We start from the raw sequence: 72,089 nt of genomic DNA on the forward strand, positions 1-72,089 counted from the left end.
GTGGAGGAAAGGATATCAGGAGAGGAAGTAGCCGGGAATCAGGGAAGAAGTTAGGAGAGTGGAGGCCCATGCTGAAAACATTAACAAAGGCAGGGAGCCCATGAGAGAGATGTAGAACTCCGGCATCTAGTGACAGCCAAGGCAAAACCTTGAGCCATGGGGAGTGAGTCAGGCCAGACCACAGTGGGTAAATGGGAAGAGATGGAGATGGGAGAGGAATAGAAGCCATCTGGGAAGCTGATACCCACACACCAGCGCTAACCCGTAGTGTGAAGAAAGTAGTGGTTAACAAGAAAATCCACATTGCACAATTTCTATGCATTTAGCAGTGCATATGCACAGCTAATTAAATCCATATGCAATCTGTCCAGATCCAACTATTTCCTTTGTTTCTAAAGTTCTGGGAAAGCACATCTTTCACGTACGGTGGACTGATAAGTACCTAAAACTGTAACTATTTCAACTTCAGTTATCAGGACATTACAGCAGTGTGATTAAGAGCATGGTCTCTGGCACCAGAATGCCTGGGTTGGGACCCTTCCTTTGACCCTTTCCAGCTCTGTAACCTTAGCAAGTTCCTCTATCTCTATATCTCATTTTTCATAACTTCAAAGCAAAAAGAGCAAAAATAAAACTCTACCTTCATAGAGTTTTATAAATATTTATAGGTCACTTTGATCAGGATCTGGTTATATGAACACTGTATAAAATACTTGTTTGCAAAATAAAATTCTCTTTTGGTCAGTAATAATGCTAACCATTGGACATGAATTAGCCTAATCCTCATTTAAAACCTATAAGATAAGGTTTAATTGTTCCCATTTCACAAATGAAATAGACTCAGGGGGGCTCAATGAATTTTCCAAGGTCAATCAGCAAGGCAGAATAAGAGCCAGGATGTTTATCTGCTCCCAAAGCAGTGCTCTTTTCACTAAATTACACTACACCATGAAGGTTTTCACTTGCAAAGGCTACATCTCTGTAATTTCCAAGTACAGAAGACCATGTATGTACTTGATGCGATTCCCTTTTGAGTGGCTGATGTGGTCTGTTTTCATATGTATCTCAGCTCTGGAATCCAAATCATATCACACACACACACACACACACACACACACACACACTGGAATCCAAATCATATCACACACACACACACACACACACACACCTATGCCAGGCCCAGCACTGAATCACAGCCCAGATTCTGAGGTTAAATTAAAGAACGTTAGTTTGGGTTTGGTTGTTTTAAACCTTTAATAACATTTGATACATTAACTTTCTGTCACCCTGAAGTATTTTCAAAATGTCAGCTGAAATGATTGATTTGTCCTCACTTTGCTATGGTTGCTCAAGCTCTACTACACAACGTAGAAGACTGATTAAAGAAAAATGAGCCATTTCCCCTGTCTACCTTAGGAATTCCCTCTCCAAACTGCACAAGCCATTCGTATTCTGGTCCCTGGCTGGCACAGAGACTTCGGCTGTAGTGGGGCTTCTCAAATGCCAGTCCAGACACATTGTGATGATGTTATCACAGGTCTGCAGCAACATGGAAAAAACTGAATAAAAACACCCACACACACTCAGTTTGCTGAGGTTTCTTTTTTGGAAAGGACCATCTTGTTAGAGAGGAAGGATCATGGGATGTTCAAGATCACAACATCACACACTCCAGAGCCAGACTTGCAAATCCAAATCCCAGCCTTAGGTACTTGCCTGGTACCTCAGTTTCCCCTCTTAGAGAATCTTATGTTTTTTTTTTTTTTTTTTATGAGGGTTGATTAAGTTCATGCATATAAAACACTTAAGAATATGCCTGGCACATAGCACTTGAAACAACCCACTGGTATAATCATGACCTCTTTCTATCTTTAGGAAATAGTCTCCTCTTTTGTAAACAGTATCACTAGTACATGGCTGTTATAGATGCTATTTTGGGGTGTTTCTTTGGTATATTTAGTTGGCTGTTGTTTTAATAATCTTATTTGACAAAATAAAAAGTGTAAATGATGTCATTAGCACATGGTGGTTATTGATGTTCATTTTGTCACTTGTTGTTTTAATATCCCTGGTAGACAAATGAAAAAGTTTACAAACCTATGTCAGTCTCCAAATGAATTTCTAAAATGTGCTTATCCATGAGGCCCCCCAGTTTGGGTACCGCTGTTCAACCTTAGGAATTCTCTCAAATAGCTGCACCACTCGCTCGCGTGCAGCTGCAGATTGTAGCACATTCCATTTTAATTCAAGTCAGTGGGATAAAGGAATACAATAAAGACAGCTAGTGTAACTCCTGGGACACTTTTGCCAACCCATCTAATTAAAGACTGTGGCGGTTACTCAGGCAAAGCAGAAAGATTGCCATCGGCTTAAGTAATGAAACTAGTTTTCTAATTTGAGCATTTGAGGATGGATGGAAGAGGGCAGTGTGTCCATTTGTTTAACAAAAAGATCTCATATGGTTGACCCAAGACTTGTCTTTTAAATGTGAAATAACATCGATTGAATCAGAATTAACTCTTCCCACAAATATATAAAAAATCTTAGATGGAGCCTTAAACTTCTTAAAATCTCTAATTTCTGCAAATATCGTCACAGGCTGCTATAATTGCTATTTGGGAAGCCCATTAAGCAGCATTTCTCAAAATAAGTTCTTCAAAACAGTATTGCCCTGAATAGTGTATTCACTTCCCAGGGCTGCCATAACAGACTGCCACAAACCGAGTGGCTTAAACAACTGTTATTTGTCCTCTCACAGTTCTGGAGTCTGGAAGTCTGAGATCAAGGCATCCTCAGAGCCACCTTCCTTCTCTAGTCACCAGGGCAAGCTAGGTCCCAGGCCTCTGTCCTAGCTTCCGGTGTTCCTTGGCTTGGGGCAACATAACTCCAATCGTCACATGGAGTTTTTCTCCCTGTGTGTGTGTCTGTCTCCATGTCCAAATCTGCCCCTTTTATAGGAGACCAGTCATACTGGATTAAGGGCCCAGTCTACTCCAGTATGACTTTGTCCTAAACTAATTGCATCTGTAATTATTTGGAATTATTTGGAAATAAGGTCTTATTCTGAGCTACTGAGAATCAGGGCTTGCCAGGACTGAATGCTTCTATCCTCCCAACATCATAGGTTGAAATCTCATCTCCAAGGTGATGGTATTTGGAGGCAGGGTATTTGAGAGGTGGTTGGATCACAAGGGCAGAATCTTTATGAATGAAGTTAATGCCCTTATAAAAGAGACTCTGGGGGTCTCCTTGCCCCTAGGACTAGAGGACACAGAGAGAAGATGGCCCTCTCTGCACCAGGAAGTGGACTCACACCAACACTGAATCTGCCAGTGCCTTGATCTTGGATTCCCAGCCTCCAGACCATGAGAAATAAATCTTGTTTAATACAACCAGTTGATGGTAGTTTTGTTACAACCCTGACAAGACAGGGTTTCAATGTGTGAATTTGAGTAGGGGGTGGGGGAATTCAACCCATAACAAATACTCCTCCAAAAGAGAGTCCTAAGGCCAAAGATATTGGGAAATGTCGTCAACTCCACATTATTCACATCCATAAGGCACATCATATCTTAAAAATATTAAGGCTCTCTAAAATAGACAATTTTGGAGCACCTCAGTGGCTCAGTCAGTTAAGCATCTGACTTCAGCTCAGGTCACAATCTCATGATTCATGGGTTTGAGTCCCACATCGGACTCTGTGCTGACAGCTCAGAGCCTGGAGCCTGCTTCAGATTTTGTGTTTCCCTCTCTCTCTTTCTGCTCCTCCCCAACTCAAGCTGTCTCTCTCTCTCTGTCTCTCTCTCTGTCTCTCTCTCTCTCTCTGTCTCTCAAAAATAAATGAACATTAAAAAATGTTTTTTTTAATAAAATAAAGAAAATTTGTACATAAGAAAACTTTATAAAACCCAGTGTTTCTCAAAATTAGGTGACTTGGAAAGCTATTTTCTTAAGTGACACTTAATTTACATCCTACCCCAATATTCCATAAAATACTCCTCAGAAAACGTAATCAAATTTCAAGCAGGAGAGCCGAAACCATGGTCATTGGCTACAATAACTGAGAAAACAAATTCTAGGCATGCCAGCAAGCCTATGACAGTCTGTAACCCCCTGGCCCCTTCTTGTCTCTTTGGGAGGAGAGTAGGAGGGCTACAAATCCTGGACATAGAGACTCTTTGTGACAATTATGACAGACTCAGAATCAAGTGGCCAAAAGGGACGCCATCATTAAAGGCAGAGGGAAAAACATGACGCTGACATTCTGCCAAAGCTCTTTAAATGAGGTCATGCACTTGAGTGCACAGACTATTGCTGATAACCGGCAGTGCCGGCAGAATTGGTGGGAAACAATAGAGCATGGGGGTGGCTGTTTTACGAGTGGGAAGGAAAGGGGGGCAGGGGAGGGACAAGCGCTGGAGCTGCCCTAACAGCTGCCGATTATCAGATCCACAGCTGGCTGCCTCGGGCAGGTGCTCGGGGTCTCTGGGCCCCGGGCGCACGTGGGCTAGAGCTCAGCTGCCACCCTGGGAGCCAAAGCAGCACCGGTTCGTTGCCCTGCTAATCCCACTCTGCACATCCCCCTGCTTGTCAGGAGCGGGAGAGAAGTCACTGTGCAGGGGCCGATACGCTTTCCTTCTCAAGCAGATGCTGCTTTATTGGACGCCTGACGTTGAGATTAACTTTGGCTTATTTTTCACCATATGCCTTTCCCAAAGCTGCTTTAGTTCTGGGTGCAAGCTGAGTCCGTGCGATTTTCGTTAATCCAGTACAGCCTCTGCTCTCCGCATCTGGTTCACCACTGGGTCTGCAATTGGGACTTGGCTCACCTCCTTTGGCCTGGCCAGAACAATGGCGGGCCTATTTGTCTCAACAGGCTCATTATCGATTGAGCCCATAGGCTCATATATCAGACGCTGCAGAGCCAGTATCTTCATTCAGAGCTGAAGGTAAAAATATGCTAAATGTGACTACACCTGTGGAGTCTTTTTCAGGCCTGATATGGAACAGGAAGAAATGAACAATAGTGCACAGCAAGGACAGCCAACCAGGGGCATTTAATTGGAAAGCAAACTAGCCTCAGGTATGTGAAGATGTGGAAAGTGATACCCGAATTTTGATGAGACACAAATATTGAATAAAACACTTGAAAACAGATGGGGGAAGAACACGATGTCTGTTTTTTAAAGAAAACCCACTCAACTGAATTCACATAAAAGGCAATGCGATCTGGTAATAAAAGGCAATTGGCATGCTCTGGTTAAAAATGAGGCTTTGAAAGCAAATTTCCAGGGCTTTCAATTATAGCCTCTAAATTCCAAACATAGGCTCTTATCCACATGAAACAACTGCTTGCCAGATGAAATGATTAGCTGAACAGATCAGAGATCGAGATGCCAGTGCAGTGTTAGTGTCATGCAACTCAAGCAAGCCCTGTCTGAAAGATAAGCCCGAACTCCCATTTGGCCATTATTTGAAGCCTTAGAAGAAGATCCATTGTCTTTCCTGTTCTCACACTGCAGACAACTCAACACACACACACACACACACACACACACACACACACACGCTTCTGCTTCCCCATTTAGAAAAAGGAGGAAAAACATCTGCCCTGTAGCTTGCTTGCCTAGGGCACACATGTTTACCTGCATCCCCTCTCCATTCCATTTTCAGGGAGGCCATGGAACAAAATAAAGGTGAACACATGAGGGAACTTGGTTCTCCTGGTGAGAAACTGAAACCCAACAAGACTGTTGGATAAAATAAAATTGTTCTTCCGTCAGCAGCGTATCATAAATTCTGCCCTGGAAGCCCAACCAAAAGACTGCAAAAAGCTTGAGGTTGAGAAAGAAAACAAAATGCAGGAGGGTGGTTAGTGATTCCCCCCAAGTGGTCTGGGGTATTCTTTAAAACTGCATCATTATGACAAGACTCCCTGCAGGGTTTTTTCTAAGCAATTCCTTCCAAACGCCCCCAGAGTGGAACATGTTGTAAGTTCAAGGAAGAATGAATTTCTTAGATGGAATACCCAACCTCTTCGGGATCTATAACTCAGGGTGGTTCAGGAGGACATTCTGGTGCTAAGAGTTACAACTGCTACAAGAGACATAATACGGTGGGAATCTAATCTTGTTTGGCAATGTCAAAATCTTGTTTTGCAGAGTTTTCATGAGCAAAGAAAAGAAATCAAAGTATTTCATATTTTTTATTTATTTATTTTGAGAGAAAGAACAAGAGAGGGGCAGAGCAAAGGAGAGACAGAATCCTAAGCAGACTTCACACTGTCAGCACAGATGCTGACATGGGCTCGAACTCATAAACTACGAGATTGTGACCTGAGCCAAGACTGAGTTATATGCTTAATTGACTGAGCCACCCAGGAGCCCAAAGCATTTCATTTCTAATAGTGTCTCTCTTTTTCCCACTCCCACGCCACCCATTTTTTGTTTTGTTTCCACTAATAAACGACTTTAACAATAATGTCAAAGTCCTAAGATGAATTTCTATTCAAATATGCTTTATTTTGTCATGGAGGCTAACTGTAAGACAGGTGTACCATGGCCCTTCAAGCCTTCCCGAAGGCAGTATTTTCTAACTCAATGCTCTCTATCTTGGCTGAACTGGGATATCACCTCAGAAGTTTAAAAAAAAAAAATTCTGATGCCTGGATCCTCCTTCCCTGGCGATTCTGATTTGTAAGTGGTCTGGGTTGCAGTGTGGCATTATGATGCTTTTAAGCTCCCAGATGATTCTAATTTGCAGTCATGGTTAAGAACTAGTAAGAAACTATCCTATAACATGTGGGCTGATTGTTCTTTCAAACCTACTCCTCTAATACCCTATTCCTTTCCCGACTTTCCAGGATTCCCCATGGGCATCTTTCCTGAATCATCACTGATATTGGAAGTCTGAATTCTGAATAGACCTGGTGCCCTTTTCTGGGGGAGCTTGACAGATGAACTAGGCTTCCCTTTCCCTGTCACCTGACCCCTCAGTCTCCCCAAATCCAATACACCAGGTATGTAGCACACAGACTGAAAACTTAATGGAAGGGTTACTGCAATTTTGGGAAGGAGTTATAAATCCAGAAAAGCAACAACAACAACAACAACAACAACAACAACACAGGAGGTTCTACTGAATTGGGCTTTCCTGAACCTCAAAGGGGGAGGCTCATGGGTAGTCCCCCACTATTTACCAGGGCTCCCTGCCAGCATGGTAGCAAGCTTTTCTGCTAAAAATCTTCTTTCTAAAGTCTCTCAGTAGGGGCGCCTGGGTGGCTCAGTCAGTTAGGTGTCCATCTGCAGCTCAAGTCATGATCTCACAGTCGTTGGGTTCGAGCCCCACATTGGACTCTGTGCTGACAGCTCAGAGCCTAGAGCCTTTTTCAGATTCTGTGTCTCCCTCTCTCTCTGCCCCTCCCCTGCTCGCTCTCTGTCTCTCAAAATAAAGACATTGAAAAAAATTTTTATAAAAATAAATAAAGTCTCTCAGTAGAAATCTCTATCTTCTCTGGAAAGCTCAACCCTTCCCACTCCCAGATCCTCCTGCCATTACACCATATTCCAAATCAGATTTCTGAGTCTTAAGAAGTGGCCACATGTGTAAACCAGTTGGACAGTGATACTGTTAGCGTTCCAAGGTCCTCAACTTGGCAGAGGAATAATGGGATCCAGTCCCAGGGGCCAGAATGATCCCAGATCCTCCAGTTAAGTTTTCTTTGTGCAGTAGCTCACCACTAGAGTTGTATTCCTACCAGTGACTTCATCAGCCCTCTGCAATTAGGCAATCTACATCCAGAGTTAAGTCATCTGTCAATTCCCACTCTCTACACATATCACTATAGTCTTAGCGTGGGGTCTCAAGTAACTTCGGAGGTCAGAGAGATAAGTGAGTAAAAGAAGGTAAATAATGTTGGTGGCTTAATTAATTTAATACTTTTTAACACTGTATTAGTGTTCTCCAGAGAAACAAAACCAGTAGGATATGAATATGTGTATGTATGTGTATATATCTATACACATATACATTTCCAAATATATATTTCCATATACATATATATTTCCATATATACGTTTGAGTATATACCTAATGTAAATTTATTATGAGGAACTGGCTCACGCATTTATGGAGGCTGAGAAGTTCCACAATCTGCTGTCTACAAACTCAGGAGAGCCAGTAATATAATTTAGTCCAAGTCCAGAGGCCTGAGCACGGGGGTTGCCAATGGTTTAAATCCCAGTCGAAAGGCTGGAGAAGATGAGATGAGATGTTCCAACTCAGGCAGGCAGGAAGCAAAACAGGGTGAGTTCTCCCTTCCTCTACTTTTTAATTCTATTCAGGCCCTCAACAGAGTGGATGGTGCCCACCCATGAGGAGAAGGCAATCTACTTTACTCAGTCCACAGATTCAAATGCCAGTCTCATCTAGAAGTACTCTTATAGGCACACTCAGAAACAATGTTTACTTTGCACACACCATGGCTAGTCAGGTTAACATAAAATTAGGTATCACAAATACTAAAGGCATAAAATGTAAAGAATTATTTAAAAAATTATTGTGACATCCAAAAAAAATACATTTGAGAATCTAAGTCAGCCCACTGTTTCCAGTTTTTGAACTTTGATCTAAATTTCTATTGAAAAGAATACCTCTTCATTCAGCCTTCAAAGCATATGTCCCAGCCTTGGAGTCAACAGGAGTCATTACTGAGCTCAGAAAGCCATTTTGACCATTGCTGCCCCTCCAGGAAGACAGCCTCCATGAATTACCACCTACATCTATATTAACATTTGTGGCTGTGCTCTGTCTGCCTGCTCAACAGTGCTGTATTTATTCTCTCTCTCACACTTTTGATCAAGCTGCTTCCTTTACCCCCACCACATTTCTGACCCTCTCTTCATGTGGCTGATACCCATATGTACCTCAAATCTCAGCTGAGGTGGTAACTCCTCAAGAGAGTCTTCTCTATCACACCAGTCGGGTTAGTTAGGACCTGTCTTATCCATCTTCATAGGACCCTGTACTTATTGCTCATAGGACCTTTCATAATTGTAAATATCTACTCTAGGCACACTGACTGAACCAGATTGGAAACAATTTATAAGTCAGATGACACTGTATGTTAGTGAGGCTGTGCAGCAAAAGGAACAACATAAACTTCTTAACATTACTGGTGGGAATGAAAATTTGCACAATATGCAACAGCCTAGAAATTCAACTCTTAAGTGTAAACCCCAGGGAAACTATTTCAATGTTTTTAGGGACATATTGGTGAGAATGTACGTAGCAGTATTGTTTGTAATGTACATAAACAGGAGACTGGATAATTAAACTATCTTAATGACAGTACAGTAAAACCTTTGTTTGTAATCATAATTTGTTCCAGAAACATGCTTATATCCAAAGCACATGTATATCAAAGCGAACTTCCCCATAAGAAATAATGGAAACTCAGGTGATTTGTTCCACAACTCAAAAATATTCATGTAAAAATGATTACAATACTGTAATATAATACAAAATAATAAAGAAAATACAAAATAAAAAGAAAAATATACAAACTAACCCACAGTTCCCTTTGAAAACCTTTATGGCTGTTGCGAGAGAGACAAGAGAGGGTAGATTATTGTGTAGGATGACTTTTACTATCACTAATGGAATCACTGCTATCTATTGGCTCAATGGAATCTTTTTCTGCATGGTGGCCATGCAGAAAAACACTCACACAGATGTTGACTATAGTATAGTATTAATAAACTCTTGTCATATACTGTATTTAATGTAACTGACAATAAAGCAGCAGAAGAAAGGGTCTATACCTGCAGGCAGCCTGGCCTAAAATGAAGAAAAGTATTCCTAAGCTTACTCTTGTATGGAAAAGCAAAGGACTGTCCATAGGTGCTTTGAAGTGACAGAAAACAGGCTAGTCCTAGCTGTGGGCACCTTCCACCTTTCTGAAAAATCACTAATTTCTGCCAAACACCGCAGCCTGAGACCAAGAATCCAAGCATGGGAGACAATCACCCACAATCCCACAGTGAAAGAGAGAGAGAGAGAGAAGAACCATTGGCTCAGTTGTGATCATGTGACATTCAACACTGCATACTCCTTGTACTGTAAGACATCACTTGTTTATCAAGTTAAAATTTATTAGAAATATTTGATAATCTTGGGGAACACTCACAGAACGTTACTCACGATCCATGGTTTTACTGTATATTCATAAAATGGATTACTATGCAAAAATAAAATAAAGATATTAAAGCTATATGTACCAATGGATGAATATCATAAGCATAATTCTAAGAGATAAACTTGAGTAATACAAGACTACCTATAGCATGGTGTCATTTACATAAAGTTTAAAAATATTTCAACACAATTATAACTTGTTTGGGGAACATATAGATAAAGTCGTATTAGTTTGGTCTGGCTGCTGTAACAAAGTATCACAAGCTGGATGGCTTAAACAATAAAAATTTGTCTTGCAGTTTTGGAGGCTATACATCTGAGACCAAGGTGTCAGCCGGGTCAGCCTCTGAGGGTCGTAAGGGAACCTATTCCATGCCTCTAGCCTAGCTTTTGGCAGCTTGCTGGCAACTGCTAGTGTTTCTTGGCCTATAGATGCATCACCCTAATCTCTGCCTGCTTCTCTCTGCGTGCACTGTGTATGTCTATCTCTGTGTCATAGTTTCCCCTTTTTATAAGGACACAATTATAATGGTTACAGCCCACCCTTATAACCTTCTCTTAACCTGACAATTTGCAAACACCTTATTTCCAAATAAGGTCACATTCATAGATACTGGGGGCTAGGACTTGTAGCATATTTGGGAGGACACAATTCAATCTGTAACATAAATATATAAAAAATGCATGGTAATGATAAATGCTGAATTAAGTAAAGTGAGTGCTTCAAAGGCAAAGGAGGGAGATGTGTTCAGGAACTTCAACAACCATGGGAATATTTTATTTCTTAAGTCAATCATGTATACAACTATCTACTGTATTATTTGTAGTACCATTTATGTCTAAAATATTTCATAATTATAATATATATATTTAATGATCATTAATTTTTTTTCTTAGTGTAGGTCTTCAGATTATACTGTAAAATATATAAGGGCATTGCTTTTGTATCATAAGCCTAGAACAATTTTTGGCACATAGTAGACATCTAATAATACCTAGAATTAATGAGGTAGATATTACTGTACTACTTGGAGATGACGAGGAAACTGAGGTTATGATCACATTAGTCTATGGATGATCGGTAGAGTTGGGGCTCTAAGTCAAGTACCCTGACCTTCCAAATATCACTATTGCCCTTTTTTGATGAGTGGAGGAGAAATGAGGGCCCAGAAATGCAAAGCGCTATTGTCCCTTTATTGTTGTCACTGGATATGCAATAGTTAATTGAGCAGACACAATCAGACATTTCCAGGCCTCAGCATCTTTAATGAAAATCCAGCTATTTGAGAATTTAGAGACCAAGTTACTATGTGGAGCTCTATTGCCACTGGAATTTCAATGCTTAACACCATATGAATCTGATTGGATGCAGATGGGTAGCCTTGAAGAATTACAGTGATCACATTTTCCTATGGAAAAAGCATATAAATAATGAACTGGATTGACCTAGGGGGGGTAAAAGCATATAATATAGCATATCTCTAGGGATAAGTAAACTTAGTGAATCTGCCCATGTTCACACTTATCTTTCCTTATTTAGGGATTGTTTTTTGGTCCAAGAAGTAGATCTTTCCAGCAAGTTGGTTTTTGTTTTTTAATTTTTTAATGTTTTATTTATTTCTGAGAGAGAGAGAGACAGCGTGAGCAGGGGAGGGTCAGAGAGAGAGGGAGACACAGAATCTGAAGCAGCCTCCAGGCTCTGAGCTGTCAGCACAAGCCCAATGCAGGGCTCGATCCCACAAACCGTGAGATCATGACCCGAGCCGAAGTTGGATGCTTAACAGACTGAGCCACCCAGGCGCCCCCAGCCAGTCTTTATACTATGTGTCCTCACACCTCTCCTCCTGGTGGATTGGACCAGGAGTAAGCACCAGACCAATGCTTACCTATTGGATGTGAATGCAGTACTGGGACTGAGAAGTATTTGTCAGTCTCTGAAGCTGCCTTTGAATGCTCTGGGGTAGCCACATGCCACATGTTGGACAAGATACCTAGAAAGAGAGTCTGTAGACAAAGACAGAAATAGAGATAGAAAGAGAGTGAGTGAGAGAAAGTCAGTGAATCATGAGAAATAAAGACAAGGAATGAAAAAAAGAGAGAGCCAGACTTACAGATGCTCATTCAAAATCCCTCCTGAAGTCTACCTGTCCTGGGGTCCTGTGAAGATCCCTATGTCCTTACAATAAACTTCCATTTCACTTAAATGAGGTCAAGTTAGTTCCTGTTCATTGTAACCAAAGAGACCTAACTAATATAGGTTGGCAGATGGAGGGGACAAAGCGCAAAGGAAAAAGGAATGAATTTCTCAGCCTAACAGGTGGCAGGAATGATGCACCCGATCCCATTCTCCCAGCCTCACCCACCTGCTACCTTACCATCCCACTCAGCAAATTTCCATTTTTAAAATCCAGAATGGGAAACAAATAAAACAAAACCTTCTAAATTATTAGCACAAGCCAAATGGAGCTGGACAGCCTCCAGCTACCCAATCAACTCCCCTCAAGCAGCTGTCTCCAAGAGCTAAATGGGAACGACCAAGACAATAGGAATTCAGCTTCGGAAGCACACAGGAGCCTGACCCAGTGCCAGGCAGGTGGAGCACGAGGTAGCCATGGGAGTGGGAAAGGGTTTCAGAGCTGAGAAGTTTGAGTGACAAATGTAAGAACTGGCAAAAAGAGAAACTGAAGTAGGCAAAACCTCCAAATACCTTCTTTAACTTCTTTTAAAGAGCCATATTACTCACTATTGAAGAAGTCAAGTAATAGTTGTGGCCAAGGGGAAAAAAAAAAGCCAAACTCATTTACTGAATGTTTTCATGTCTACCAGTTGCTCCACAGTGGCAACAGGAATATATCAATGAACATCATGATCTTTAAGGAGTTACACAGAACTAAGCTCTGTCCAGACCACAAATGCAAATAACCATGTTTCACTCAACTCTGTGTCACCAGTAAGTAGCATGGTGCCTGATACATGCTTGGTGATGCTGATTAAATTGAACCGAATGTGCTCTCAACCAGAGGTGAATGTTTAATACATGGAGCCCAGGTTTCTATCCAAAAGGAAAAAAATCAGAAAGGTACTCTTCTTTTAAAAAATCAAAACAGGGGCGCCTGGGTGGCTCAGTTGGTTAAGCGTCTGACTTCAGCTCAGGTCAGGATCTCACAGTTCATGGGTTTGAGCCCCGTGTCGGGCTCTGTGCTGACAGCTAGCTCAGAGCCTGGAGCCTGTCTTCAGATTCTGTGTATCCCTCTCTCTCTGACCCTCCCATGCTCATGCTCTCTCTCTCTCTCTCTCTCTCTCTCAGAAATAAATAAAACATTAAATTTTTTTTTAAAAATCAAAACAGTATCTCCTACATAGTGGCAAAACTGGGAGGGAAGACAAGATGCAGATGGGTGTCTAAAGCAACCAGATTATAAAGGGACAGAATTTGAGCTCTAAGCAAAGTAAGACCGTGAAGCATTCCCTATATAACTGGGGTGGGTTTCTCTATTCTAAAACCCATCCATGTCCTCCTACACACTGGCCACATGCCTATTAGCATCAGACATTTTCATACTGTAATTAAGGGGGCTTGTGAGTGTTCCAGAGGGATTAAAAAATAAAGGAATGTCTACTTGGAACAGTTCAGGTGGGGCTTAGCAAAGTTTCACTTAGCAAAACTTCACTTTTTCTGGTAAACAGCCCAATAATGGGTGTGCTGGAAGCCATTACTAAAAGGCACCAGGGATAACATGAAGGGATTAATGTGTATTCCTAGCTAGATGATGGGTAGCTCCTCCTGGAATGCTGATAAATGGTCCACAGGATTGGTCTGGTTTCCACCAAGCACCATTGCACAGGGGGAGAGTGATCTTTTATTGCTGATTCCTTTCCCTTACCTGTGGCTCCTTTATGTGGGGCCCTTCTCCCAGCCCCTTCTCTAAGCCCATCTTACTTCACTTTCTACTTCTCTCTAGGTCTCAGTGATCCTCACATCAAGCCCCTGGAAGTAAGATCATCTGAATCTTTTTGTTTCCCTTTCCAGTATAATTTCTGACATAATCACTAGGTCCTGTATGCTTGAGTGTCTTTGTGATTTTTAAAGCCTCTCCTTTCTTGATGAATTTTTTCTAACTCAAAAGTTTTGTCTTTCAAAACTTATTTCTGCTCTGGACTCTAATAGCCTGTAACAGAAGTCAAAAACCCTCCAGTTGGCTCTTTTCCCTCTTTGCATTTCTGCTGGAACAATTTCAGTTCTTTTCAAGACTGTGTGGATGCCTCCAATAGTCTAAGGAACATGTCAATCACCTTCAAGGAAATGTTGAGGACAAAAGCACACATATCTTGGCATTATTTTCATGTACTATCCTAACTGGAATCAGATGGCCAGCATTTTGCAAAGTCTTCTGCAGGAAAAGAAAAAAAAAACTTGGTAATATTATTTCTAAAGATTATACCTAAAGGGAATAAGAGCAGGGCCATAAATAGGGAGTTTTTAAAGCTGATAACTGTTTCTAAACTTTCATAACAAAGTACTGAAGTTCCTGAATCCTGGCCCCCAACTAAGCTTCTAATGAATAGAGCAGTTGAATAGAGAGCTTAGAAAATCAAACTCCTTGTCACCAGCTAAGCTTTTGTTCCCATTTTCTTTCAGGTCTTCTATGCTGGTGAACTGAGCTGGTATGTGTGAAACTATACACATACTTTAACCTTTCAAGCTAAGGTCAAGGATAGGGGCCCACCTCCCTCTCACCTTCACCTTGGGGCCCCCCTTTGACTCCTCAAATGATGAAAAAGTTAACAGCCAAGGATCCACTAATGTCAATCCTGTATAAGATGGAAGGAAAAGTAGCAAAAAAGAGAAAAAGAGAAGAAAGATGAAGAGAGGGAAAAGACAATCTTTATATCTCCTTTTCCCCTCCAATTCAGCTACATCCATATCAGAGAAATCCCCTGCATGTGACTCAAAGCTCCTATGTTGTCCTTTATTCAATCAAAGCTCCTTTCTCTAGACTTGTACTATCCAATATGGTAGTTATTAGCCACATGTGGCTATTAAAATTTAAATTTCAACTAATTAAGAGGACATAAAATTAAAACTTCAATTCCTCACTCACACTAACCACACTTCAAGAGATCAAGGGCCATGTGTGACTAAAGGCTACACTTTGGACAATGCAGATATAGAGCATTTTCATCACTGCAGAAAATCCTAGTGGACAGCACTGTAAGTCTAGACAATAGAGAGAAAGGGGGAGGAACAAGAGAGTTTAGTGAATGTGGCCAATAAAGGCAACCTCACAAGGTAGAGTCAAATAGTGGTGGTAGTAGTAACAACCAATTAGCATTTATTAAGCACCAGCCCAGGTAGGTAGGGGGATTATTTTATTTTACAGAAGGGAATAAAGGTAGCATACTCAGGCTTACACAGCTATGAGTGGTGGTATCAAGTTTGAATACACAAAGTTGAGTTTCAAGAGCGCATTCTCTCAACCACTATGTGAGATGTAGAAAAGGATCCACAGAGCCTGCAAAAGAATTAGCCATGCCAGACAGATAGAGTCTAAGCCAGTGATGTTTGAAAGATGAAAACGATGGAGCTTTTGCAGACACCACTACAGCTTTCCATCAGCTACTCAAATGGAAGGATGTGGACATCAATGTCAGAATCCTACAGTATGTCCCTTGTATGCACATTCACAGGTGTTGATGTATGAGAAAATGTATATTCATTAGGATTCCATAATTTCTGATAATCCTGTATCTCTCATCCTAGTCTTTCTAGGTTACAAATTCCCTGAAGGTGGGGCATGTCTATCTTTCACATGACTGTATCATCAATATTTAACAATAATATTTAACATCGTACAGTTTGTAGTAAGCTCTCAATATGTGTTCTTGCATGAATAATGAAGGAATAAATAAAAATAATCAAAGTTCTGTTGTACATGTGTATGTGGGCTGGTGGTATCTATCTGATTATAAAAGTCAGGACTTTAGTGTGCACAAATAGTCAAATACTTTGGTGGTGCAAATGCTCAGTAACCTTTTCAGAAGGTCTCTCTGGTGCAATGAGCATTTGTTGATTTTGCAACTCAGCTTGCATTTTCCCTTCCTGTAGTACGTCAGCCCAATATCTATCTAGGGAATGACTTCTTCCTCACTGTGTGCAATCTTTGGGTATTATCAGTCAAGGAGATCTGCCCTCTTCTAACCACATGTCAAGCCACAGTGGACCAGTCCACATCTCCTTCCAGACCGAGGCTGCTGAGTGGAGCTGCACAAGCAGAAACAACCAGCTGGAACAGATTCACTCCCACTCTGATACCCACAGGACTGACCTTTGGTCTTGCACCTAAATCTCTGGAACTTTCCTGATTTCTGCATTTTCTGAGCCTGTTTTCTCAGCTGCTCCTTAAGTGTGTGAGTACCTTGTATTCTTCCCAGACAAAATAAAAATGTTTTGATGGTGTTAGCCAACTTAGTTTCTCTTTCTTTAAACTGAAAAATTCAATGAGTACATCTAAGGAAGCTTCCTTCTATTTGCATGTATTTGGCAATCCACTACTATCAGACCACCCGGGACTGGCTGCATCACTTGTGAGCCCAGTGCAAAATGAAAATGTGGGGCTTCTTATACAGAACTGGGGAGTGTCATTAAAGGCACTAACATACAAAGTTTTTCCTTTCTTCTGTGATATGTCTCTTGGGTCATCATGGAGTTTCTTTTTTATTTAATGTGGTCCCAAGTAAAAAAAAAAAATTAAAATGTGAAATTATTATGATGAATTTTACTATTTATATTTATATTGTGCAATGTCTGTTTTAAATGTAAATATCAGGGAGTGCCTGAGTGGCTTGGTTGGATAGGTGACCGACTCTTGATTTTGGCCCAGGTCACTATCTCGTGGTTTGCAGTTCATTGGATGGAGACTCACATAGGACTCTGTGCTGTCAGTGGAGCCTGCTTGGGATTCTCTCTCTCCCTCTCTTTCTCTGTCCCTCCCCCATTTGTATTGTTGCTCTCTCTTTCTCTATAAATAAATAAATAAATGAAAGTATCTTAGCATTTAACTATTATGCAGAATCATCAAAATTACACAATTCATGGCTCATCCATATATGTATTTTGTTCTTCCCAAAACAGTGCACAACACTAACACAGTTTTTCTTTTCATGCCTTGCTACATATACAGTCCACCTTTGATTTGCTGATGAGTAAGGAAGGACTGAAAGGAGTAGGAATTAAGGGAACCTTCCCTTCATGTTGTCATGGGGCAGCAATACAAGTGAGAAAAGATACACGAAGGTTCCTTGGTCATTCATGTTTCATAGAAACCATTGGCTTCTATGGCACTTTGGTGGCTCAGTTGGTTAAGTGTCTGACTTCAGCTCAGGTCATGATTTCACAGCTTATGAGTTCAAGCCCCATGTTGGGCTCTATGCTGACAATTCAAAGCCTGGAGCCTGCTTCAGATTCTGTCTCCCTTGCTCTCTGCCCCTCCCCCACCCTGGCTCTTTCTGTCCCTCAAAGAAATATTTTAAAAAATACTTTTTTTAAAAAGAAACTATTGCCTTCTTTCAGCATTCAAAGCAGGCTCTGGTTTGAATGGAAAGCATAGTGTTTTGGAGCTCTGCATCCCCATTTACTCAGTTGTAGACATACCATCACTAGCTTGTACTGGCTTTGAGTCTCTCTGACACACACACATTTTATATCCCCCAGAACTTTGTGCTCGTGGGGCACTGAAAGGCTCCGTGCACATGGGGTGGCAAGCAGCGAACATGCATACTGTCCAACCCTCCTCTACTCACACACCTACTTCATTATGCCATCAAACTTTACTTATGAAATATAAGTTCAAAGATAAAATTATTAAGACTTTAAGGACAGTGATAATGGACAAACCACTTCTACACCTGGGCCCCTGTGCAAGTGTATGTGTAAGTCACCACGAAGCTGGCCCTGAACCGCTGCACCTTGCATTTGGAGAAACAGTAGCCAACAGCCTACCCTCCCATCTGCTTCGCCCTGCATTCTTCTTGGGCTCCTCATGACCAGGAGGTGTTCCTGTATGTGGATTACTCCAGTGTCTTTTCTTAGTATTCATGGAGAATGAGAGAAGATGGAGTTTTGATAAAGCTTTTATGCTTTTCCTATGTTGGTGCATTTTAGAGAAGCCTTTATAACCCCACTTAATGAAAGGGCAGAGAGAAAAATTCCTGACTATTCTATTGCTTCCTATAAGTGCAAATGGAGGAGATTTTACATGGCAGAGAGTATCCAAGAGTGACATTCTGGTAGAAAAGATGAGGACATGCTGGAAACATCTTCAGAGAGAAGCCTGGACAGGCTTCATTCCCTCGTCATTCCCAGTGCCTCAGCTCTGCCTTCCTATTGTTTCAATTCAGATGTGGTAGCATGTGAATCATGGAGTCATAACAATTTTGAATTGGATGGGACCTTGGAGATCATCAGATCTAACGCATTTTGCAGATGAAATTAGATGACTTTCCTAAGGTCATTGCACTATGTAGTAGTGGCACCAGGCAAGGACCTTAATTTTTAACTTTTATCCCCATCATTAGCTACAGTTCTCTTTCTCATAAAGATTAAAATAATGGATATCCTGTGTGATTTTAGTTATAAAATTTTCTGGAAATATCAAAACTGTAGAAAGGGAAAAGAGATCAGTGATTGCCAAGGATTAAAGATAATGGAGGGCAGAGGAAGTGGGTGTGTGGGACACTGGCCATGGATCCATGTCTTGACTGTGTCAATACCAACATCCTGGTTATGATTTTGTGCTACAGTTTTAAGAGATACTCATTAGGATGGACCGGATAGAGGACACACAGGGCCTCTCTGTATTATTTCTTACCACTGCATGTGAGTCTGCATTCTTTCAAAGTAAAAAGTTGAATCCCATGACAATAAACTATTTTTTAAAAAGTTGAATCCTTAAAAATCAACAAAGACACATTTCAAGTTTAACTTCAATCATTTGAGATAAATAATAAAGGAAGCCAAATACTAAATTGGTAATAACTGAAATATGGAAACGAACACTGTTCTCTTATATGAGCAATTTGAGGTTGTATGTGGGCCCTCATATTGCATGCTATTCCTGATTTTTCATTAATATTATTATTTCATTATTATTAAACCTTACTCTTCAAAGTTATTCCTGTCAGAGGCTATCTGACAACACTCTTCCAAAAAGGCAAGAAGTCATAGTGCCAGAATACATGCAACAGAGGTGACATTGGTGCCACTGGTCTCCAAGAATATTTATGTTGTTTTGAATTCAGAGAGATCATGAATCTCAGGCATCACCTCAAAGCCAACTTGTTTCATCTCTTCAGGATGTCTCAGTTCAGGAGAAGAGAAACTCTTAAAAGAATGTCCATTGAACACAAAAGCACCGAGCAAAGATTATTGAGGCTATCTAAAGCTGTTACAACCCAGCCTGAAATACTAGAGTGTTCCACATTTATTAGCCTCATCTCATACTATATGGATTGTTAAATGATGGCATCATTTCCATGAGGAAGCAGTGGAAGTGCTTCTCTACCAGCCTTCTCTACTACCATCAGAGAGGAATTATTCATTCCTTGGTCAGATATACACTCTACAATAGATGTTTTGGAATAGAACTTTAAGGAAAAGAGAGAAGGAGAAAAAAGACAGAGACATTAAAATTCACAGTAAGAATAATGAATTGCCTTCAAAGGTAGTTCTAAACAGGGGAGCTCTTTGTTCTACAGAATTCCCAGTGGGACAATGTTGATCCCATTTGGAAGTAAAGCTAAAGCATGTTCACTAAGAACCAGAATATATTCAAGGATGGCTGTGAATTGCCTTTCACAGGCATAAGTGCCCTGTAAGCAATCATGAAACAGAGGTTACGTATATTATTTGAATTATTTAGAGTGTGGATATGTGAACAAAATGGATCAGTGTACCACATTGGACATTTGTCCTGATTTTGACTTTATTTTAGCATTTGGAACAAAAGTAAGGTAATCTGGGCTTCCTCTTCACTTAAGAAGAAAACCATTTCCTTCTAAAAGGAAAAAGAGGGGCACCTGGGTGGCTTAGTCGGTTAAGCATCCGACTTTCGCTTAGGTCATGATCTCGCGGTGCATGGATTCGAGCCCCGCGTCGGGCTCTATGCTGACTGCCAGCTCAGAGCCTGGAGCCTGTTTCAGTCTGTGACTCCCTCTCTCTCTGACCCTCCCCTGTTCACGCTGTCTCTCTCTCTGTCTCCTAGAAATTAAAAAAAAAATTAAAAAAAATAAAAATAAAAAAATAAAAGGAAAAAGAAATTAAATTTTTGTTTCATTTATTTATCCATTCATTCTTAAAAAAAAAAACAAAAAACACAATTCTACATAAGCACTATACTAGCTAGGTACTGGGTATACAGCTATAAAGAATAATTATAGCAGTAAAAGTTTATCTAGTTTATACAGGTAGCTGCCACTATTATAACAAATATTAAATCACACCATTTTTCTACACCATCACCCCTGTAATGTGGCTCGGAAAACTGAACTTTCCCAAGGTTACAAGCTAACAGGTAGTAGGCTGGGATATGAACACAGGAATCCTAGCTCCATAGATAAAATTGTAACCGTTACACTGTGCCTTACATGGAATTGATATAGCCCCAATCTCACGAAGCTTTTCCGTTTATTTGGGGAGCCAGATATTAAGCAAAGAATGATGATGAATATTAAGAACTAGAAGTGCAAGCTACAGAGAGAGTGAACCAAGGGGAAATGGTCTTTCCCATTTTCTCTTCCTGAATGTGTTATCCCTCCTCCTCTATGGCCCTTTACCTTCGTGTTTCTTCTCATTGATTCAGCCAGGCATGGAGCAGGCACTCACCTTGCACTAAGTACGGCTATCTTCAGCATGATGCATCTGGAAACTTGCAAATGCTCCATCTCTGATCCATGGTAAAGAGCAAAGCTGTAAAATATGTCTGGCAATCAGGTGTCAATTTCCTAGCTGCTTCTTGTGGGCATTTAAAAAAAATGCTTGCTGTTGGTATTTTATATTTCTTGCTGCTGATATTTCCACTAGAAATGGTTTTATTAATGTGGGGATTCAAAAGGACAACGTGAAAGGAAAATTAAATAATTTTCTTGTACTACAAAAAAAGAAAAAAAACGTCCACATGGGAACTGATGGTTAGAGCTCAATCTTCTTTGCTCATTTGGAGCCCACAAGCCTAATTAACACTGGCTTGCAATCAAGGCTATTATTCTAGTGGCTACTTCTTCCACGGACCTGCCACCATAGCACTTCTGACCTTACTTCTTGTTTTCAAGTTCACACAATAGATCTTTTCTAAAATGTCTCTTTTTCCCTCATGAGAATGAAACTAGTGGTATTAGCGATCTCCCCCACGGCTTTTCTTTACAGATTCCTTTTTTCTTATTCCTAGGGTTCTCTCTGGAATGAAAGCACTTTTTCTATTTTGCAAAGCCCTCCTTTCACTCTGGAAAAAATTGGAGTTTGGTACTAAGTAAAGTGGAGGCCCTCTGACAGTAAAATGATTAGAAAGCACTTTGTTCAGAATTCTAATCCCCTGCCCCACTGTGAGCACAAGATTACTCCCCAGAACAGATTCAAGGGACCTTATAGGAAAGTGGAAGGGCACAAGCCTTGGAGTTAGGTTGGATTTAATTTAATATTCCAAATCCATCACTTTCTAGTTGTATAACTTTGGGCAAGTTCACCATACTCTCAAAGCCTCAGTGTCCTCATCTGTAAAACAGGGGTAGCCTCTACTTTGCAGAGTTGTTTCCAAGATTTGGTAAGTACTGAACAGCGTCTACAGCAAAACGGGTCTCTGTCTCTCTCTCAAAATGGGTTTTTCTCTCTCTTTCTCTCTGTCTCTTCTCCCTTTCTCTCTGTTCCCAATCGCTCTCTCTGTCTCTGTCTGTCCACCATCCCCTTCTCCTTCCTTCCATTCTTTCCTCCCTTGCTTCCTTTTCTGATTCCCATTTATTTTTCTCCACTTAAACAACTTTCCCTGCTTTTCCTTTTTCCACTCAGAGTGTTTTAAACTGTTTCCCATTTCCCCTGCTTAGTTTCACATACTGTTTTTATTGCATTTGCAATCCATGTGCTGACACTGCACCATTCCAACCCTCCATTTTCCCATTTATATCAAATACTGTGCAGAAAATTCATCCTGCTCAGTGTCAAATGCCAGATCCACTTTAGATATGCATTATTTTTGCTCAAGGTAGATTTTATTCCCACTGCCTTTCCCATAGCATTCACAGCACACGCACACGCACACACACACACACGCACACACATATGTGCAAGTGCACATGGGCGCGCACACACACACACTTTTCCCATCACTACTTGACCAATAAATCAAGTAACTATCTCCTCTTTATCCCCTTTAGAGATGGCTAGAAATATTAGATGGTGAGAGCTGGATCAGTTCAGAGTGAATTAGTGCCCAAAAGCTAGAAAGCATGGAGCTTATCTGATCAGATTTCTTCTTTTTTTTTTCCTTGAAACTTATCCCAGCTTTTGAATTTGTAGAAGTGAATGAATAATTTGGTGAGAAACAGATTTCTCAAAAGAGTTGCATAGTCTCCAGCTTCTCTTTAGGGCTGAATTTTCAACTAGGAACACTCTTTCCTTCTGGCAGTTGAAGAAATCAGGTCCAGAGAAATAGAATGGACTCGCAGCTGAAGGACACACAGCTGAGGGAAACACATGTGCTCTTAGAAATAAGTGAGTCTGTAGTCAGCACCATTTGAGTTCAGCTTAGGCCTAATACAGACATCAGTGTTCACTCTGGTGTTAGGTTTCTGCAGACTGAAGATCTAACATGTAATCTATGACCAAAACTGTCAGAGAAACCCATCTTCAGAAAAGGCCCCCACACCCTGACTCCAAAGAATTACTTCTTTGGGGACACTGATATGGAAGAACTCTGGGATATAATGGTTGTGTTCCTGTGCCTGTCTACACATGCTACAGTCTCTTCAAAGGAAGGTTGTGTGTGTCTTACCTATAGTCCTAACCCCTGATCCCCTAGCGCAGTGCACATGGCATGCCCTCAGGAAAGACTTTATAAGGCAAGTAGAACTAGCGGATGTTAGCTCAGCCAAGCTTAAAGAATGAAGCACAAGATTACTACATTAAAGTTTCAAGCTACAACAACAAACCGGTTATCACATTCTGCTTTGTAGCCCCGATCAGATTCAACACAGATCCAGGCTCAACACAGATTAAAGGTAGAGACAGTGGCCAGAGGCTTTTGTCCTTTTTGTCCCTTTTGTCCTTTTGAAACAGTGCTCTACCTGTTCCATTTATTTGGTTTGTTGTTTCACTGGATTGTGCATGCCATGCAGTATCCCCCGACTGAGTTGAGACAGTCAATTTATGTGCAGCCAGAGAGATCCTGGGAAGCAGTCATGTTGCACTGAAACAGTTTTTTCCTGACAGGAGTCCATTAGCAATGAGCTCCATCACTCCCAGGAAGATTTCTCTTTCTAAGACCATAACCCAGTTATTCATTAGAGCAGCATTTCTCCTAGAGCCCTGGAGAGGGAATCAGGAATTATGATTTCTACTTCTGCCTCTCCTCATACTTGGCTTTGGGACCTTGGACAGGTCACTACACCTCTCTAGCTAGACCCATCCAATGGCACCTTGAATTTCTGTTTTTACATGTGTTATCTCATTTTTTCCTTAACATAGTTCTTTAGGTTTGGTGTTGCTACATATTCTTTCAACAGCAAACATTTACTGAAACCTATGCCTTGTTCTGTACCAGATGATCAAACTTACGGCTCAGAGAAGTTCTGTAGTGAAATTTCTTCTAATGATGGCAATCTAAGTGATTTTAATTAACCCTCTCACTGTAGGTAACAAAAAGGAGGAATAAAATATAAAAAAACATCTTCTTAAAAGCACATGAAAACTAACAAGACCCCAGAATAACTTGGCCAGAGTCTAGGAGTTGCTCAGGATCTAGAGAAGGAAGCCCATAGAAGGAAGAATACAAACTACTTTTGCCCTGAACACTTGCTTATTTGGAATAAACAGCTATAAAACCAATTTGTGGTTCTGGTGACCTTGAAAGAACAGAAAGAAAAAATAAAACCTTGGGACCTGCCCCATCTGGGGAGTCCAGCAATCGTTCCACATTAAGGTGGGACCCCAAGGGGCTGATCTCAATAGTGAACGAGAAACAAACCTTCCTGGACTTGCAGCCTACCCATGGAGACTTAAGAGGTCCAGGGAATCTCAAAGTGTAAAATTTATTTAATATTTATTTAGTTTTGAGAGGGAGAGCATGAGCAGGAGAGTGGCAGAAAGAGGGAAACAGAGAATCTGAAGTAGGCTCCATGCTGTCAGCACAGAGCTCGAAGTAGGGCTCAAACTTACAAAGTGTGAGATCATGACCTGAGCAGAAATCAAAAGTCGGATACTTAATCAACTGAGCCACCTAGGCACCACCAGGCAACCTCAAAATTTAAATTCAGATGAATGTTGTCTGAGATTAGTATTGCCTCAAGTGCCCGGCAGAGGCCAAACCCTCTTTGGAGAAAAGTATCATTATTGTAGGCCTCCAATATTTGAAAATACAATATCAAGTACAGAAATGTAAACAAAGCAATTGATCTGGCTGAAAGATAGAGTAGATGATAGGAGAGAAGGAAAGGTCTGTCGAACAATTAAGATGGCATTAAAATGGAATAAACACTCAATTAAGAATTTGGGTTTTATCCTATAAGCCAGTGTTTTTCGAAGGAGTCCATACTCTTAGGGTGGAAGAAGTAAAGACACAAACTTGAGATGCAACATTTCTCCAAGAAAAGCACCCCCCCCTTTTGGATAAGAATCAAAACAAACAAAACAAAAGCAAACAAGCAAAAGTCATAAAATGAATACAGGTATATTCTGGACCATTTTGATTACCACCATAGTTGTTGCGCTGTCACCTTAGATCCAATGCAGGAATTGAATATTCAGTAGGTTCCATTTTGTAAATAAGTGCTCACATTTGCTATAAAATAGTCAAGAGTGGTAGAACTCATGGTATATTAGTGATCATATGCCTAGTTAAAAAACTGCTCAAGTGCAATTGTAAAGAATAATTATGTGTAGTCCAAACAAACTGTACAACCAGTTTGCAACCCAACCTAAAGTGACAGCTTTCAATCTGTAATGTGTTAGTAAGTTGATGTGACTGTATAGGGTTACATTTACAGCCTAAGGGTAGAATGGCAATTGTCCTACATTGAATTTATTGTATTTATGTTGAATTATTTTACCAGTTATTATTAAAAACTCTTTCTTTCTCATTGATAATTGAAATAAAACACATCCTAGAACATGACTTTTGTTTATGTTGGATGGTAAATGAGGCTCTGATGGGAGATCATGAAAACAATATTGCACTGGGGAATGATGAGCCCTTTGGTGTTTCTGGTTTATAACAAATTATCTAAGACATATTTTTTAAATAAAATGTTTTGTTTATGGCAAATAAAGGCCATACAACATCATGAGGCACTGTACAAAGATGTTTTTGTTTAGATTGAACAGACTTCTAGATTTAAGAGAAAATGGAAACAATGATAGAAACCTTGACTTATGGTCAAGTCACTTCAAAATGGTCTGACTGAGTCATTTTCAGTATTTATTGACATCTTTCCACTGGTTCTGGTTGCAGCCATGAATATATTCCAACAATTATAAGAAACAAAAAATAACTTCAAATATTATTTTCCCATTCACAAACCCAGAAATAATTGGATTAGGCAATCATTTAATGCAGATTTAAATTTGCCATAATGATCACCTTATCTTAGAGTTGCCAATATAGCCTCAGAGGGATTTTAAAATTGACATTTGATGATGATTGCACAGGCAGAATTAGAATAAATAGGTGGTCTGAATATCCCAAAATGGTAAACAATACTGTGATATCACGTAATGTCATTATGGACAGCATCCTTGAGTAAGCAGCGTTATCCTACTTAGTATTTTTAAATTTAAGATACAGAAACAGATTAAAGATATAACATAGAAAGATTTAGCTTTCTATTTCTACTATTAACCTTCCATATTAAATTAATGTTGTTAATTAGAATTGTATTGGCTTTATAGTTTTGCTGATATTTAATTGCATATTTGTATTTGTTTTTGGATTTAGATTTGTGTATTATCTATGAGAAAAAGGAGTTGTTATACCTAGCCTTATTTATCTATAGGTTCTGTTAATAATATAATAAATAATTTAAGTCAGCACAAGGAGTCTGAAAGAATTGTTTTTCTTTTGAAAGGAAAACACCATTATAGGCCCTATGTTGCTACTAAAGGATTTAAAAGGGGGAATAGGTGCTCAGTTTTTATTTTAAATTTACCCTGAGACAGTGTGTGAAGGTTAGAGGAAAAAAGGGTAAGACCTGAGACAGTTGAATTAGCAGACACTATTCCAGGTGAGAGGTAATGAGGATTTTAACAAAAGCTGCTCCTTTAGGATGGAGAGGAACTGTGACATGCCAGCTGGGTCCCTTGCGGCTTCTTTCCTGTTCTTTACAATGTTTTGGGATGTATTTTATAAGAGCATATGGTCAGGGTTGAGAAACAGCCTTTACTGGGGAAGAGGATAACTTAGAAGCTAGATCAAGAAGCCAAGAAAGGGAGAAGGTCTCTGAATCTTCACACTATTCCACAGAATGGCAAGCAGGACACGCACTGTGGGTCTATGTTCCAGTGGAAAGATTCCCCCTACTCAGCCATGAGTCTCTGTCTTTATAGGACAAACTTGAGGAAACAGTCTTGCTTTGCAGGTTGCCCAGTACAAGACTGTCTGTATTTGAGGTGCCAGCGGTTTGGGAAGTGACCAAGAATGCTGGTTCTTCAAAATCTAGAAAGATTGGGCCCATGAAATGATGCAGTTGACCTTCTTAGAAAGAAAAAACCTCTTGGCTGTGGGAAGTGGGGCTTGGGTGCGGACCCTCCTTCTGAAAGAAAAGGAGCCCCTAGTCCCAGATGGCTCACTGTCCAAACAAGGACGTTGAGCTACCAGTGTCATTTTTGGGCAATTCTGATCATTACAACCACAACCTAAAAATGATTTTATAGAGAGAATGACTCAGACTTGGTGATAACTGGATTTGGGGGTGGGAGTGTCTGAAACATGGAAAGAAGATCCAAGAATGACTCTGAGGTTTACACCGCGGCTTGGTTTACACCTTGACTCTTGAGGCTTATTTACATATTGAGTAAATGGTGATTTCATTACCTGAGCTAAAGGACACAGGAGAAGAGAAGACTTTATGGGGAGGAGGGAGATGATGCAATCGTGGTAGGGTCTACTGAGTTTGAGATATCTATAATGCATTCATTTGTAAGAAACAGAGAGTAGGGAATATTGATTTAAAAGTTAGATGTGCTGGTTATCCTGGAAGCATGGGGGATGGATGACAATGACATTGTTCTGTGTAGACTGAGGAGAGAAGGGAAGGCAATTTTAACTAAATGTTAAATAAGAACAATTCAAGTGCAGCACATCATTTGTTGAGTGGGGATGAGGCTGGGGGCAGAAAGAAGGAAAACATATTTTTGAAGCCCAAAAGCTATCAACAGAATGAACAATTCAGACAATGTGAGAACTTCTAGGCAAGCACTAAAAGCACATTTTGCCATCTTTGAGAAGTGGCTGAGTTTAGAAAATGGATGAATTTTTCCAGGAAGTTTGCTGGTGAAGAGGAAAGGAAGAGGGTGTGGATGGAGGCACAGAGCATTCGAGGGGAACCACAGGAGAGGCAGTACTACAGAATTTCACTATAAAATTGCGGTAAGGAACTACTTAAGAGGCATTGCGTTTTGACATTATATAAGATGTAGGAGGGGCGCCTGGGTGGCTTAGTCGGTTAAGCGTCCGACTTTCGCTTAGGTCATGATCTCGCGGTTCGTGGGTTCGAGCCCCGCGTCGGGCTCTGTGCTGACTGCCAGCTTGGAGCCTGGAGCCTGTTTCAGAGTCTGTGTCTCCCTCTTTCTCTGACCCTCCCCTGGTCACGCTGTCTCTCTCTCTCTCCTAGAAATAAATTAAAAAAAAAAAAAAAAAGATGTAGGAGACAAGCTGGGTTATGTTTACTGACCCCAAGTTTTTCTTTAATGAAAATTGTTTTTAAGGTAGTAACAAGAAGAGATTTTATCTTAAGCATAAAGTAGATCTGAAAAATGGTTTCTCATCTCAGTACCTTTGTCTCTCACCCTGCCTCCACTTTCAGCCCCTCTGAATCAGACCTGCCCTCAATTCCCATGACCATCATAATCTATTAAAAATAAAATTCCAGGGGCCCCTGGGTGGCTCAGTCGGTTAAGCATCCGACTTCGATTCAGGTCATGATCTCATGGTTCATGGGTTCAAGTCCTGCATCAGGCTCTGTGCTGACAGCTCAGAGCCTGGAGCCTGCTTCAGATTCTGTGTCTCCCTCTCTCTCTGACCCTCCCCTGCTCACACTGTGTGTGTCTCTCTCTCAGAAATAAATAAAAACATTAATTTTTTTTAAAATAATAAAATAAAATTCCAGGGGGGCGCCTGGGTGGCTCAGTTGGTTAAGCGTCCAACTTCGGCTCAGGTCATGATCTCACAGTTTGTCGGTTTGAGCCCCATGTCGGGCTCCATGCTGACAGCTCAGAGTCTGGAGCCTGCTTCAGATTCTGTGTCTCCCTCTCTTTTTCTGCCTCCCCCACTCACTCTCTCCCTCTCTCTCTTTCTCAAAAATAAATAAACATTAATTTTTATGCTAAATAAGTAAATGAAAATAAAATTCCAGCCACACAACTCACCTGTTCAAGCTTTTCATGAGCGGGTCCTTGCCCAAACACCAATATCCATTTAATACATATTCATTTCAGACTTTTAGGTGAATTCATATGTGGGAAACAGAGAAGCAAATGAGGAGTCATAATACAGCGTGGTACCTTTTACAATAGGGAAGTCCTGGCAAACCAAATCAAGAGAACTCCCCAGTGTCGTGACAATTGAACTGAGTCCTAAGGAAATGCCAGGAGTTCACTGCATCTCCCATAAATGCCCCAACTTTGCTCTGGCCTTCTTTTCAATTTCCATGTCTTTGTATATGCTGTTCCTTCCAGTCAAAGTGCCCATATCCACGTCGATTGGCCTGTGGAATGCCTATTTATCTTCAAGACTTCACACACATGTCATCTTTTTGAAGACTTCTCTTACACTCCTCAGCTGGGTTAGATGCCCTCATTTTGTGGTCCCAGAGGATATTACACCTACTTCTGCAGAAACATTTGTCTCCATATCTGTCTGTGTGTGTACTCTTCTGGGGCAACATATGTCTTTCATCTCTAATACCTCTCTCAAGTGTATTGCCTGACACATAGGAAATGCTCAATAAATGTTAGTCAAATGACTAAATGAATAAAACTTGCTTAACAAATTAGTTATCTAATTATCTTAGAATTTGAGGAAAGGGATGCCACGACCCTTGGAAAATTCATTTAATTTTTCTGATCTTTTCCAGCTTTGTGTTTGGCTATTGATAACTAAGGTCCTTTATCACAATAAAATCTCATAACTTTTTTTGATGCTCTGTGTCTATGAACATGCATAAGATCAAACTGCTCAAACATGTCTGCTGATGGCAGAGTCTGGTAGATTAATTCATTTAACATTCAACCAATATTTACTAAACATTTACTGTGTATAGGGATCTGTACTCAGTGTTAAGTATCAACCATATAGATAAAGGCCTTGCCCTCAAGGAGTTACGATCAAATGAAGGACATACAGAAATAAGCTTGAATGTAGACACAACTTGAGATAAGAGCCATGGAAGAAAAAATAACATGGCACAGTGAGAGAGATTAACGGGGGAGACTTCTTTTACATTATAGGGTCAGAATAAACCTATATCATGAAGGGATATTTAAAGCTACAATCTAAAGAGCATATAGGAGGTAAAGACAAGAAAGCCATTTCCTGCTAAGGGAAGGCATTCAGGAATGACCTCTGAGAAGAACACAGTTGAGTCCAAAGCCTGGTGAAAAGGGGGAAATTCCTGAAGATGCAGTTGGAGAGGTAGGCAGAGATCAGGTCATGCTAAAGATTGTAGACTTATTTCTACAAGTAACAAGAAATCATTGAAGAGGGTTGAGTGGTAAAATTATATAATCATTTTCATTTAAAAGATCACTTGTCTGTGGTGTAGAAAATAGATTTTAAGGGAATATGAGAGACCTGTGAGAAGACACTTTGATTGGACATATGGGTTTGGTTGCTTGTAATAGAATAGCCTAGAAATGACGGCTTACAGAAAGCTGGAAGCTGACTCTCCTCTTGTGTAAGAGTAAGCCTGAAAGAGTAACCCAGAGCTAGGCGGAGGGTTTTGTATGTCAGGGCTGAGGCTTCTATGATTACGTGGGCTTCTCTCTCATGGGGTGGTCACAAGATGGCCACTAAAGCTTCTACTAGCACATCCAGACTTCAGGCAGGAAGAAAAAGAAACATTAAGACAAAAATGGAACATGTCAGCATTGGTCCGCACTCCCTATAAAAAGTATTTCCCAGAATTCTACACAGTAACTTCCATCTACATTCAACTATTCAGAACTGTAACACCACACCCAACCCTATGTGCAAGAGAGCCTGTGAAACGTTGATCTTCTTTTCTTTTTTTTTCTTTTTAATGGGGTCTATTGCTATCCCAGACTAATTCAGCCTTTGAAAGGAAAAGAGAAAAATGAATATTTCACAGGCTGAAAGCTGCCTCTGACCCTGCTCATTCCTTTCCATCTGTAGAGGGGATGGTGAGCATGGTTTGCTTGTGTGAGGGCTGGCTGTGCTATGTTAGGCAGAAGCATGCTGTTGTTTGTAAGTTGAATGATAGAAAGTGAAATGTATTTGAATTTAAAAGGGCTCAAAAGGTGGCCTGAAAGAAACTGTAGATTGGCTCTCTCAAAACCCATCGCACCCTCTCCTAACTTGCTTTCACGAACTGAAGTCCTGGATTCATTTGTAGCAAGGATGCTGCCATATTATCTAGTTTACGCCCATCATACTAAGTCTTCCGAATTTTGGATGCAGAAGTGAGCGATACTGAGACGCATCAGGATTTCAGTTTTTCTAACAAACAGTTGATGGAAATAACTGTTCTCCTGGTGCTGCCTGGGTTTTGCAGTCCCATTCTTTATAGGTGCTGAATAGTCCAGGAGTGGGTTTGAGTATTTGTCCTGAGCATGTTGCCCCAGGCTGTGTTGTTCACGGCTATGGTTCTCTTACAGTTATTTTCTTAGTTAACCCGTTTTCTCTAATGAATACTGCCATGCTACAAGTAGCTAGGGTGGATTCAGTATAGGACATACTGACCCGTGGGACAGGTTATAGGCAGTTTCTTGTATTGTTGCGCATATAAAATGTTTATCTAATATGATGAATAATATATGTCATTTTTTAAAAAGTTGACTGTGTGCCAACTTTTTACTTAACTCCTCTTTTGAATATCAGAAGGTACCTCAGACTCAACATGTCCAAATAGGAAACTCCTAATATTTGTCTTTCAACTTTCTTTTATGGCTTTAGGCTATGCAATCCAGAAATTTAGTAGGCTTCGTAGATACTCCCCTTAATAGGCGCACTCATTCCATAACCAAGTTCTATTCTGCCTCCTAAAAGTCTCTGGATTTTATCCATGTTTCTATACTTCCACCATCAGCATCCTGATCAAAGCTATATGATCTCTCTCCTGAGCTACTAAATTAGTCTTTTGATTACTATAACTGCATATTCTCTGGGTCCTTTCTAATCTGGTTTTTACAGTTTTGTCATAGTTTTCAACATGAACTATTGTAGATTAAGACAAACTCCTTAACTCATCCAAATGTTCCTGCCCAGTCTGGCGCTTGCCCATCTTTCCAGGCACACTTGTCACCCTGTCCTTTGTTCTCTGTCCTTCTCACTTGCCACATTCCCCAGCCACTGCACTTGCCAATTTCTCCTCTAGAATGCTTGTGTTTCTCCTCTTTCCCTAGGGAACTCTTACACATTCTTCACATCTCAGCTTAAGCACAACTTTCTACTTGACTAAGATCATGAAACTATCCCTTATAGCATTTGTCATAGTGGCAACTTTTAATTTATTTGTTAGCATATCTAAACCCACTGGACTATAAATTCTATGTAAAGAGGAACAATGCCTGATTTTGTTCCCTATGTACTGTGTTGTTTTAATTTCTATTTCTCTGGTTACTGAAACTGAACAAGCATAGTGCCTTTTGAATAGTAAATAAAAGAAGGAACAAACCAGGTAGTCGCATATGTCCTTGATAATTTTCTTTAAAAAATGTTTTTAATGTTTTATTTATTTCTGAGAAAGAGAGAGAGGGAATGTGAGCAGGGGAGAGTCAGAGAGAGAGGGAGACACAAAATCTGAAGCAAGTTCCAGGCTCTGAGTTGTCAGCACAGAGCCCAACATGAGGCTCAAACCCACGAACTGTGAGATCATGACCTGAGCCTAAGTTGGACCCTTAACCGACTGAGTCACCCAGGCGCCCTTGTCCTTGATAATTTTCATATCAAAACTGCAAAGTAGGCAGTATATCCAAATTTGCTGATAGGTTTCATAAGTAGTAAGTGGCGAGGTGGGATTTAACTCCAGTTCTGTCTGAATCCAAAGCTTGAATTCTTTCCATCTCACAGTGCTGACTTCTCTTCAATGAGACAGTGTATGTGAGAGCACTTTGTAAAAAATGTTACTGTGTGTTGGGTTGGTTTTTTTTTTTTTAATCATTATCATCTAGGTTGGAAGAACAAAGGGCAGTTTGCTGCCCACCATCAATATAAAGTATGAAATGATGAAGGGAAGTAACTACACACCCTGTCCACTCAGCACCGTGCTGTCAGCATGCTTGTATTTGTGTTTGGTTGGCAGTCTCAGGAATTTAGTATTTTGTTAGGTGTCTTGTGATAGCAACCACTCAAAAACACAATTCATCTTGATTATTAATGTCTCTTAAGTATTTCTATAATAAATATAGTGTTCTGATCTGAACCAGATAAAACAGAGACTTTATTCAACTCTCCGCATCTCAGGAACCCATAACTCATCAAGGACGTAATGGCGGAGACAGAACTAAGGCATAGGAAGATGAGCACAGACAGAACCAACTCATCATTTTCTTATCTCTGGGAAATGTGCCCTCCACTATTTCTGACCAACTCTAGACAATTACTTTGATTTGTAGCTGGGAGCTGGGAGCCTCTAGGTAAAAACATGGTCTTTTCCTCTATTTAGCAGAGGGAGGATGTGCATCCTTCCTTAGGGTCTCAAGAGGACCCTAGTCCTGGGGCGCCTGGGTGGCTTGGTCGGTTGAGCGTCCGACTTACGCTTGGGTCATGATCTCACGGTTCGTGGGTTCGAGCCCCGCGTCGGGCTCTGTGCTGACTGCCAGCTCAGAGCCTGGAGCCTGTTTCAGTCTGTGGCTCCCTCTCTCTCTGACCCTCCCCTGCTCATGCTGTCTCTCTCTCTCCTAGAAATAAATAAAACATTAAAAAAAAAAAAAAAAGCGGACCCTAGTCCTGAGGGCAATAACAAAGGCAGCCTGCGATTTGGGGACCATTCAAGAGCAGGAGGAGCAGGAACTCTGAGGACAATAAATGTCATGCCTTACTGGTGACCAGCTACTCAGGTGCCTCATCTCAAATAAGGACAGGAGGAAACAAAATCAGGACAGTTTCCAAGATATTCAACATGACCAAAATAACTTATAAGTGGTGACCAACAGTATGGACAATGCTCTGGTGTACTGCTTTATAAAAAAACAACATTTATTGTTTTGCCACTGAGGATTTGAAAGAAAGGATAATATAAGATGTATAAAGACATCAATTAAAAATCAGCAAATAGGGGTGCCTGGAGGACCCAGTAGGTTGAGGATCTGACTCTTGATTTTGGCTCAGGTAGTTATCTCAGAGTCATGGTAGCCTGCTTAAAATGTTCTCTCTCACTTTCTCTCTCTTCCTCAACACCTCTTCCCTGCTCACTCTCTCTAAAAAAACAAACAAAAAACTCAACAAAAAAATCATGCAACACAGATATAACCTCTTTTAATTTTTGATCAGACATATTTACGTTCAATATTTTATATAAATATTTTTGTGCAGGTATTAACAACTAAATATACAATTTGTATTATTTTTGTAAGATACTATAGTATTATCATCTTACTCTGTCATTAAAAATTTTTATAGATAATATAGTATTTAATTATAAATATATATATATTTACTTAATACTAGTCCTAACTGAAGGTATGTCCCTTTTTTTCCTTATATTATGTAACACCATGGTAAACATTTGCTGTTAAATTTTTGTCTGTATACATCATTATTTCCTTGAGCCATATTTTGGAGGACAAATTTTAAAAATGTTTAATGTTTTATTTATTTCTGAGAGAGACTGGCAGCGTGAGGAGGGGAGGATGAGAGAGAGAGGGAGACACAGAATCTGAAGCAGGTTTCAGGCTCCGGGCTGTCAGCACAGAGCCCAATGCGGGGCTCAAACTCACAAATGTGAGATCATGACCTGAGCCAAAGTTGGACACTAAACCGACTGAGCCACCCAGGCATCCCTAAGTTATTACAAATTTTTCAGAAGATGGTCAAAGAGATCATGAAGATTGAGAAGACTAACAAGCAAGCTTAAATTTTTTTCCTACAGCTAGTGATCTTTATATAATCACACCATCAATAAAGCAGGTATTTTTAGGAGAGGATAACTCCGAAGTCTCCAATGTTTTCAAGGAAACGACAATATTTGTCTTCAAGGTAAGAATTCCACTTGACTTCCTTTCTAGGTGGTGACCAATTACAGATGTAACAAATGCAATCAAATCAAATTAAGCAGATCTTCAAATTAAGATGAAAAGACTGAAGAAAATGATAAAAAGACTTAACAGAATCCCTTCTATTTTGCTTTATATTGCTGGAATGATGGGTTCCTGGGCAAGATAAAACAAATAACCCAGGAGTTGAGCAATAAAAAATATTACTTAAAAAATATTTTGGGAGACCTGGTGGCTCAGTCAATTAAGAATTTTGGTTTCTTGGTTTCAACTTAGGTCATGATCTCACAATTCATGAGATCAAGCCCTGTGTCAGGTTCCCTGCTAACAGCACAGAACCTGCTTGGGATTCTCTCTCTTTCCCTCTCTCTCTGCCCCTCCCTCACTCTCTCTCTCACTCCTTCTCTCAAAATAAATAAATAAACTTTAAAAAGACATTTTAATTTTTGAAAAATATTATAAATGTGGTTAAAGAAATAAAAATTCCACATTAATAATGACCTGAAGGTACGAATTGAAGTGTTTCTCATTTCTATCCCTATCTTATTGTTTTTTTTCCATTAAGTATGTACAACTTGTGGCCAGATAAAACAATAAAGTTATCCAAAAAGTGGCCTGGGCTAGTTTAACGAATTTAACAAAACTAAAATAAAAGGAAAATAATATCACTAGAGATGTAATAAGTATATGATACTGTTTATGGAATTCCAAAACTTCACAATTTTGGAATCAGCATCCCTATTAAGATCAAAGAAGGAGGCATGTAGTCAGTGATAAGATAAATTCTCTTGCAGTTGCCAGCGAACCAGCTGAAAGTTTGTGATTTGGAGGAACAGAGACCTAGACTACCACCACTTTTCAGCTGTGTGATCATAGAAAAGTCTCAATCTCTGATCCTCTGCCTCCTCATCTATAAAATAGGGCCTAAGAATACCCCTTTGTAGGATAACTGAAAATTAATGACAAGATATGCAACACACGTAGTAGAGGTTGGCATGAAGTAGGTACGCAGTAAACGAATAAATCATATTTTTACTCTTATCCTTGTAACATAAAGGATATTTATGTTATTCATTTCCGCTTTATAGATAAAGACACAGAGTTTATAGGACTTGCCCAAGCATGGGTAAGTGGTGGAGTGGAATTGGACCAATTTGGATCTATGTTTGGCTTCATAGCTGCACTCAGAACCACTAAGATGTTCAATGTATAATATTTGAATACATGAATAGATACTGAATGTAACATGATGTAGAAAGCCAATGATGCAATCAAAAGAAACTTGGAATTTATCCCTGGAGAGTTTAAAGTTCTAGCTAAGAAATAGGAGAACTGGGGGGTCTCATGGCATTTTAATCCTTTTTTCCAGTCAAAATTTCTGACTCTGAGAGAGAGGATCACATCAAGTCACATAGCTCTACACAGGGTGTTAGATGAAGAAGATTTAGCTGTTAGATGCAATTTCTGGCAAGAGATGAAATACATATCACAAAAACTGGGAAGAATATGTTTGAAATAAGACTCAGTAACCTGAACAAGAGTGCTTTTAACTGAGATATGGGCAAAAGAAAAGTAAATAAAACCACCAAGCCACATTTTATAGAGGACAGTGTGACAAAGAAATGCTATCATGAGGGTACAGCTGACAATTCTCAAGGAACGGCTGTGAGGAAGTGAATCGATCACAATCTGCACAACACCAGGTGTGTTGATATGCTTCAGGGGAGGTGGTGAGATGTTCCAGGAAAACAACTATACATGGAATGGAAGTAGGTGAGCGCCTGGTGAACAGTAAGCAATTCAATATGGCTGAAAAGGAGAATGTACACAGAGAACTACGGGAGGGAGTCCAGAAGCCTGGCAAGATCCAAGGTAGGAATATCTAGTATTCTGTGCCAGGGAACTAAAGTTTTATACTGAAGGAGAATAGGAGCCATAGTCAGATTTTAAGGTAGGCAATGATATGATCAAATTTGTGTCTTTTTATGGAGCCTGGAATGGAGAGAGACCATGACAATGGCATGGCAGTGACTTGAATGCATATGAAGGAATCAGGGAGAGAAAACATGATGTCCTAAATGCAAGAGCATGCCAGGAAACTGTAAAGAAGGATGTTGGTTTATGAACTGTTTAGGAAATAAAAGTACTAGACCAGGTTTGTGTGAGATGCAACATAGTGAAGCATTGCAAATGACTCATCAAACTTGAAACATCTGCCCTTGCTTCTTTTCTTTCTCCATGTTCCAGTTAAAATGTCATTTCTTCAAAAGAGTAGTTCCTGAATACTGTATTAAAAATAAAGCTTTTCCTCACTTTCTGTCTATCACAATCACCCTGCTAATGTTTTTCATAATAGCAATCTTAATTGGGAATTATTTTGCCTATTTGTTTACTAGCCTTTGTCTGTCTCTCTCACTAGTTTGTAAACTCCAACAGGAGAAAGACCTTGTTTGTCTTGTTCATCAGTGCAGGACCAGACACGTATTAGGTGCATAATAAATGTTAACTGAGTTCATGTTTCTAAACTGGGCAACTAAGAGATGTAGGGCCAGTAACAGAATTAGAAAATAGAGATGAAATAATAGATTTGTGTGGAGATGGAAGAAAAAGATGAGGAATTCTGCTTTGAAAAATTTTAAGTTTTAAGGGTCAGTTTTAAGTTTTTGGAGAAACTGCAAATAGGGGAATCTAGTGGCCCATTGACTAAACACATATGAAGCTCAGGAGACTGCTATGGGCTGGAGATGGGGATTGCCACCTGTATTTGACAGCAGCCCTAGAAGCCATTTATATGACAAAGTGCTTTACACACTGGTACTGATCCAAGGGGGCAAGTATGGGCTGAAGTCTGAGTTTGGTTTGCCAAGCTTTGTATCCTAGAGCAGGTCTGAGGTTCCTGGAGAAAAAGATGTTTTATTCCTCACTAAAAGGTGCTATTTGCTGGGCAATCCATGTGCTGAAAGAAATGTGAACCCACCAGTTACAGGGAGTACTTTTTCTAATTTGCACAAAAGCATAGTATAGACAAATAGCATTCCTGAGTATGAATGAAGAATACCCAGAAAACAGGGCAGAGGGCAGCAAAGGACCTACCACCATTTTCATTCAGCTGGTCTACATTCTGATGCATGGGTGTCTTTACCTCAGACATGAGGGAGGCTGGGTGTGGGACTCCTGGTGTGAGTGATTACGTTCAAATTGCAGCTCCTTTGCTGACTAGTGATCACCTCAGAAAAGCCACTTAACCTCTACAGGCCTGGGTGTTCTCATTTTTAAAATGGGGGAAATAATGGTACTTATCCTATAGGATTCTTGAGAAGATTAGATGAAATAATGTTAATAGTGTATATAGCACTGTGCTTGGACAGACCAAGGCCCAAGGAATGCTGATTGTCATTTATTATGACTGTACTTGGATGCTGATATGCCACAATCCAGATTCCTCTTCAGGAAGATTGGAACTTCTCCCGAGTAGAGAGTGCTTCCAACAGAAAGCTCTTAGAGGTCAATGTCAAATGTTAACAGGAATAGCCTTGATTGCAGAGACCTACCTTGCTCTAGGTCACAAACCCTTCCTGGATCATTAAGCATCCGATGACTGATCCACAGGGGACACAAAGCACCATCTCCCTCACTCCAAGTCAGGACAACTCTGAAGGCTTATTCCGGCTTTGGAACTCGCCTTAGGATCAGCTCAGCCTCCACTAGGACAGTATCCCAGTTCAACTGCTTCTCTGCTCAACTTTCTGCAGAGAAAGTTTTTTCTCCGCATCTTTCTACAGTTAAAAGTACTCCCCCCAGAGAAGAAGGGGGGAAATAGTGGGGGAAAGGGGGAGAGGCAAACCATGAGAGACTCTTGAATGCTGACAAAAACTGAGGACTGATAGATGTGGGGGGGCAGGGGGGGATGGGCACGGAGAGGGGCACTTGTGGGGATGAGCACTGGGTGTTATATGGAAACCAACTTGACAATAAACTATTTGTAAAAAAAAAAAAAAAAATGTACTCCCCCCAGAACACCGATACATTAATCACCATCTCAAGCTTATCTGTGATGAGCACTGGGTATTATACGTAAGTGATGAATCACTAAATCTATACCTGAAACCAATTTTACCATATATGTTAACTAACTAGGATTTAAATAAAATACTTGTTTAAAGAAAAGGAAAAGCTTATCAATTTGGGAGCACTCTTCCAGGATACAAGATTTAACACCTGGGAAAGGACTTTGGAAAATTATATGAATATGTTACTAGGGTAACACCTAGAGCATGGTAAAAATGACGATCCCCACAAAAATGAGCTAGAATAACTATGGCATAAGGTTTTAAAAGGTGGAGAGGAAAAGACGCAGAGAAGGGAATCATAATAAAGTGGATACACTTTGCAAGGCTGAAAAACCAACTAGAAGACTATATTCCATGAAAGAACCCAAATGATGCACCAATTACCAGAGTAATAAAGAATTCACTGGTGAGATGGGTTCCTGTATCAGTAAGAAGTTCAATAGTGGTTCTTCTCTGCAGGCCAGAGCTGAAATTGGAGATTCCATTATAGTATGTGAGTCATCAATAGCAGATGGATGATAAGATACTGAAACATTAAAGTCCAGATGCCAGAAAACTAATGGATGTGATTCTGGTGATTGACAGAGTCAGAAGTGCAGACAGGAGGGCCTGACCTACAGAGGATTATGGAGATGGTTAATAATATATACCATCCCTGGGTGGGGGGTGTGGACAATAAATGAGCAGCCAACAAGGATACTTGTCAATATACATAATCAAAAGTATCAAGGCAGGATAGATGAAGTAATATCTTGCAAAGATGAGAACCAAGGAGGAAGTCAGTCACCCTGATATAAGGTCACAATTCCTTGCCCAGTTTCCAGGCCTGAGCCAGGTGTTATACCCAGAATTCACAGAGTGAAAAAGAGGGTGGGCCCCAAGAATAAGGGCTTTCTAATACCACCCAAGGGTACACACTAATTATTCTCCCCAAAGTGAACTATTACCATTTACCAGAGTAGCTGTATACTAAAGAAAGGAGACTACCCAAACATTCAAAGGACTCTTGGACACAGAGTATGACTTGACTTTGACATCTAAAGGTGGCATCATGGTCCCCCATTAGTATGAGGATATAGAAGGGCCAGACAAAATCATAGCCTTGAACTAGTAGTAGGCACAATTAACACAGAGAATGCTTGGCCTGTGAAGCAAGAGCTATCATAGTGGGGAAGGCCAAGTGGAAGGCTCTGGAATTGCTTCACATTCTAAGCTAAGAAAAGAAATGAAAAATAATGTTACATTTCAAAAGGATGGCAGAAACTAGTGCCACTGTTATACCTAGAGGATGTAGGGATGGTGATTCTCATCAGAACAGCATTTAATTCAGAAATCTGGCCCCTATAAAGAAACAGATGGATCCTCGAGGATGACAGTATGCTACTAAAAACTCAGAAAGTTGGAGCCCTGATTGCAATGCTATGTTAGATGTGTCATCTATGCTAGAGCAGATTAACACAACCTCAGATACATGCTAGGCAGCTATTGATCTGGCAAATGAATTCTTTTCCATCCCTATCAGAAAAAAGGATCAGAAATAGTTGCACTCTCTTGAACAGACAGCAATACATATTTGTACTCTTGTCCTTGGGCTTTGGGGAAAAGACAGACCACAGGGTATCAAATGACTCTGTGGACAGAACTTTCCATCATGACCCTTCTGTCAGATTCACCAAGTCATAAAATTGGATGGGCCCAGGAGAAGATTATTTTAAATTGGAAGTGGTACAGCCAGGATTGAGCACAAGTAATTGTGGAGTGTACAAACCATCTATCAGAGGAGGTAAGACACATGTCATCCACTACTGTTTGTGCACCAGAACTTCTCCCTCACCTGCACTGCAATATGTAAGGCTGCCTGGGAGATTCCTCATGACCAACTGAAGCTTGGTTCACAGGTTAGCCTACTATGGGAATGAAAGTTGAAAAGCAATGGTAACAGCAATACCACCTCATTTAGAGGTGTCCTTGATAGACAGTAATGACTGGAAATCCTCCCAATGAGCAGAGCTTTGGGCAGTTTACAGGGTCATCCAGTTTGTGTCACAAGCAAAGTGACCCAAGGTAAGAGTGTCAATGGACACATGGACACTGGTAAGAACTTGGATGGTTTGGCAAAGGTTTAAAAGAAAAAAGATAGGGATCTCAGAAACAAGAAGTTTTAGAGAAGAAGGATTACTCTTCTCTAGAAAGCACAAAATGATTATAATCTACCGAGATTATAGTGTAGCTCACTCTCCATCTGTCCAATCCTTCTTCCTGGCCTCCTTCTCCAACATGTTGAAGCCAAGAACACAACCTAATAAATCTCTAGCTCAGAGTCTGCTCCCTATGGAGCAAACATTACCTAAAACACTGAAATCTTAATTTTGTTCTCAGCTGTATCCCCAGTGCCTAGTTCTGCCTGACACATATCAGGTTCTTAATAAATTGTTGAATAAATGATTGAACTCCAAAGAGACTAATTTGACAAGGCCCATAACTTTCTGAGTTCTATACCCTCAGATAAATTCTTGCCTTCTTGGATCTAATGCTGGTCTTACCAAGACCAGCTTGAGAAAAACCCAAAATGGTGAGGGTAAGAGGATCATCCTTGCTATCTATGTCAGTTACAAATTTTAATGACTGCAAACACACACACACACACACACACACACACACACACACACCCTAACTCAAATAGACAAACCAAGACACATTTTTGTTTGCATTTTTGACAGCCAAACTGTATATTAATAATTAATAAAATCATCAATAACACAAAAATATCATTATCAAAGAGAATTACTGAACTTCTATTCTCAGTAATAGAAGAAAAATAGCATTTTTTAGAAAATTAAAAATTTTTCACACATGCAAAATATGAGTTATGTGTTGTCATTCAGCATCCCTGGCTTAAAATTTTCACGGATGCTCAAATGTAACATATCAGTGAAGTTGAAAATGTGGTTCGTGTTGTAAAAACAATTTCTTTCCATATATCCAAAAAGATAAAAATATAAATTTTGTTAAAAGAGAAGTAGTGTTGGTTGCAAGGTGTCTATAGAAGTGTCTATTCATGTCTTCTGCCCATTTCTTCATTGGATTATTTGTTTTTCAGGTGTGGAGTTTGATGAGTTCCTTATAGAAAATGGATACTAACCCTTTATCTGATATGTCATTTGCAACTATCTATTCCCATTCAGTCAGTTGACTATTAGTTTTATTGATTGTTTCCTTTGCCATGCAGAAGCTTTTTATCTTGATGAGGTCCAGACACTTCTCCAAAGAGGACATCCAGATGGCCAACAGACACATGAAACGATGCTCAGCATCCCTCCTCATCAGGGAAATACAAATCAAAACCACACTGAGATACCACCCCACACCGGTCAGAGTGGCTAAAATGAACAAATCAAGAGACTCTAGATGCTGGCGAGGATGTGGGGAAACGGGCATACTCCTACACTGTTGGTGGGAATGTAAGCTGGTGCAGCCCCTCTGGAAAACAGTGTGGAGGTTCCTCAAAAAATTAACAATAGAACTCCCCTATGACCCAGCAGTAGCACTGCTAGCAATTTACCCAAGGGATACAGGAGTGCTGATGCATAGCAGCACTCTCAACAATAGCCAAAACATGGAAAGGGCCTAAGTGTCCATCAACTGACGAATGGATCAAGAAAATGTGGTTTATCTATACAATGGAATACTACATGGCAATGAGAAACAATGAAATCTGGCCATGTGTAGCAACATGGATGGACCTTGAGGGTGTTATGCTGAGCGAAATAAGTCAGGCAGAGAAGGACAGATACCATATGTTTGCACGTATAGTTGGATTAGGAGGAAGCTAATGGAGGACCATGAGGGAGAAGAAGGGGAAAAATAGTTGGGGAGAGGGAGGGAGGCAAACCATGAGAGACTGTTGAATGCTGAGAACAATCTGAGGACTGGTGGCGGAGGGGAGTGGGAAGGGGGCGTGATAGGCATGGGGGAAGGCACTTGTGGGGATGACTACTAGGTGTTATATGGAAACCAAATTGACAATAAACTATTAAAAAAAAAAGAAAAAAAAAAGAAAAATATTCCTGGTGAAATCAGATGTCATGCATAACAGCATCTTTCCTACATGTGAAATTTTTGTCAAATTCTCTTCCTAACTTGCTCTTGTATTCCACTTGCCTGAAAAGAGAAAGAACTGAAAATTCTACCTGCACCATTTGTAGGATATTGGAAATTCTAATTTTTATCAGAATAATTTCCTATGTAGATGAGCCAAAACAATTGGATTAAAAAGAACAATTTAATAGAACTATGTTGACCCGATCTGGTTACAGGAAAGTGCTCTTGACTTCCAAGTGCCTAAAGCCTGTGGCGGCGGCAGCAGCAGCCTGACTCGGTATTCTTATGTACAACCTAGTTGTCTGGGACACTGAGATGACAGCATTTTAATTGTCCACTGTAGATGGCAGGTAGTAATTCATAGATCCCAGTATTTGGGGTTTGAATCATTGCTCTTTTTTTAAGTAGATTTCTTCTTTTTTTAATTAAAAATTTTTAATGTTTATTTATTTTTGAGAGAGACAGAGACAGTGTTGTGAGCAGGGGAGGGGCAGAGAGAGAGGGAGACACAGAATTTGAAGCAGGTTCCAGGCTCTAAGCTGTCAGCACAGAGCCTGACATGGGGGTCAACTCACAAACCTGAGTTTGACCTGAGCCGAAGTCAAACACTTAACCAACTGAGACACCTAGGTGCCCCTCATTGCTCAAATTTAAGGTAATCTCTATTGTTGGCTCACCTTTCACTTATTTGTTTGTTAAAGCATTTGATTGCATTTGCTAGGTTATAAAACAAATGTGTACTATAAAAAATAAATAAATAAATAAACGCTAAAGGTAGAAAGTTACAGTGTTCTCCTTTCCTTCCCTGTTTCAATGCATACGTCATCATTATGAACAGCCAATGTAGGGTGGGGGTAGAGGTGTATAAATATTTTTATATGCATTGATTTTTATATAAATGAGATCATAAAATCATCCTTAATAGTCCCTAATTAGGCATGACAGATGGGTATCCCTGAGACCACCATTTGGTAATTGCAAAATAGATATCATAAAAATACATAAAGAGGAAGAAAACTGCCGGATAGCAGCCGGATTCTCCTCGCTCCTCTACCTAGCAGTTTCATTAGATTTGAGGAATTCTCTGAGGTCAAAAAGAAATTAGATGTGTGAACAAGAAATGTGACATTTTATTTCTAAACAATCCATCTGCAGAACCTGAATTTGACATGAAATCCTGGCTCAATTAAAGAATGAGTTAAATATAGTATTTTGCAAATAACAAACAGGTGTTGGTGAATGTACTGTATTCTGGTTCTGTTCAAAATGCAAAACAGAAATAAAAAAGATGTGTAACTGCTTTAGCTCTTTTAATTTTGTTTCCCGAAGCCATACATCATCTCGCTAGGTGATTGATGATATCATTTAAATTCAATTCCCCCCCTCAAAAAAAATAGTCCATTAGGTTGCAAATAAAATTGTCATATTTTCCACTTACAAAAAGAAAAGGTAGGAGATGAATAAATTAGTAGGCTAACATCCCCCCTCAGGGAATCTTGCACTGAGTCTTTTTGAAGTAATGAGCAGCGTTGTGGAATGAACAATGGCATCAGCACAAGTAGGTAACCTTGGGCAAACTGCTCTACCTCCTTGGGCCTCATCTGCCTCATCTAAAAATGGGGGTTCAAAACCAAAACCAAAACCAAAAATAGCCCTCCCAAACCCCAAAACAGAAAGAAACTCAAAAATTGTATTAACGACCGGAATACAATAGCAACCATGAAATGGCATTGTAAAACAGAACAGCATCATTAATAATGCTTAATAATTAAAATTAAATCTTCACATCCCTCTCCTCTTTGTTTGTATTTTGTTTCTTCGGAAACCCCAAATCTAGAATATTTTTATTTCTCTTCCTTTTCTCAACTTGTACGGGAATGTATGAGTTTTGAGAAACGATCACATTCCTCTAGATTTTACCTCCAAAGTAGTCACTAATAAGTACCCATCTAATCAAATCAACACATCTTTGCTGAGGCTCTCATGTGTAGTGTGTTGCATCAAGTACTGGAGAGCGAGAGAAATGCAGAACCGTGTTAATTTGCAGAACTTTATGAAATAGAAACACATTAAGCAAAGCCAGCCTTCGACGAAGATGGTACTGAACATTTGAGTCATCTTTTTAAAAGGTCGAAACTTCTCTTTTTCTCTACCTGTCTGTGTTGGATATCTTCATTTTGCTTCCACAGATCCATCTCCCTGCTCTGCCATCCTGGAGGCAGACCTGTCTGCCTACATCTGTGGATTCCTTTGCCTTGGTCAAGTTCAGTGTAGTGGAACCTTGCAGGAGAATGAGGCGGAAGTGAGGGTGAAATTAAAGTGGTTTCTCTGCCCCCAGCTGTGCACTGGCTGTGTGCCTCAGTTGAAGGTCACGGCTTCTTTTCTGTTTCTGTTCTGAGGATTATTCCTAGCTCTGCCCTTGCTGACCTAAGAGTGTTAATGGTATCTGGGCACTGTCTTTCCCATTGTGCTTTTCCTGCACCCTATGCAACTTTGGAAATACTCTCTTTAGTAAACTCTCCTCAAATAACTCAATTTAAACGCCGTTCTGTTTGCTGCCAAAACCTTGACCCATGTGCCCTCCTACCCCTCACCTGCCATCTACCTCTACCTACCACCCACCCGTTCCCAGTTCTAGGTACTGTTTGGTTTGGTGTCTCTACACCGGTGGCTTGCAGACCTCTCAAAATACACGTATGGCTTCTCAAGAGTTCATGAATACCAACGTGGAAAACACTAGTCTGCCCAGTATTACTCCCCTGCTCCCCAAAATAAGAACCCAATGTATTAACTCTTTCTCTATTTAAAGGAATGTGATCTTTTTAGAAAGAAGTTAAAATAACAATTTTATATTTTCTTCCATTTTTGTAATTTGTTATATATTTCAGTGGTCTGCAAGACCTAAGTTCTTAGGACTGAAAAACAAACAAAAGAAAACATAGAGTTGAATCCAGAGCTTTCATTTTATAAATGAATGAACCAAATTTCCATGACTTAGTTAAGTGAATTACTTCAGGCCATACAACTTTCATTGGCCAAAGCTACGATCTGCTTCCTGAGTCTTAATCCAATGTTACTTTCTGCCAAACACCTTGCCCAGCCTACACTATCTTATATAGAAAATAATGAGAAATAAAATGTCATGTGCCTGAATAAGAAGACTTCTCTAAGAATCTGTTCCTAAAAGCAGGGAAGAAATTATAGACTTTTGAGATATTAGGGATAGAAGATACTTTCAGACTCTCCCTGAGTTTACAGGCAGAGAATCAGAGCCTTGGGAAAGGTCAGTATCTTGTGCTCCCCATATCTTGTGTTCCCTGAAGTATTTCCATAGCATTTCCCTCATCACTTTCAGGATCTCAAAGGAAACTTTGAATAATTTCATACCCAGGGTGTCTCTATAAATCTTTCATTATTCATGATGATAGGATTCTAAGACTCAAAGAAGGAGTAAGATACGGAATAATGAAAAAGCAAAATATGCCATCTGATAGAGAGTATCTCAAGCATTAAGATGTAAATTGAAATACGAGTGGGTTAGGAGTTCCTTTTACACTGGCTTGTTGGCAATGGACGAAGCCTCTCTGAAAGAGGACATCCTTGACCAGTGAGCCTGCAAAGTCAAGGCGCCTGTGGTAATGCACTGTTTTAAAAGCAAACTCCTTGGCACAAACATTTGTTTGCCCGGGATGCCATCACCCGTTCAAGACATTCGAGATAAAGTTTTCAATCTCTGTCTGAGGAAGAAGTGACTGCTATTCAATCCACAGGAGTACTTTCTCAGTGTCAAAAGATGCTATTAACACTGAGCTGGCATCATTTTTCATCTTAAAGAGGATATTAAATAATCACGGTAAATTCATACAGGTGAGCCTACATGTAGTAGCCATAAAACAGCACATTGTTCGGGTTGAATTCTTTTATTAATGCTTATTCTGTGAGACAATTGGCCAATAACTTTGTCAAATTGTTGATATCTATATTGAGGAGGGCCATGAAGTTGAGGTCTATGGTCCCCACTATGATAAAATCAGGTCCAATTTTTTTCTTCTGCCACTATCAGTGGACACATTGGAATTTGGACAGAGACCCTTGAGTTTTGTCCTTAGATGTCCCTTTCAAACAACCCAGGGCTACTCATCCCTAGTAGCTGGTCATTACCCTTTATTCACCTCTAAACAGAAAGATCTTTTTGAGCACAGGCATTTGCTCAGTCTGGTTAGAAACTCTATAATAAGAGAGGGAAGAACAAAAAGGTGAGGTGTCTTCAAATCAGAGATCCTACTGAGAAGATTCATAGATTAGGGTGGTGATTAGACTGGATGATCCCCAAGGTCCCTTCAAACTTTCTAATCCTCTGGTTTACTACCATGACATATGTCTCTGCCATGGTCTGCAGATTGATTACAGCTGAATGAAACCCATAGAGGTTTGCTGCAGAATAATCTACGCTTCTGAGTCTCACTGCAAAGCATTCCTGCCCCTCCTGACCCACTCTGCCCTCCATCCCAAATGGCTGTGCTATGACTTTCTGAGACTTCCCTAAGCCAAGAGAGGTTAGACAGAGGATGGCAGAGGATTTCCCAGGCCATTTAATTCCTCCCACCCCCAAATTCCTCCTTCTGTTTGAAATCCCTATAACTGGCTGCAAAGCTAGAAAGTGTCCAGCAGAGCAGCCCATGGATCCTGCTGGAATGTTCTTCTCAGTGTAGTGTAGAGTGAGGGCCATGAATTTATAGTCCTGGGTATGAATCCTGGTAGAATCTTAGCCAAATTGACTAACCTGTCTGAGAGTCAGTGCTGTCATCTAGAAAACTGAATACAAATATTTACCTAGTGGGGTGAATGAAGAGTTAAAACAGGTGATACATGAGGCTTGCATTGAAGTTCAGTTTCAGCCCTGGGGCCTAGCCAAAATCTGGCACTCGACTTCAGCTTGGCCTTGATCTTTAGAAGGTATCATAGACAATTTACCTACTTCATCATCATTTCTGGCATCCCCCACCTTGAGAGTGATCAATGATTGTGGGTTCTTATCAGTTACACAAGATCAATATGACACACAAGATAGGTAATAAGAGGAAGGAATTCTATCCAGACTTGTCATTAATGTATGAATATTCACCTTCTAGTAGAGGTAAATTATTTCTGACTCTGCTTTACTTTTCTATCTTGTCCTTATGACTACGTGACTGAATAATATGGTATCATTTATGTGCTTTCTAGATATTTTCTGTCTCCTAACAAGTAAGTAAGCTACACCAGGGCAGGAATTTCATTTGTTTTGTTTGCTGCAGTATCCCAAATGCCTAGTACAGTGCCAACCCCTTCATAGGTATGCAATAAATTATTGTTGAGTAAATGAACATGCAGCAGTTTCTAATCTCTATCCTCCCTCATACTCAGGTCTGCAAGAACAATCATTTTCTTTATTTTTCTGTAACTGAACTGAGCTGCTCTTCACCTTACTGGCAGTGTGGGATTCAGCTCCATTTTTCCACGGTGGGATCACTCATTGTCCCTATGGTCCAGGGCCTTACACAGTATCAAGGTGTTTGAGGGTGAGCACCACATCCTCATAGTCATAACTCCATGTTAAGACCCACAGAAATATGCCCTCTGATCACCTTGAGTTATTCCTCCTACTCCCTCAGATATCTATGGATTGAGAGGTCCTCTCGCTGCTACTCCTAGCCACTCTTGGACACACTGGAATCATTTTGCAGTCCCCATGCCATACTGGAACTCAAGGGAATTCTGAGTATCTAAGGTCCGTTCTGCCGAGACATAATACAGTCACTTCTCTTCTGGAGCCTTGTTACCAACCCAGGATTCTAGCTAAGAGAGGGCTAACAAACCCTTTGTTTTTAGATCCCACAGAGCCATCTGCAGTTTCCAGTGGCTTCACCCCTTTGGTCTGGGGCTGGGCTCAGAAAGCAAGGTGCACAGAACTTCTTATGGACCCACTGGTGCTTCTTTTCTGATCAGATCCTATCTCTAGTGGCAGAATTTTTTTTCCAGTCTTCATTGGACCATCTGAGAATCTTCTCAGAGCCTATACTTTTGAAGTTCAAAAGCCAGCAAAACAATTCTCTTTTCTCTGTTCTGTGTAGCCACCTTCTTCTTCTGAGCCAGTGAACACAAACCAAATGAGTTGGTCAAAACATGGGAGAAAGGTCAGGAATAAAAGGAAATGTTAGGAGAAAACAGTTATTAGCATTTCCAAACCACCATAACATGCACACACACATGACCACAAACACTTTCATGCACGCGCTCACGCATGCACACACACACATATGGTGTAAATTTAAAAATACCAGTCCAGTTGTTTCAGTCTCTTAGTGAAAATCTCCAGCTTTCTCTTATTTGGGAAATGGTAGGTCAATTTATGTAAGAACTCTCAAACACTCTTTTTAATAAAGTTGCCTATGTAATGCCAACTATCTATACAAATAGACACAGAACCAAACTCCTAATGTCACCATATCAGGTGACAGAAGCCCTGCTCATCCTTCTCAACTGTTAACCATCACCTACTCTGAGAAGCCTTTCCTGCCCCTCTCCTCAAGAAAGTCTTCAGTCTCTCCTTAGTGTTCCTCACTGTATCCTATTGCATTAAGTCAATTAAGTTAGGCTACATGTTATAGCAAACTCAAAAGAACAGAGGCTTAAACAAAAGATGTGTTTATTCTTCCCTCATGCAACTTACATTGGAAGGTAAGACCCTCAAAGCTGGAGGTTAGCTTCACTATTACCGAGGATCTAGATTCAGTGGTAAATCTGCTTTGCCACCGCACTATTCTCTCCATGACCTACACCTCAGGTCCAAGCTGACCACTCCCACATTCCAGAAAGCAGAAAAAGAAAAGGAGGTAATAAAGGAATATTCCTTCACCTTCAGGAAACATCCCAGACATTGCACACAGAAGTTATTATCTCTCATTGGCTGTAACTTAATCACATAGGTTAGCTGAACCTCAAAAATGTGAGGTTCTTTTTTGTATGAAAATAGAGGAACAGCTAGATACCAGAAGGCATCCTTCTGGTTTCTTCTGCTCCTTCTTGTGAAATGGCTACCACACTGGTTCACCTGTCTTCTCAACCAGATAACAAGTTCCTTGAAGGAAATAAATAAATACAATAGCATCTCATCCATCTTTCTCTCCCACATTATAGCCCAGGGCCTGACCAGAGTTACATTCAATAAATGTTTATTAGTCAAGGAGAATTTGAAGCACCTCCAATGTACTAGGCATTTGATAGATATAATCTCTAGTTCTTAATTAAAATACAAAACAAAAATCAATAGAAGTGTGCTTAAGAAGAACTTGTTTCCATTGCATTTTATAAAAACTAAGAAACAGGCTCAGAAATATTAAGTAACTTACACAGATCTGAGATCCCATGAGTGGTCGACTCCAAAGTCGCACTCTTTCTACTATGTGGGCTACCCTACCTGCTACTTCTAGGGTTTCCTTCCCTGTCACTAATGTGACAATACCAAGGAGGCAACATGAGTTTATAAACCTCAGTTTAGTGACTTGTATCATGGCCACTCTGGTGGACAAAACGACTAGTAAGAGCACAATGCATCCTGGCTTTTGAAAGGGAAAGGGTGATACATGTCTTCTTTCACAATGAAAACCCTTCTCCATTTGATCTCACACATTACCATTACTCCAGTCATTCCTTCACTCCAAGCCCTACTCCACAGGTCAACTGACAAGACCAAGTTCTGCTCCACCTTGAGGACCGTTTACTGTCTTTGCATGGAGTTTTGCTCATCTAAGTATCTCGAAATAAGGAGAGACTCAGTACCTGAATCATCAAGAGTGATGCTTGTAGAGTCCATTTTTATCCATGATTTCTGCTCCACTTAGTGAGACTGATTGCTGTTCTTGACCCTTGCCATTGCTGTGATCACAAAAACAGAGATCCTCCTGGCCTCCTACCCTCCATCTTGACAGTGCCTTAAAATAACCCCCTATCTAAAAATCTCTTCCCTCAAGTTCATTGATTTATTATATTCTATTTCTATTAATATAACACTAATGATCGCCAAGTATATATAATGACATAATTATATCTTTATAAACCCTCTAACCAAATATATTTTATATGCTTATTAATTAAACTAATAAAATTCCCAATAAAATTTCATACTTATCTATATTACATATCACATCACACTATTTCTTTCTAATAGGGAAATTCTTGGATATGTTTAGCATGTGACTATACAAGTAGAATTAGTATGAAGATTAGCATGTAAGATCTTTGGATGAATGGATTAAATGGATGTCTTCAATGTCTATATTCTCTGGCCCTCTCCTTGCCAGGCATCATATCAGCTATCAGTTATTCCTCAGATCCATGTGGAATAGTCTAGCATCAGTGAACCAGGCCTTAGCTCTAAATGTTCATTGGATTATATTCAGCAGCAAATTACATTCTCTAAGAAAACAATATTATAGCCTTATGATCAGTAATGCTGTGTTCTTTTCCTTCTTTCTAAAATATATCTTTTCAAGAAAACAATTTGACTTAGGAAAAGAAGGTTTTGTTCATGTTTGGGTCCTACATTTTCTGATCAAACCAGGTGGTAACAAATGACATTTAAAAATTTTTTTCTTACCAGAATAGGAAACTGCCAAGCCAAGAGTGGACCTTTGTCATTTTCCTCAGGAAGAGTTTATGAGAGCCCTGCCATCATCTCACCAAATCTTTGATTATCACCAGCAAGGGACAAGTCCAAATACGACTGGCATCCCATCAGCACAAAGTTGAGACACAAATATCAGGTTCTGTGGATTCTGGAATAGGGCCAGAAATCTTAAATTTTAAAAGAAGAATTTGAAACTAAAAAAACAATTCTGTTTTGACAAAATTCAAGAAGTATGTGTCGAATGCCTACTACATGCTCAGAACAATACTAGGTACCAGAAGCACATTGATGGGAAGACACACATCACACTCTCAATGGGCGTACAGACTACAGAGGGAGATCGAGTTATACATAATTAGCTAATGCAAGTCATCCTATACCATACATTCCAATAAAGGAATAAGAATAATAAAAAGAACAAGAATAAAAATATAAATACAAATACAAACACAAACACAAGAAAGGCTAATATTTGCTGAGTGCTTACCATGAGCCTAAATGCATTATCTCGTTTATTCCTCATGGCAACCTATAAGGTGTAAGTCAGTACTCTCCATTTTGCAAAAAAGGAACTGCTACTGAGATGAACAGAACAAAAAATTCTGCCTTCAGGCATTGAGAAAGGCTTCATGGAGGAAGTAACATTTGTTGGGATCATCAAATCTGGTTCCTGGTACAGCCCCCAGCAGGCAGCGATGGAACTTCATAATAAAGTCACTAATAGAAATTACATACTGGGGGATTTCCGATGCAATTGCTAATGGGGAAACTGCCTATACTAGATGACTAAATATGTTGTTCTGGGTCATTAAAATTATATTATGCATATGCTGAGGTTGGGATTAGCTAAAACATTATAGAGGGCTGCTAATCTGATCACTAGACCATGTTCAGTAAATTTGTTCAGGGATGAGCCAAAGTTAAAAGTATAAAATCCAGCTGTAAATAAGGAAATAATTGGACTGCCTGCATCAGTTGATGGGAGTCTGTGGCCAGCTGGAAGCTTTTTAAAAATTTATTTTTCATGAAATATTTCATACATTCAAAAATATGCCAAGTGAATGGCTAAGGTATAAAGAATGATTAAGTGAGCATCCATAGGTCCAACCCAGCCTAAGAAATAGCAAATTACTAATTCTGACACAGCCCATGATATCCTTCCCCACCAGTTTTTCTTATTTCCTCCATCCCCACCAAAAATTATGGTTTTTAAAAATACTTTTTTACATATGCATGTAACCCAGAAATACATGCTACTCGTTTTTGTGCATTTGGACTTTATTAAGTAGAATCACTCTCTGTCTGTCCTTTTGTGATCTACTTCCTTTCCTGCACATTTTATTTGTTGTTCTCATCCATGTTGAAGCATGAAGCTGCATTCGGTCACCTGCACCTCTCTATGGTGTGCAAACTATTGATCCATTCTCCCGTCAGTGCACATTTGAATAGACATTTGTGTAAACACAGTATGAATATTTATTTATTTATTTATTTATTTATTTATAGTTTTTTATTTATTTTGAGAGAGAGGGAGAAGGGGAAGGGACAGGGAGAGAGAGAGAGAGAGAGAGAGAGAGAGAGAAAATCCCAAACAGGCTCCTCATTGTCAATGCAGAGCCCGACGCAGGGCTCCCACCCAGGAGTCATGACACCATGACCTGAGCCAAAACCAAGAGTCAAACGCTTAACCAACTAGCCACACAGATGCCCTGAATATTTTTCTACATTATGCACATGTGTAAGAATTTCTCCACATATCTATACCTAATAATGAAATTTTGGTTAATAGGATATGTTTTGTTCAAGTTTAGAAAAGTAATGGCAAAGACTGTTCCTGAGTGGTTGTACTGATCTACATTCTCACATTCTCATCAACACTAATATTGTTCAACTCTGTGAGTATAACGGGTATAAGACACAAATTCGTTGTAGTTTTAATTTGGATGTCTCTGGTTACTAATTAGGCTAAATATTTTCATGTATTTACCAGCATCAGGAATACTTGCTCTGTAGAAGGTCTTTTTCATCTCTTTTGCCCATTTGCTTTGAGGTTTTCTTTTTCTCTGCCTATGATAAACAAAAATAAATATCATGTTAATATAACCAAATTTATTTCCTTTTCTCTCCTAGCTTATATTTTGTGTGAATTGTTTAAACATACTTCCCTACCTGAGGTAAAGATTTTATCCTACATTCTCTTTTAGAAGTTTTAAAATTTTTTCACATTTAAACTTGCAATTCACCGGAACTAGATTTGTTTAGAGTATGCAGCAGAGATCCAATGTCACTTGTTTCCACAGGGATAGCTAATTGCCCCACTCTGACTAAGATGTGAGCTCTGTACAGTCAGGCTTCCATACAGCAGGCTCTGCTCCTGGCTCTTCTTTCCGTTTAGGTGATTCCTTGCTGTAGCCAACCACTGAACTAATGGAAAGCTTGATAGCAAATCTTTATAGCTGGTAGGTCAAATTCCCCTGCAGTTTTCTTTTTTCAAGCTTTTCTTAGCTGTTGGTTCATCCTTTCCTCTTATATACACTTTGATGCTATTCATCAAGTTTCATCAATAATTCAATTGTTATTTTAGCAGATCAATTATGGAAAACCTGATCACCTTATCTAGAAACATGTTGTGTGTCCACTTATTTATGTCTTCTTTAATGTCTTTCAGTAAAATTGTGTGCTTTTCCATGTAAAAGGCAGACATCTTTTGTTACATTTCTTTCTTGGCATATTTTATTTTTTATCTTAAACTGTATTTTAGTTAAATTTAACAACGCTTTATAACTTTTGGTTGATATTGTGCAGCTACACAATTGATCTTATATCTAGCAATCTTGTTAAACTCTCATGAAGTGTGTGTGTGTGTGTGTGTGTGTGTGTGTGTGTACATGTACATAGATTAGGTCCTCCACTTGGACAGATTTCATATCATCTCTTAATAATTCGTTTTGCTTATATCCTTTCAATCCAATATACTTTTACTTCTTTTTCATACCTTACTTCAATGGCTAGAGCCTCTAGTACAATGATGGATAAAAGTTATAACACTTGGCTTCAAATTAATGAGATGAATCAATAACCTTCTTGGACAGGACCCATGCTAACATTCTTGAACTCATTCTGTTGTTAGTGTGTGAGCTGCTGGAGTGAGAGACATCTACACTCTGCTCTCCTGGGTGGCAGCTGGCCCTTCCTGTGTGGTCATGCAGGGACCCAAGGAGATGATTATATAAGTGGGCTCTGCTTTCTGAGGAGGGAAACACTGTTCCCAGGGCAACAAGTTCTAACCATTGGCCAAGAATTAGCCCTTTGACCGTATCTCCCTTGAGCCCACCTCCTTGAATAAAATCTTCATCTCTTAAGCAACCATGGCACTTGTCTGTGTTCTCTTACTTCAACTACCTTGGAAAGTGAGGCAACATTTCCACCACAAAGTGAGCAGCAGGAGATCCCAGGCAAACGGATTGTCAGTCCTCCAGAGGACCAAATTTGCATTAGGTACTAATACATTTGATTATCTTGCTAGCCCCAGATGTGTCACCTTTATTACCTAAGTAACCAAGTGACTTTGCTTAGGCCTTTCAGCATGCAGTCTCTTGCCTTTCCTTCTAAATCCCTATTAGACAAATTGCAATGTCAGCAGCCAGTGACAGATTTTGGTCCATGTTACTTTTTTCTCACTTATTAGAGTGAAATTGAGCATTGCCGTTGAAACTCCAGCTGGTATATAATTTATTGCATAAACTAGAACGCTGAGAATGAAGAGGGTGTGAAACAGGTAAGATGCCTGAATGCAGGTCTAAACCGGAACCATCCTGAAAAACCCGGGGTAGCTAACCATGTGGCTATCCCCCTTTCAAAATGCCATCCCTTTCTCCCACTCCTCTCCCCCACAATGTTTCCTCCCATTGTGTCTCATCCCTTGTTCCTATGTCCGTCAGCTGTCCCCAAGCACCACCCAACCTGCCAGTCCAGCAAACTGTGAGCCACAGCATGGAACGGCTTAAGTACCTTATGAAAGGTCATCTGAAAGAAACTGATTGACCTAAAATGTTGTGTTCCGATCCTCTGTAGTGTTGCAGATAAGGCTCTAATCTTCTCATCTGTACTTTTCTTTCCAAATTACGTTATCCAAATTTCCTGTTACAGTGGATGGCATACATTACTTAATGCACATACACACACATATAACATAAATGATGCATTTGTTCTTGATCAGGGCAATTTGCTGTAAACAGCACCACATCAAGTTGCTCTTGGGGATGTGTTTTGTGCTTTATTGGTGACACTCAGAGGAAAGCATTTCAGTTATTTTTGAAAGAGCATTTAAATCGGCTTCCAGCTTATTCCGCCAACCTGACAGGCCTGCTGGGCAGCTCATCTCCAAAGGCCTCTGCCACAAGCCAGCATCATTCTACACAACAGTTATCACTTATTAATTGCATTTTAATTGGCTTCAACTATTACCGGCTAACAGAAAGAGATCAACAAGTGCAGTAGGTATGAACTTGAAAGAGAGTGAAGTAGGAACTACTCCAATTGAAGAACTGGCTCATCTGAAACAGATAATAGAAGTTCTACAAGCCACATTTCCTGATACTTCAAATAGTCTCCTAATGGTCTCCAGATTTATATTTGCATAAGAAATTTAAAAAATTATCTATGAATAAAGATGGATCTAAAGAGCTGGATTTAAGACCAACACTGATTTTAATCTTGCAGATACATGGAGAATGAGAAATTCCTAAAATAGCAAATGACAATGATAATTGATATTTATTGAACTCCTACCATATGCCAAGTTCTTATCATGTCAAGATCTTGGCAGTTATTATCTCATTTAATCTTCATGTCTCTGTGACATAGGTACTATTGTTATCTCCATTTCACTGATGGAAAAGCTGAATAACCTGCTTGAGGTCATACATAGAGTGGTAGAACTGGGATTGGATTCCAGAGCTGGTGCCCTTATACCCCAGTATACAGTACATCTTGCTGTACATATTCGTTAACTCCCAAATCTCTGATGCTTCCCTTCAGAACCTCTAGCCATTCTGTAGATTCACTCTGCGTGCCTGAGACATGATTTTATCCATGCCCCATGACTATAATAAGATACAAACTTATTTACTCATCCACATATCGATCCATCCACCAAAAATATATACCCCAACAGCTATTCAAAGAAGGGAGGCTCACTTTCAGACTGTGATAATAAAGGAGATTTCACAGGTGAGGCTACAGTTGACCTATTTCTCCCTAAAGTGAGAACAGTAATCTTTCCAAGCTAGAAGAAATAGAAAGTGACAAGAGGCAGAGATCGGAAAGTATAAAGATTGCTTAGGAAATACTGTGGTTCAATGTGGACACAGCATAACACACTGTGATAGGGAATTCATGTGGGAAGGTGGGTTGGGCCAGATCATAGAAGTTATCAGATTAATCCAGGCAACCACACACATCCCAGAAAGACTGATAGTTCCTTGAAGTCAGGAACCATGGCGTTCATCTTTGTGACCCTCTTTCACATACAGAGCATTGCATGGTGTCTAGCTCATTACAGACACTTATAAATATGCTAGCCTTATAAAGGAATAAAGTGTCAGTTTCCCCAAAGCAATATGCCTTTTTAACAAACATAGATCAGAACTTTAAATGAAAGGAGGTACATTCAAGTGGTATAGTGGGGCTCACAAAGAAGATAGAAAAGAATTTAAGAAGTTAGCAGCATCTCACCAGAATTCCTAAAATTGCATGATCTAATAACTAACATTGTGCTTAGGCTATGTGCCAGTCAGTGTGCTCAGTTTTACATTTAGCATCTCATTAGACCTCCACAAGCCTTGTGAATATATACAATTGTTATGCCCAGTGTCCTTTCAGGGAGATTGGGGGCCATTAGTAACATTTGTCATGTTAAACTAAAATGAGTGTGTAATCAGAAATTGTAGAAACCTCTGATTTGGGATTCTCATAAGTCTGACCACTCTTCAAGCCTTGGCAACATTGGCAACCTTCACTTGCATGAATATACACAAAGTTTATATCCCCTCTCTTTAGGGGAACAAGGCTTGTTATTAGGATATAATTAGTGTTGTCTTGATTTATCACAGTTTTCAGCAAATACTATGGTTCCTTTGAATTACTATTACCTGGATTACTAATACATTCTTAGCTTCTTTACTTTTACTTCAATGTTTATGAGTTAATAATTCGAAAATTAGTAATGACTTTTGAGGGGCCTATAATTTTTCAGGAACAAACATGGAAACATTTGAGAATAGTGTTCATTACTTTGTTGTTCTCCAATTTTTGGTTACCACAGAATATTTTTTTATACTAGAAAGTGGGAATGGGTAAGATAAATGGATCAAGGAATCACTTGCTTCACGTAAGCTGGTGTAAAAACAAAACTTACCTAGAAGAAGAGCGGTAAGTAAATGTCGCCCATCATACCCCCCTCTTCCCATGGATGACATCTCTAATCAGATATGGCACTCAGTTTCACTGAGCTAAGATGCAGCTTCAGAATACTTCTTAACCTAGCATTCCAGAAAGCATGTGGGCAAAGGCATGAAATTCTATTTGCCATCTAGAGCTATACTCTAACTCTTTTTTTTAAATTTTTTTAATCTTTGACAAAAATTTTTTTCAACATCATTATTTGGTTTAAGTTATTGTTGTGGTGTGCACACTTAGGACTATCCAACACAACCCACCTCAGCACCCACATAGCCATGTTTAGGCATCATGCTAAGGGCTTTCTTTAGACATCGTCTCACTCAGTTCTCCCAATAACCATATGAGGCAAGGACAACTAATCCCTACTTTATGACAGTTTCAAATTTCAAAAGCAAATCATATTTCCAAGCTACTGACCTGATAGTCCCTAGATCCTGACAACTAGAGGAATCTCTGTCCTTGGACAGAGGAAGGTGTCATTAGAAGAATATTCTAGAAAATCTTCAAATAAATATATCAGTGATCCTGAAGAAATGTGAATGCAGGTGCAATGAACAAAATATATTCATAAAAGATAAGGAGGCTGTGTGGTGGAAGTTTTTCAAGACAGACAAGGTTAGAGCCTCCAGATACAACATAGACAAAGAACAGAAATACGACGCAAGAGTGTGCATTATGTCAGAGAATGCGACAGATACTTTCATCAGACTTAATCTCCACAGCTGGGAGGTGAGTATTATTAGCCCGTTCTGCAAAAAGAAAAGTAATAATCAGCAAAATTAAGCTACCTTTCAAAAGTCTCACCATGAGGGATTCAAACCAGGTCTTCTGAATCCAAAGCCTACAGCTGGGACTAGCCAAGGTCTGTGACAGACTCAAGAACCGTATGGAAGCAACTTTTAGGGTTAGTATTGAGAAGGAAAACAGAATTGCCCACACTGTCTTATCCAATAGCTTTCTGTTTTAAGGAAACATTTCTTCTCTCTACTGGGCAAACGCTCTTTCCTTTCTCACCCAAAGTACAGGTGCCATTTACTCCATTGTATTGTTATCAGACAAATCATGCTAGGGATTCTTTCTGTTCAAGACTTGCCAGTGAAAATGCACCAGGAAATGTCACCCTTCCATTTCTCATCTTAAAGACAACAACATTAAATAAGCACCAAAATTTATTCAGGTAAACCCGTCTGTGCTAAGCACAAAAGTACACAGTCTACAGGATGAATTATTGCAGCATTTAAGCTTTTTGAGTCAGATGGCCAACTCCGCCAAATTATTAATGTGTCGGGTGTTTTTATTTTCCCTCAGAAAGAGACAACTGAGAAAGAATTTCTCACTCTTGCCTCCTTAGAATCTTATAATTAAATCTGGTATTCCGTGGCTCAGATTTTCCTGGTATTTTGAAAGCAGGCTGAAGTTAGAGACTTTGTATCCTTTTTTTTCTCCTGATGAAGAATTTTGGGGGGCACCTGGGTGTCTCAGTTGGTTGAGTGTCTGACTCTTGATTTTGGCTCATGTCATGGTCCCAAGTGGTGGGCTCGAGGCCTGCATCAGGCTCCAGGAGCCTGTTTAAAATTCTCTCTCTCCCTCTGCCCTTCTTCCCAGCTTACATTCTCTCTCTCTCTCTCTCTTTCTCTCTCTCTCTCAAATTTAAAAAAAAGTATATGTTCAAATTATATTTAAAGAAACTAACAGCTCTCCCTTTTTCTTTTATGCATCAATATAATATTCAAATTGATTGTGATGATATGAATGGATTTTGAATCCATTTAATTTCTTTCATATTAAGTATTTCAAAATAACATGTACTATATATATGTATACACACTATACATTATGTATATATGGTGATGCTCCAATTTTCGGGATGAACATATATTCTCGGGCAGGCCATCCTGAAGCTGGCTAGGTTGCCACTAACGAGGCACTCTGCCACAAATGGACAGAAGTTTCAGATACACGTACATGTGGAAACAGGAAGCCTCCGCACTAGACCAACCTCACCTGGAGCTCCTGCAGAACCCCACCAGCATTATCTTGTGAACACTAGCTGCCAAAAGAGACATTCAAGCACTACGAGTCCCTCCCTGCCCTTGCTCTGCACAGCTCAGTGAGCAGAATGCAAATAAGAGATGACACACTCCCAGCCTGCGGGGACGAAAGAGCACACTATCTGACCAGTCCAGCCTTCAAGTGCCCCTGGAGGAGGCAGCTGCAGGTTAAACCTTAGCCCCAGGCCTGCCCAGCCACACATAGTCAGAGATCATTATCTCATGGCTCGCCTGTAACCCACCCATAGCACCTTGGCAAAAGTTGTGATCTAATGAAATGGAAGTTTTCTTCATCTTATTCTACAAGTACAGTGGTTTTCAAGTTTCATTCTGTGAGCTGCAGTGTTTTGCTGCATGGCCTCGGGGCCCTCATGAGGGTGAAAGTGCAGCCCAGGGCTTAGAGCCCTGGGTGCGAGGCTCAACCACAGCAGGCTTCATTGGTACCTCTTTCATATTCAGGTGCGTGGGTAGGGTTGTGGGGAGAGGGGAGGATTTCAATCAATCAATAATAAATAAATAAATAAATAAATAAATAAATAAATAAATAGAAGGTTTAACCTACTAGATGGGCATTCTTAGGTCATGATCTCATTGTTTGTGAGTTCAAGCCCCGCATCAGGCTCTGTGCTAACAGCTGAGAGCCTGGGGCCTGCTTCAGATTCTGTGTCTCCCTCTCTTTCTGTCCCTCCCATGATCATGCTCTGCCTCTCTCACTCTCAAAAATAAATAAACATTAAAAAATAAAATAAAATAAAAACATATATGAAGATACATATTAGTATCAACATCAAGCATTTAACAGTATAAAATGTAACCTCTTGTAAAATATGAAATTCTACCCTGCTCTTTACCACTGAGTTTTTGTTAAAATAATCTAGGAGTTTAGATCTCAATCTTTTTAATCCACTTTGACATTACCTATCTACTCTGTCCCTTTATTTTTGGCATTTGCAGGAACTTTCATAACTATATTAGCTACAGTAATCTAAATTTAATGCTATTTCATTGGTTCCATCTTCTACTACATTTTCTCTTATAAATCTTCCTGATTTATAAATGTTTTATTGTGATTAATTTCTTGGTTCACTGGAGCACTTATTCAATAGTTTTTTTTTTTTTTTTTTTTCAGGAAAGGTACACTAAGAATATGCTTTCGGAAGTTTTGCATTTTAGAGATTGTTTTCCTCTATCTTCCTGCATGAAGGCTGATGGAGCTGTGGCTAGAATGCTGGGAATACAATATTTTGCCCCTCGATTTTATATGGAAAATGTCCATTGTTTTCTGACAGTGTTTTGTTATCTCTTTTTGAGAGAGAGAGAGAGTGTGCATGCCCATGGGTGTATGAGACCAGAGGGAGGGGCAGAGAGAGAGGGAGAGAGAGAATCCCAAGCAGGCTCCATGCCCAGCAAGGGACTTGATATGGGCCTCAATCTCACAACCTTGAGATCATAACCTGAGCTGAAATCAAGTCATAGGCTTAACCAACTAAGCCACTCAGGCGCCCCCAGTGTTCATTTTTCAAGAGGAATTCTGATGTCAATTATTTTCCTTTATAATGAATCTGTTTCATTGCACTGAGAAATCATCAAATTAAAAAAAAAAAATTGCCCTGACATATTCAGTCATTGTGATTATGTCAACTCTGAGAGTCAAGTTTTTTCCTCCACTTAAAAATATCTTTCTTTTACTATTTGATTGTTACTTCCCTCCACTAATTGTATCCTTTCCTAAAAGGATTTCATTTATACAACATCAGCTCACTTAGATCATGTCACATGTCTCTTTCCTTTCATGTTTTTATTCTTTTATCCCTTTCCCCTAGCATCTTGGGACAATTTATCAAGCTTACTTTTCATTCATTAATTCTGTTTTCTCTTGTGGTCAATTCATTGTCTGTTTCTTCCATTGCAGGAATTCAGAGTTGATGTTTTTCATCTCCAAGAAATATTTTGTTGTTGTTGTTATTTTGTTTTGTTTTTATTTTTTTAACGATTATTCAGTTTTGAGAGACAGAGAGAGCATGAATGCAGGGAGGGGTAGAGAGAGGGAGACACCGAATCTGAAGCAGGTTCCAGGTTTTGAGCCGTCAACACAGAACCCGACACAGGGCTTGAAGCCACGAACTGTGAGATTGTGACCTGAACTGAAATTGAATGCTTAACCGACTGAGCCCCCCACCGAGAAACAGTTTTTGTTTTCAGACTCTTCCCTTTTCAGGACTGCCTGATTTTTCATCATAAATGATCCTTCTTCCCATAGTTCAAAGGGCAGCATTTGCCCCAGTTCATTAGCACGTGCATTGCCTTTGAGTTGCCATATTTCTTCTCACAGATTCAGCAAGTATTCTCTGTTTGCCCAGCACTGAGAGGTCAGGCAGACTCTGCCACGGGGAATATGGGTCCCTGATCAACTATTTCATACTCAGAAATAGTTGATATTCAGAAAAGAAGAACATTTAGATGTACTGAAGTTTTATTTTTCAAGACTCCAAGTCTGGCTGACCCCCGGAAAAACTGGAGGAAGCTACGGCCCCAGGTCAGTCATTTCAGGAAGCCTCATCCCTGTGTTGAGCAGGTCTTTCCCATGTGTTTCATGGCATCCTGGATGTTAACTGTGGCTCTTGTTTCATTCTCTAATTGGCACAACTGCCTTTATTAGGGCCCTGCACAACTTACCATCATATCCAACTACAAACTCTGGGTACTGTGAGCACTGTGAGTACTGCTTTCCTCATCTATAAGTGAAGATGCTGACATTCACCTGCTGGTATCATTGTAAGGGTTGGATGAAGGTTCTCTCTGTCTCTCCTCTCTCTCTCTCTCCATCTCTCTCTCTCTCTTTCATACACACACACACACACACAGACTCTCACCTGTCACATCACCTACACTGCTGGGTATGTGGGTAAGCCAGAGGTTGTTGTAGATTTCCATTTCATCTCCTCCTCTTTTCTTTTTTAAGTTTATTTATTTATTCTGACAGAGAGATGGGGGTGAGGGGCAGAGAGAGTGAGGGAGAGAGAGAATCCCAAGCAGGCTCTGCACTGTCAGCACAGAGACTGATGCAGGGCTCCAACTCATGAACCATGAGATCACGACCTGAGCTAAAACCAAGAGTCTGATGCTTAACCAACTGAGCCATCCAGGTGTCCCTCATCTCCTTATCTTTATCCACACATGGGATCTTCCTGCCCACACTGCAGTTTCAAAGCTGGATAGCCCTTCCCTCTGTCTGGACTCAACATCTTTTCCAATTATGTTAATTTGTTCTTTTCAGTGGGAATTTGGAAGAAGAAGTAAGTTTTTACCCCAATCCAACAGTACCTGGCACAAAGTCAGTTCTTAATTTAGGTCTGTTGAATGAAAGACTATCCATAGCATCAACTCTTTTCTCAATTCTAAAACTTTGCTGTTTAGAAGTGTGAGGAAGTGACCTAATGTCACCTCTAGAATGCCAAGGCTTACTAAAAACAGTTTTATCACAGCTGGCAGCAGCTGACACCAATCAAAGTCCAATTAGTCAATGAGAATGTCAGAGAATGATTTTAGACTCCTTTAGGGCTAGGAGTTGGAAAGGCAATCGGTCAGTTGTATTAGACAAGAGACTTGGAAATTTACTGAAGAGTTTTTAAAAGAGTTGGAACACCTAAATGAACATATCCTAATCAAAGTTAGATTGAGCAGCTAAAATCTGTTCAAAGGCTTTTAGAGCTTCAGCACTAAGCTAATTTTAATCACCATCTTTAGATAAGAAAGAAATAAGCAGGTCACTCTGGTACATTTATAAATTCTCTGTGAGGTTTGAGACCGAGAGCAGAGAGAGAGAATACTGAGTCTAAACCTTCCCCCTTACACCAAGATTGTAGAGGCCCAAATAGCTCTCTACACCATGAGGCCAATAGCCCTTTGCAGTTTCTGGAATAAGTTCAAAAGAATATTGAATTTGAAAAAAATAGAATGGAATTTGTTCTGGAGCAACCAAATTAATCCTTCTTTAATGATGACAAACATCGTGCATCCAAGATAAAAACAAATCTCAAAATGGCAAGAGTCAAACTATATAAACAAACTAAGAGGATTTGAAGTATGGAAAATAAAAATAAAAATTCAGCCCATTGGGGGTTCCATCCCAGTGGATTGAGTTAACATGAGGTACCAGGAGAACTTTGTCAGATAAGTTCAAAGCCCTGGTTGCCCATGACAGCTTGCCAAGCAAGGCCAAGTGGAGGGCTGCATCTTAAAGACATCAAAGCCACCCCTACCCTACCCTAAATGAGGGCACTGAACTCTTTTATGTTAAGCCACTAAGATTTGAGGATTTATTTATTACTGCAGTATCGTCTAGCTTTATCAGTTAGCTTTTGCTAAGTTATGCTGTGAAAATAAACAACCTCAAAATATCATTGTGGTTGTAGATGGGCTGTGTCCCTGATTTATGTGTCTTCTTTAATTCAGAGTGAAGAGGCAGCTGCTATCTGGAGCACTGTGGTCCTCACAGCAGATCAAGAAAGCCCCTGGAACCACATGATGGCTCTTAGACGTCCTGTTCAGAAGTGGCACACAACATTTCTGTCCCCAGTTAATTGCCCAAAGCAAGTCACGTGGCTAAGCCTTGCTACAATGAAGCAGAGAACTGTAATCCCTTCACAGAAAGGGTGTAAATAATTGGGAACAATAATACAATCTCTTACACTTCCCTACCCTGACTAATACACATATTGGGAACAAGAGCAATGAGCTGTCACCAAATAAGAAAGCAAAAACAAACAAATAAAAGCCATAACACATGGCACTGAGGTGTTTAGAAAAGTGCTCTGTAAAGTCAGAGAGGTGGAGATCTATGTCACATATTTGGTCAAACCACCTCCTGAGGTAACATGGTGGGGAGGTGAGTGGGGGCGGATAATGTGCCCATGGAACAGGAATCTTTAAAGGGAGGAGTAGGAGAATTGCAATTTAATTTTATGTTTGATATTTTTGGCTGTGCTTGGCAATATGATAAGACAATATTTCAGGGGGGAAATGGGCAATTTCAAGCAGAAATGCAGCACAGTCTAGAAATGTGGGATCTTGAAGGACTGAAAAAAACTGCTTCCAAACCCCAAAGGGTAAAAGATGAGATGTAAAGACAACCTCGAGTGACAAAGGAGCAGAAAAGGAGCCTTCATCTTTGGTACAGAGACACCTACTCAGCCTGGTCCACACATACATCCTACTCTGGTCTGCTACGTGAAAGATAAAGTTCTATCTTATTTGAGCTTGTACATGTGGGGCTCTCTTTGCTAGAGCAGCCTAGCTTCCCCTCTAACGCACAACTGCAAAGTCCCTCTGAACACCACTGCTTCCAAGATTGAGCTGCATAGATGATGCCTTGGAGGCCCGAACAATAGTCCAGATGTGGCAATTGGGTTGCAATTGAGACGCTGACAATTGAGTAACTTCTAACTTAACCTTGAGTAACTTCTTGTTCACTCATTCTTTGTAATTACCAAAAGAGGGGATCTAATATGTTTCCTTCCTATTAGGAAGTGTTACGCTTGGGCAAATATCAAAGAATGAGAAGGCCTGAAGGAAATCATAATCTGGCATAGAATGTATGTTGAATTTACAGACAGATAGAGATGCACTGTCGAATTTAGGTACTGACATTCTTCCCAAGCCAGTTCAGTTCCTTAAACATTGATTGGAAACCAGAGAGATTGAGAGATGCCCTGTTTTCACCCTCAAGAAAGTTACGATTGATTAAGAGAAATGTGTCAGTGTGCACAAAGTTGTGATACAGTGTAATAGATCCTGCTGCAGAGGAAAGCAAGCAGGGGGTGCTGTGGGAGCACTGATGTGAGATGCCTGCTCGGCTGGAGACAAGGGCTTAGGGCAGGTTTTGCAGAGGAGAAGATGCCTCAGCAGAGGGTTAAAACGAAGGAATTATCCTTGCAAAGGGGAAGGAAATAGTGTTCCAGGCAAAGGGAGGTTGGGTAGCCTACAGTTACATACCCTGCTAAAATTTGGTGGGGCTGAGTTGGGGGGCTCTACAACAGAAAGGAGAGAAAAAACAGTGGGAGGCAGGTAGTTGTCTCTTTCACAGACTAAAACTATAATAACCCATTGTCCTGTGCAACCTTTTGATAAATACCCTTATCAAAGGTTCCTTAAAAAAGCCTGACCAGCACATGTGGAGGCCCTCAACAAGTGCTTCTTAATTAAACTGGTGGAACAAAGGAGTGCTTCCTCTTTATGATCAGAGTGACTATAGAGTACTTGTGAGTCTCCATGAGGGATCCAGGAGGAAGTTGAGAGCTGATGTCCACACAGAAATGAAAATCTCTTAGGTGCCAGGTGGACTGCACTTACTTAGCAGAAGGAAGTCAAAAAATACTCACACTGACGACTAACAGACATTTCTCTCTCACTCCATTACTGAAGATAAAAAGCCAAGGGCGCTTGGAGGGCTCAGTCAGTTGAGGAACTTTCAACTCTTGATATGGACTCAGGTCATGATCTCACAGTTGTGATCTCAGTCATGAGATGGAACCCCGCATTGGGCTCTGAGCTGGGCAAGGAGCCTACTTGAGATTCTCTCTCTTCTTCTGCCCCTTCTCTGCTCCCTTGTGTGCTCTCTTTCCCTCACTCTCTCGCTCTCAAAAAAAAAAAAAAAAAAAAAAAAAGCCAGTGGTGGTGAAGGTGATGGGGAAGATGGGGTTTATCCTCCCTTCCACTATGCATGAGCCTAGGCAGGGAACAGGCTATGAGAACAGGCAAGAGGGAAGGGAACCTTTCTCCTAGATGCAGGATGTTATAAGAAAAATAAGAGAAGCAATGTCCAGTTAAGGCTATTTTCTTAGTGGATTATCTAAATAATTCAGCACACATATTTTCTTGCTTGATGCATGGGATTCGGTTAAAACGGTGCCAACCAGCATTTTATTCAATATCTGTAAGAATTTGGAAATGAATGACTAAATTGGTTTGAATCTCAAGAGTGATTCAAATAAAAGTTTAAAAAGAAAAACAAAAAACAGTAAGCCTTCCATCAGTATTTACACGTGGTAAGTGAAAACACACTCAACTAAATGAAAACTAAGTTGGGAACCTGGTGTCATCAGCACCATCTCTCCTTAACAGCTCCTATCAGAGGGGGAAAGACACCTGGCTTAACCCTTCCACAGGCATCACAGGTGCACGAGAATCCAATAAGCTACATTTGCAGTGTCATTTTACTTAGACCATGCTGTTGACTGTTTTTGCTCTGTGCTGTCAAGTCTAAAAAAGCCCTCCTTCCCATACTCTCTGTAGGACACACATTCCTTAGCTATTTGTTCCTCTTTCCTCTGGATCCTCCGCATCGTGGCCAGAAAAATCCTTCCAAAACACGAATCTCATCATGTCACTCCTCCACTTAGTTCCCTACAGTGAATTCTCATAGCCTAGGACAGTGGCTCTCAGTGGCTTCCCACTCCAACACACAGGGCAACTGTCATTCAGATGCAAGACCTCACCCATTGCTGACCAACCCTACCCACCCACCCGCATTTTGTAGAGAAGCAAATACTATCACAAGTATTTGTCAAGGAAACCTTATGAACATGTAATTAGCTAAATATCTCATTTCTTGAGGGAAAAAATAGCTAAAGACTACCAATCTTTATTTTTTGAGGAGAGTTTTTAACTCTTCCAGCAGAAGCCTAAGGTTCTTCCTATTTCAGGGCCTTTGTTTCCTTCTAAATATCCTTGTGGTTTGCTCTCTTCTAGCTTCTGCACTGTTTCCACCTCCTTATGAAGAACTCTGATGGCCCCCCGCCAATGTTATCTATTCCTTTACACTCTTCATTGCATTTTCTTAATTTCTGCCTCACTGCACTTTTCACTCCCTATGATTTTATAATGTACTTATGTGCTTTTTCTTTCCTTCTTTATTTTTCTCTCTCCACTAGGGGAATATAAGCTTTCTAAGGGCAAGACCTTCTTGTGTACTGCTATATTCCCAGTAACGACAAGAACAGTGCATAAATATATTCACTGAATGAATGAATAAACGTTGATGCACTACTCAGTATCCTTCAAGGTAGAATTACTTTTAAACTCAACCTTTCTTATTAAAGTACAACCTACATTTATAAAAGTACACTTACATAATGTAAATACACAACATATGAAAAAGTTTCATACACGGAACACATTGTGTAACCGGCACCCAGATCAAAAAACATTACCAACTCCTTCAAAGCCCCCTCATGCTTTCTTTCAGTCACTAACCCCCACCAAAAATAATTATTATCTTACCTTCTCCAACATGAATGAGTTTTGTCTATTTCTGAACTTTAAAGGGAATCATAAGTGTATTGTTTTGTCTGACTTCTTTTACACAATATGGTGTTTGTGAGATTCATACATGTGTGTAGCCCTAGGTTGTTCATTCTCATTGCCAGATAGTTTTCTATTGTATTAATATACATCATTATGTGTATAATCTTATACATATTATCATCATAATGTGTTGTTGACAGCCATGTGGGTGATTTTCAGGTAAGAGCTATGGCACACAGTGCTGCTATCAACATTCCAGGATGTGCTTGAGGTGCACAGAAACCCACATTTCTACTAAGCTTGTAGAGTGCTAGGTCAAAGGGTTTGCTATGCATTTACTTTCAATAGACACAACCAGTTTTTCCAAGTATTTGTACCAATCTACATTCCTACCAGTAGTGTAGGAGAGTTCTGGATTCTTTTGAGTTATTTGTAATTTCAGTGATTATATGTATCTTTTTCCTAAATATTTCTGGTTGGTTTTGATAGTGTCTTGTTGTTTGCTTTTTTTTTTTTTTTTCATTTCTTTGATACTTCACATGTAGGTATGTTAATATTCTATATCAGATAATCTAAGTCTCTGCAGCTTCCTGAGTCCAAATCTTTGATTGGCTGTTTCTGCTGATTTTCAAACATGGTGGCTTGTTTGGTAAGCTTTCCTTTTTGTTTTTTGGTTTTGGTTTTGTTTCATGGTGTTTTTTTTTTTTTTTTTTTAAATCATGAGCTTCTATTTGCTTGAACTTAATCTTGGGGAATTTAAGTAGCCTAAGCTTAGGATGGCTTTCTCCATCTTCAAATTTGCAAAAGCTTCAGATGCCAGAACCAGTTTAATTTAATATCTTGGCTTGATATTTTCCTGGCCACAGAGGTAGTATAAATTTAAACCCTAGACACTACACAAGAGTAGATCTATGGTAGCAAATTCTCAGGAGATACTTTCGTTTTTCTGCTTGGAAGAGATAGGCCAGTTTCATTGTCAATTTCTAGCCCCTGCTTCTCAGTGAGGGTGAGCCTCCTTACAGTGCTCTAAATGTATGTGGGATTGACCTGTTCAGCAGCCCATACCGCATAGGCCTGAGGCCTAGTATTCCTCATCTCTGTATGTGAAATCAGTCTTCAAAGCTCTGTTTTACTGGGAACTGCATTTCTCTCCCCTACCCCACTCAGGCTAGCCCAGCTTTCTGCATAAGCTTACCATTCTGTTTTTAGCTTCAAATCACTGGGATTTTTTAATTTAATTTAATTTAATTTATTATGTTTTGGGAGTTTATTGGCCTTTGAAAATTTCTCTTACTATCTTGCATATTTAGTAATGTAGTTTTGTTGTTTGATTTTAATGTATCTACCACCTAGGTATTTATTAGTGGGAGAGCTTTTCAAAACACCCAATCTGCTATGCTCCCAAAAGCCTAAGTCTATGCTTGATTTCTTAACTTAAAAAGAAAATATTTCTTCTTCCTGTTCCCTCTCCTCTCCTTCTTTCCCTTTCCTTTGAAGAAGCGGCATGAATCAGGTTACAGAGGGGTGGGCTGAAAGACAGCAGGGCCAAGGAGGCGACCATAGGTTAGGAACCAAGGAGGCAGTGGTATGGAAGAGGTGACAGTAAAACCAAGAAAGCAGAAATAGGGCTAAGGACCAAAAAGAGCATGATCTAAAGAGAAGCAACATGCACAGGATTGAATAAGCACATATATTCAAAATAATGGAAACCAAGTTTCTTAATGTCAGAAAAAGGATTAAAAATATAAAAGAGGGAAAGACTAGAAAGATCTCTAATGTGCTGGATTGGAATTGGAGGTATCAGTGTGAGCTCATGGTGTTTTAAAATAGGTATGTAAATAAATATCTATGTACATGTATGTATACATATATAATTTGTTAGTGTTATATTTATATCTTAGTTCTGTCCACTGATCCAATATAAATAAGTGCATCACACACCAAAAGCTTGGTTTCTAAATACCATTCTACATTATAAGGAAACAGGTCCCTTGAGGAAATAACTAATTCTGGAGTGCCTGGGTGATTCAGTTAAGCATCTGACTCTTGGTTTAGACTCAGGCCATGATCTCATGGTCCACAGTTTCAAGCCCCATATTGGGCTCTGTGCTGGCAGCACAAAGCCTGGTTGGGTTTCTCTCTCCCTCTCTCTCTGTTTCTCTCATAAAATAAATAAATAAACCTAAAAAAATTTTAAGAAGAGAAAATAACTAATTCCAAGGGTGAGTCAAGGAAAATATGAGCCAAACCCGGACTATCTTATTTGACCAGAATTTAAGGAATGTTCAAGGAATGACAAAGAGATGTCAAAGCAACAGAGAAACCAACTTAAAGAGATTTCTACTCTCTTCTTCTAATCTCAGACATTATAAGCATCAAAATAAATACTGATTTGGGCACCTGGGTGGCTCAGCTGGTTAAGCATCCAACTCTTGCTTTCGGCTCAGGTTATGATCTCAAAGTTTGTGGGATCGAGCCCCATGTCAGGCTCTGTGCTGGCAACATGGAATCTGATTGGGATTCTCTCTCTTTTCTCCCTCAATCCCTCTCTCAAAATAAATAAATAAACATTTATATAAGTAAATAAGCAAATACTGATTAAAATCTATAATTGAATCAAATGAACATCCATGAGTCCTGACTGATATATATGTATGAATGAAGAAGGATAATTTCTCCCTTATGATAGAAAGCCAACTAATGAATACAGAATGAATGATGGAAATAGAAAACATCTTCTGGCAATCAATATACCAGCAATTGACTAAGGCAGAAGTTGCCTTGAAGGTAAAGCCTAGTGGGTGATGGTTTGATGAGGAACAAGATAAATACTTATCAATTACAAAAGGAAAAGAGTAATTTTGCAGTAGAGAAACCTGGAAGTCACCATCATGACCAAATGGCTCAGGTTAACATCAACAGTGATGAGTCAGTTCAATAACATGTGGTTTCTGATGTGATAAGCCACCCAGAGCACAGCTGTATTCCTGCAAAAAAATGCATGTTCAAGCCTAGTCATAAGGAAACACTAAGTGGACACAGACTGTGGGGCATACTAACACTCCATTGTCCGGTACCATAGCCACTTGGCCACATGTGGCTACTGGGTAGTTGGAATGTGACTAGTTCTGAGATGAACTATGCATATACTGTATGAAAACTCTGTATGAAAAACAGAATGTAAATATACAATTTTTAAATGATAATACTTTGAATACAATGGATTAAACAAGTATATTATCACTATCAATTTCATCTGATTATTTTTACTTTTTCTAATGTGGCTACTAGAAAAGTTTAAACTATTCACATATTTCAGGGGTGTCTGGCTGGCTCAATCTGTAGAGCATGTGACTCTTGATCTTGGAGCTGTG

General features: G+C 39.9%; 1 long non-coding RNA gene across 1 annotated transcript; it reads right to left on the reverse strand.

The window, feature by feature from the left end:
* Positions 1–22,702: 22,702 nt before the first annotated feature.
* On the reverse strand, positions 22,703–53,949 carry LOC120225990. The gene is made up of 3 exons (XR_005526916.1): positions 53,886–53,949; positions 51,869–52,046; positions 22,703–22,920 (listed from the first exon to the last, which is right to left on the reverse strand). It is a non-coding gene; the product is annotated as an uncharacterized LOC120225990 (long non-coding RNA).
* Between the last annotated feature and the right edge of the window lie 18,140 nt (positions 53,950–72,089).

Source organism: Hyaena hyaena, unplaced genomic scaffold, assembly GCF_003009895.1.
Source record: "Hyaena hyaena isolate Hyena2069 unplaced genomic scaffold, ASM300989v1 scaffold_1558, whole genome shotgun sequence".
In the NCBI taxonomy this organism is placed as follows: domain Eukaryota; kingdom Metazoa; phylum Chordata; class Mammalia; order Carnivora; family Hyaenidae; genus Hyaena; species Hyaena hyaena.